At 32.9% G+C, this 72,089-nt stretch overlaps 5 protein-coding genes across 8 annotated transcripts in view; 3 read left to right on the forward strand and 2 right to left on the reverse strand.

Annotated features, from left to right (window-relative positions):
• Positions 1-5,477: 5,477 nt before the first annotated feature.
• On the reverse strand, positions 5,478-10,963 carry LOC107624433 (sterile alpha motif (SAM) domain-containing protein). Of its 3 annotated transcripts, XM_088492284.1 has the most exons (11): positions 10,252-10,963; positions 9,967-10,149; positions 9,349-9,750; positions 9,104-9,167; positions 8,673-8,890; positions 8,462-8,575; positions 8,255-8,360; positions 7,844-8,055; positions 7,393-7,496; positions 6,643-6,836; positions 5,478-5,515 (listed from the first exon to the last, which is right to left on the reverse strand). In XM_088492284.1, exons 1-10 carry the CDS (start codon positions 10,891-10,893, stop codon positions 6,692-6,694), a joined length of 2,190 nt encoding a protein of 729 aa, XP_088348410.1. In that variant the 5' UTR covers positions 10,894-10,963; the 3' UTR covers positions 5,478-5,515; positions 6,643-6,691. The 3 variants fall into 3 exon arrangements, with proteins under 3 accessions (XP_088348410.1, XP_016182411.1, XP_088348411.1); XM_016326925.3 differs by lacking the exon at positions 5,478-5,515 and having other exon boundaries at positions 6,568-6,836; positions 10,252-10,933; XM_088492285.1 differs by lacking the exon at positions 5,478-5,515 and having other exon boundaries at positions 6,612-6,836; positions 7,393-7,485; positions 10,252-10,933.
• Positions 10,964-12,101: 1,138 nt separating this feature from the next.
• Positions 12,102-13,769, forward strand: LOC148581606 (uncharacterized). Its single transcript, XM_088492786.1, has one exon. It carries the CDS (start codon positions 12,102-12,104, stop codon positions 13,767-13,769), a length of 1,668 nt encoding a protein of 555 aa, XP_088348912.1.
• Positions 13,770-14,756: 987 nt separating this feature from the next.
• Positions 14,757-15,878, forward strand: LOC148581607 (uncharacterized). Its single transcript, XM_088492287.1, has 2 exons — positions 14,757-15,336; positions 15,425-15,878. The coding sequence occupies exons 1-2, from the start codon at positions 14,772-14,774 to the stop codon at positions 15,802-15,804; spliced, it is 945 nt and encodes a 314-aa protein (XP_088348413.1). The 5' UTR covers positions 14,757-14,771; the 3' UTR covers positions 15,805-15,878.
• A 12,832-nt stretch (positions 15,879-28,710) lies between these two features.
• On the forward strand, positions 28,711-37,404 carry LOC107620898 (3beta-hydroxysteroid-dehydrogenase/decarboxylase). 2 transcript variants are annotated; one of them, XM_088510232.1, is made up of 12 exons: positions 28,711-29,503; positions 29,585-29,674; positions 29,779-29,912; positions 30,095-30,265; positions 30,855-30,980; positions 31,437-31,516; positions 34,405-34,603; positions 34,949-35,060; positions 35,550-35,724; positions 35,919-36,075; positions 36,351-36,417; positions 37,007-37,404. In XM_088510232.1, the coding sequence occupies exons 1-12, from the start codon at positions 29,272-29,274 to the stop codon at positions 37,150-37,152; spliced, it is 1,689 nt and encodes a 562-aa protein (XP_088366358.1). In that variant the 5' UTR covers positions 28,711-29,271; the 3' UTR covers positions 37,153-37,404. The 2 variants fall into 2 exon arrangements, with proteins under 2 accessions (XP_088366358.1, XP_088366363.1); XM_088510237.1 differs by having other exon boundaries at positions 28,731-29,503; positions 29,787-29,912.
• Positions 37,405-69,574: 32,170 nt separating this feature from the next.
• The window catches only part of LOC148581608 (uncharacterized), a 4,890-nt gene continuing 2,375 nt past the window's right edge, over positions 69,575-72,089 (reverse strand). The window contains exons 2-5 of the mRNA XM_088492797.1: positions 71,881-71,964; positions 71,396-71,787; positions 70,501-70,833; positions 69,575-69,728 (exon numbers count right to left, since the gene is read on the reverse strand). Of these exons, the coding sequence (XP_088348923.1) occupies positions 69,575-69,728; positions 70,501-70,833; positions 71,396-71,787; positions 71,881-71,964 (963 nt within the window). The remainder of the gene's footprint in view (positions 69,729-70,500; positions 70,834-71,395; positions 71,788-71,880; positions 71,965-72,089) is intronic.

Here is a 72,089-nt window from a genome sequence, read left to right on the forward strand (position 1 = left end):
GTGAAGTTAGAGTGGATGTGCTACGTGTACTAACTTGGACCATCACGCACTTCTTTTTATCATTGAACCCCAAAATTAGAAAGGTAGAAATAAACCTTTTAGGTTCGAGGTTATGTGGAAGATGCACCCTGAGTATGAGGAGTTCGTAAACCAAAAATGGGATAGAGGAGCCCGCCTCAACCAAGCCTTAGTAATGCTCATGAATGATTTGAAACAGTGGAATAGAGATGTTTTTGGATATGTAGAGCGAGAGAAATGAAAACTTCTCAATAGATTAGGAGGCATCCAGAGAGCCCAGGAACACTAAAAAAATTCATATCTTGAGAAAGGATTAAACCTGCACTGATAGACAGAATATCTCCTCAACAATCTAGTTTTGTTTCGGGTAGAAAAAATACAAGATAATATTTTGATTGCGAAGGAATTAACTCATATCATGAAAAATGCAAAGGGAAAAAAGGGTACATGGCTATCAAGTTCAACTTTGAGAAAGTCTACAATAGAATTTAGTGGTCTTTTTTAAAGTCATGCCTACATGAATTCAACCTTCCAGACAAACTGGTGGAGATCACTATGGAGTGTGTCACATCAGCCTCCTATAACCTCCTCTGGAATGGGAAAAAGATTGAAAATTTTGTACCCACAAGGGACCTCTGACAAGGAGACACAATTTTTTCTACCTGTTTGTTATCGTTATGGACAAGCTATCACAGTTAATTGAAGAACATGTTACAGAAGGAAAGTGAAAACCTATAATTGCAGGAAAAAGAGGACCAGCTATCTCCCACTTGCTATTTGCAGATGACCTCCTTGTTTTTGCGGAGGCAAATGTTGAATAGATTACAACAATAATAAAAACCATGGGTAAATTTTGTGATGCGTCAGGGCTGAAAGTTAATAGTGAAAAGACTGCAATGATCTTTTCAGGAAATGTGAGGCTGGAGGTTGATGCGGATTTTACAAACCACAAAATACCGGCATGTGCACCGAGTCGTATCAAGTAATAACTCACGGTGAGTGAGTATCGATCTCACGAGGATTAATGGATCAAGCAAATAATGGTCAATCGATTAATCTAGTCAGACAATCAAATTAGGGTTTTGGAAGGCTTTAACATAAACAATGCAATAAACAAAAGGAAACAGTGAGTGTTAATAGATAATATGAATTAAAGAGTTAAAATTTTGGAGATGTTAAAACTTCCGGATTAATACTTTTAACCTTCCACCTTGATCATGTAAATATACTTTTATGGCAAATAATTAGTAATCAAACCCCAATTATTTGGTGATTTAATTTCTCTTTAACCTAATTAAACGCTAATCCTTTAGTCACTTAATCAAGAAAAGAGTTATGCACGTCTCTGATTTATAAAGCCACACAATTCATAAGAATCTCCCATAGTTAATTTTATATCACTTATCAAGCCTAGCTTCAAAACTTAAGAATTATGATAATCTATTTTTAAGCTTGATTCAATTAATCAACTTTTTCAAAAAGTTAAAAGAATTTAAATTAGAGAAGAATTATTTCCCAACATTCAAACTCTTTAAGATGAAGAACAAAAATTTTTTTCTTAAGAAGAAATCAATACATTACTCAAAGGCGTAAAAAGCTAGAACATTAATCCATGAAATCAACAGAGTTACTAACCTTAACCGAGGAGAATTAGAAACTCATGTTCTTCAGAGAATCCTTAAGAAAAATAAAACTGCTAAAGGAGAGGATAGAAGGTCAGAACCCTCTTCCCTTATATACTAACCTTAGAAATTAAATTTTAAATTCAAAACTTCAAAATAGAATCAAAACTAAAGTGAAATGAAATCTCTTTCATAATTGTTTTCCTCCGAAAAGATATCCTCTTTAATTGCTTGCAATCTTCAATTAATGTCATCATCAATGAACTTTTGATTGATCATCCAAAAAGTTGAGAATTTGGAGAAAGATTAGCTTTGATTGAAGTCCTAGGAGATGCACTTAAGCCCATGTACCACGTGAGCTTTCTTGCATGCTATGTGAAGAAAATTCTTTATTGAGTTACTCTCTGTTGGGCTCACGTACCACGTGAACTAAGGTTACGTTGTACGTGAGCCAATCTCTTTCAATTGTTGCCTTCAATTACTCCATAGCATTGTACGTGGTGAATTTCACGTACAACGTGAAAATATACTTATGCATGTGCATGCTTGCCAAAACCTCTTGCCGTGCGTATACATACCACACATGCATACGTACAATTTCTACGTCCTACGTGAGATTTCCCACGTCCCACATGAAAAGTGATAGTCATGCGTACGCACAACTTGCATGCATACACATGATAGGGGAATTGTCCCCAACATGGTATGTGATCCTTCTAATCGTTGCACGTCTCTCTCTCTCTATGATTTTAGAGAAGCTTCTGTTCAACTCAGGGAGTATTCTGCTTACCACAGAGAGTTTTCTGTTTGTTGCTCTCCATCCTTTTTTCTGTTCTATTTCTTTCTATTTTCCTTCCAAAACTTCTTATAATCAATGAATTTCAACTAATTAAAGTAATATTCATTCTAGCTTTAAATTCATTGTTCATTCAACAGGAATTCTTAATAAATCAATCGAAATCAAGAAGAAAAAACACTAAAGATGCGGATGTATCACAACACCAAACATAAGATCTTGCTTGTCCTCAAGCAAACAAAGAATTATGGTTTAGGCATCAGACTTCTTAACCTTATAATACAAGGGTGAATGAGTTTGGTTAGCTATTTCACTCATGTACTATTCAACACAATTGATCATAATCTTTCAAGTCGTCTGTTCGGATTAGATTATAGAATTCTTTTTTGAATCATTACCTTGAAGCAGGCCTATTTACTTTCTTTCCACCATTTAAGTTCATTGGGTGCTTTGCACCTTGAGCCTAGCTGTGACTCTAAATATTTTGTCTCAAGCTTTGCTTGACACACAAAAACATCACAAGCACATAATTAGGGAGCTTTTTGAGCTTATTTTATCTTTTCATTCTTCCCCACCATTGGTGCTCAGAATTTTTGGCTTTTTCATTTTAGGGGGGTGCTTTGCACCTTGAGTTTAACCATGACTCTAAATGCTTTGTTTTCAAGCTTTTGGCTTAATACATAAGCACCACAAGTACTTGACTAGGATGCTCTTTGAGCTTATTTTTCTTTTAATTTCCTTAGTCAGTGGTACTCAGAACCATTGGTTTCTCTTACAACCCCTTTTTCTTATTTATTATTTCTTATATTCTTGCATCTCCAAGATTTTGTCAAGTATAAAGATTCTATAATATTCTTCTAAACTAAAGCCTCAAGTAATGTGGCTCAGATTGGGTTGAATATTCTTAGTTAGTTTGCCTTCTCAAACTCAATTTGTCATGCTCTTTATGATCAATACCTCTTCTTTTTGTTTCTTTCTCAGTGCATGACTCATTGCTTATATTCAGGAGCAAGCACAATTAATTGTGGGTTGTGATGGATAAGATATGTACTTGACAATTAGAAATCTTAAATGCATTATATAAGATAGAATAAAATAAAGCACATACATATAATTAAAAAAGAATGAAACAACCTTAGTTCTCACTGCCTTTCTCTTCATCATGTTCTTCTTCATTACCTTTAGCTATGTAGAGTATAGCCTCTAACACCAAACTTAAAATGATTGCTTGTTCTCAAGTATCATAGAAAAGAAAAAGTAATGGTGATGGAAACAGGATTATCAAGTAAAAGAATTCAATTAATGCATAGGCTTATTCAATTAAAAGAAACCAAATCAAAACAGAATGAAATAGAAGTCAAAATAAAGTAAAATAATGAAGTTGTTACTGTGTTTGTATGGTGAATGTGGTAACACCAAACTTAATATGATACAATCTACGTAAACTAGGCTAAGTATCCAGTGGGATACGAATTTGGTATAGTACACCAAACTTACTCCATAAACACATACCTAACCTTAAACAAAACAATAAAGAAGAGTGAAAAAAAAATATCAAACGTGATGACTAGTTACTTATGGAAAGAAGAACCAATGCATGTGCCTTGATTAGAGCAATAGTGATGATGATGAAGCTTGCAAAAATTCTTTGAATTTTTTTGTATATTTCTTTTATCCCTTTAAGTTGATGAGTTTTGTAAAAAATAACAGAAAAAGAAGTAAAAAGCATAAAACAAGCTCAAAAAAAGTAAAGAGAAAGTTTTGAACACGCTTTAAAGCTTATGATACATTGTGGAGCCTTAGGCCACTCTTTTAAAAGTGTGACCCTTAAAGCAAGCGTGGCCCAAGAAGCATGCATGGACAAGGCGTTAATGACGCCAATAAAGAAGCATGCATGTTTAACGTGAAGCATTGAAGCCTTACGAAGCATTTAATGAAGCTAAAGGAAGGCATGCATGTTTTATTAGCATGAATGAAGGGAAGGCATGCATATTTTATTATGCGTGAATCAAGCGAAGTATGCAATGAATCATATGAAGCATATAATGAAATAAAGCAAGCAATGCAATTGGCGTGAATAAAATGAAGATATATGAAGCAATGCATAAGGCATTAATAATATGATGATGCATGCGTTAATGAGATGAAGAATTATATGATGCATACGTTAATGATAAGAAAGAGAGCTTTATTTTGGAAGGATTCCTGAATTGCTAAATTTAAAAGCCTTCTTAATGAAGCTGTTACTCAGGTGCCTAAGGAGTTAGAGTTGGCCAAGGTCCAGGATTATGTGAACGAAAGAGGGGAATGGAACATTAGGATTATGGAGCAGTTTCTCGCGAGTAATACTTTAGAGCAAATAAGACTGCTAAATCCACCCCGGACACACGTCGAAAGAGACATAATAAGCTGGAATCATACAACAGATGAAATTTTTACAGTTGTCTCAGTCTACAAAATTCTAACCAGACACAATACAGAGAATAATAAGATTAAGTTTAATACTGATGGATCTGCTCACCAGCAAAGCAAGAGAAGTGGATGTGGAGGTTTAATACGGACCACCAATGGAGAATAGATAGGGGGATTTATGGCGTACTTAGGAGATTGTTCTCCAGCAAAGGCAGAGTTTTGGGGCGTCATCCATGGGCTCCGCATGGCAGCAGACTTGGTAATGAGGAGAATAGAGGTCGAAGTAGACTCAATGGAGATTGTGGATATTATCAACAACTGTGACAATATGGAGGTGCATCATAGTGAGGCGGTGAGGGAGATCGCTCAATTCAAAAGGAAACCTTGGGAACTAATCTTCATATTCATTAATAGGGAAGCTATAAAGAAGAATTGCCCTTTTAAATTCTTAGATTCCCTTCCTGAAGAACTCATTTCTTTGTACTTAGATGATGTTAAGGGGAAGTCACTGACTTGTACTAAACTACTAATGTCACTTCTACTCCCCGTTGATTTGTTTTTGTTCTCTTTTTGGGCTTAGCCCCCTCAATTACAAAAAAAAAAAAAAAGCAAGCTTGTATCACGTTCTGTTCATAGTGCAGCAGGAACATTTTTATTTAGGAAAGTTCTATGGTGAGGATTCAATATATTATCCACATGTGTGGGTTAATGAAATAGTAATAAAACACACTCAATGCTAATTATTTTTGACAAGTTGGACTAATAGACAACTTGTGTTTTTTTTTTACTCTATGGGTTGGATCACCACATTTGTTACAGATGCACAGAAACAATTTTCTGTGAATAAAAGTAGTATAAAAAAAAGAGGCCGTGCACTCTTATGTAAATTATTTTGTCATGGTGTTATGGATAGGATTTTACATTATTAAATGGATCAAGAAAGCAAGAAGATACAGTGCATGTTGTGAGGTTTGAGCGCCGGCGACGAAACGATCCTCACGTCCGTTCTCTGCACAGCGACGCCAACCTGACAAACGGAGGCTCCGTGGGGGCGATTCCGGAATCGACGGCACCTCCTGGGCAACGAGAGTAGCTCGGCGATATAGAAGGTATAGGGTCAGCGGCGCTAGGATTCAAGTAAAGTCTCCCTTCTCTGGTGTAGATGATGAGTGAGACTGAAACTAGGTGAGAAGTGAGAAACACATTTTTTTATCAACATTAATTTCTATTTTTGTCACAAAATAAAATCTTTTCAAACTTCTTTTTTGTTCTTTAAAAACATTTTTTATGGACAATCTGAATTGGGTATAGGTCTTCTAGGCAAATATGTCTTAATACATATGAAAAACAAAAAAACTCATCCATTTAAGCCTCTTAACCCAACCCAATAAAAAGGGCTCAACTATAAAAACCCAAAAACAGAAAAAAAGATTATACACAAACAAAACAGATTACTTTTTCATTTACACCGTAATAACGGTTAAATCAAGAGAACAAGTCGGGTTGGTCTAGTAGTTAGTTCACTAGTCCGCTTAAGCAAGTGTCGGAGATTTGAATCCCGCCTTATGTATGTAGCAACCCATTAGTCAGCAGCAAACCCTTAAATAGACTTCAGTATCGTGGCGGATTAGTTCTTGACCTGTCGGATTAGGAGATGCCGTGGAAAATTAAAAAAAAATAGAGGTTAAATCAAGAGACAACTTCGGCAGCGTACACGTGTTTCATTGTGAACTCTTCCACATAGGATCCACACATGGGGATAATATATTGAATCCACACCATAGAACTTCCCACTGTAGCAGTTACACCAGTATTCGCAAAATATTTCACAGGTATAACAAAATCAAGACAACATGAGAGAAATCATAGCATCGACGGATTCTGGTCCGTTGTTATTAACACTTGGTATAATGTTATCGGGGGATATAAGTTTCACAAACTCTTTGAGTTCTGCATAGCTGCAATGCTCACTGTATGGCACTTCATACCTGACAAACCAAGAAAATTTTGATTAGTCAAGTTTTAAACACTTAGGTAGCGTTTGGTGGAGAGACAGAGACAGAAAGACTGAGACTAGATTGAAATAAATTTTAGTATTCTGTTTGGTGCAAAGTGGGAGACAGAAATTGAAATAAGAATGAAATTCTAATTTAATTTGTAAAAAGGATAAAATTAGAATTAATTAATTGAAATGAAGGTATTTTAGATATAAAATGTTATTAAAGTTTCAATCTCTATCTCTAAAAATTTTAGTCTCCTGTGTCCCCATTTTTTGGAGGTACTGAAATTTTGGAGACAGAGACAGAAATTTTAGTATCAGTCTCTAAACCAACAAACATGATACTGAGTCTCAGTCTCTCAGTCTCTGTCTCAGTAGCTCAAAACAAACACTACTTTAAAGACAGGGAAATGTTCTTCGAAGACTTCCATTGTGCACCAACTAAATATTAAACTGTCCTTTGAAAGCCACTACTTTGGTTTAAAAAGTAGAAAGAATCAAGAGATGAGTGGTTTATAGAAAAAGTAGTAACAACAAAGCATCACCTTATAATAGTACCCTGCTGCCACCTTCTTCCAGGAGACTTCTTTTTACCTTTGCCAAATGTCCAACCAGTGGGAGAGAAAGCAACTATAAGACTGAACCGACCCTAATTACAGTAATGCATCTGATTATCAAAAGGCTAAAGAGTCTAAGAACAAACCAAAGTACCAAACGTATTTCACTATACAAGATCCTGTTTCGAAGCTGTAAAACTGCTTAACATAACAGGCAGAACAGGTAGCAATCCTACGTTACTTTTGGAAATGTCAAAGAAGAGAGACATTTTTGCTCATTTTATGTATCTATCTCTTTTTTTTTTCAAATATGTTTGTGTATCCCAAAATATCCAATGTTTTTAGTATTTCGACGATGGAATAGTTATCAACCAAATACCATATCAAAGTAGGAACCAGTTATTTATTATTGGGTATGCTAGAGAAGTGCAGTACTCACCGCATATTGACTTGATATGTGTTTCAATCTTTTGAAACTTGCAAGTGTCCACATAGGAGCAACGTGAATGTTGCTTTCGTGCTCATTTAATGTAAACCACTGCATATCATCCTCCCTAAATCCCAAACATTTTAGAAGACGCAACTTTGCCGCTGTCACGTAAACCTTCTTACGAAGTGTGCGAGCAACCTCCAAGAATAACCTTTCTTTTCCTATGAAAAATAAGAAAACGAGGGATAAGCTTCTTTTTCTTTTTCCCCCTTAGTTGGTTTCCTAGTGTTGAACCAAGATATAGAAACAAAAACTACCCAAATCACTTGAAAGTAAATGACCAAGCTATATATGTTAAATAAAGAATAACCGGCAGAGATAAATAATTAAATATACAGAAAAAGTTGTATTGAGCTCTACCAATAGTATAGCTGCCAATCAGAAAAAGGGTCTGGGGATTAAAAGCCTCCGCTTGAATGGCATCAATAACAAATTGTATGACAGCTTCTTGTTTTGGAAAGTCATACTGCAATGAAATAAAAAAACAAATATATAAAACAATCCTACTGGAATAGGACTATAGGAGTCTCTTGTTTGAGATTATTTCGTTATTCTCATATGACTGACCTGTGGGTTACAATATGTTGTATCAAGAATTAGAGTACGGATACGACACATCCGGAGAAAAGGATTGTTTGCTATTTCTTCACTGTACCGAAAATCCCCAGTATGGAGAACCGCCTAAACAGACAGGAAATATTTACTGAATCTAACAATGGGTAACAAAGAAAGTAACAAACTATAAATAAGCTCATGACAAAGTGAATCAAAGCCACACCTTACCATTCGGAGGTTGAAAGAGGATGATTATCGAACCCGGACAATGGTTGGCATCCAAGCAGGTCACATCAACACCATCTATTGAGACCTTCTCGTTCAGAGGCAAAACATGTATTTTATCATAGGCAATCCCAATGTTTATATTTACAAGGCTAGCAGTAATAGAAGAGCAATAGATCTTTCCATGACTGAACGACTTTGTGAGACCTTGATAATCTGTATTCACAATCGAGAAACAACAACCAAGAATTGCACAACTTCAAAATCTAACTATGACCTTAATAATCCGCTTACAAAAGCTGAACACAAGGGACTTGTTTATCAAAATGCTAACATAAAAGAAATATATTATTCAAAATCTGTTATGAAAACAAACAGGGTTATCACGTGAAAACAAATTTGACTGTTCAGAGGCAAAAGCATACTTACGGTCTAAATGGAAGTGTGTGAGAAACCAGTGGGAACAATCTCCTCTGAGATATTTGAAAGCATCCTACATAGAATAAATGTTATCAAACCCACATCAATATTCAATACATAATTTTTATTCTTTATATTCTTTTTCTTTTCCTAATTTGGCAGGTGCCATAAAACAAGATTCACAATGCCAGGGAAAATAAATTAACACAAAACCAATAGACATGCATTATCTAGAATAGTAGAATGACATTTACCACCCGAAAAGGCGTTCCAGGAATGCTACACCATTGGGGAACATCACGAAGTTTTCTATTTGTAGACGTATTTTTTGCCTTGCTTTTATGGCCAGAATCCAAGGTACTGTTTTTTGTTTCCTGCTGTTCTCCTGAAGCCGCAGGTGCTTTCTTCCCATTGCCAGCAGAGCCAGGAAAATATTCAGTAATCAATTTGTTTGTCACTGGTTTAGTTGTGCCATCAACTTTCTTTTCAGATTTTTCACGTTGCAATTTGACTTTCTGGTTTCCACTCCTTCTAGGCTCTGCAATAGCATCCTCATGTTTCTCATCTGAAGGGCCAGTTCCTTTTCTAAGTTCATAAAGAGCATGCACAATCTTTTTTCTGGGACCAAGTGCAGTAATACCAATGCTTAATAGATCCTATATATTACAGAACAAGACAAGGAAACAAAAAGTTTCAAAAAAAAAAAAAATTGATCTTCAACAAGAGAGTAATGCAAACAGCACTGGTTTTATATGACATTATTAGACTTGCAACTTCTTTCAAATCTAACACTTCCACAGTGACACTCTAGCAATAGTTATGAACCCAATGATTAACTATAAGATCATAGATACTAATGAATATGAGCTCACCTCTTCTTTCAGCCACTGCAAGGTGTCCCAATCAACTTCTTCTCTCACAAAAATATCCTCGTATTTCGCTAAGCCGATACTGCGAAGCCAATCAACAACCGCAGAAACATTGGCAACTTTCGGCTTCGGCTCTGGCTCCAATTGAGCACCCACTCCATCATTTTCGCCATCACGCACTGCAACCTGAGGAAACGGTTATCAACAATTAACCCTAGTACAATTCTACATCACAATTTCGCATATCAAATTGAAACGATAGCAGAGAATTGAAAGGTTGTATCTTACATCTTGAGTTTGATCTTCCACTCTGTCAAGGCAATGATTGGTGTGACGGTGTCGCTCTTCCTCACTGAAGCTAGAGATATCAACATCACACAGTGGACAAAGAACAGAACCTCCAACGCCATCAACACGCGGCATCATCCTAGATCTTTCATCTTCATCTAACTCATTGCACAAATTCAGCAACAGATCGAGGTTCGAATCATCATCATCATCATCCAAAGGTTTTCCAGATCCGTGGCTGAGCCGCGCGTGTGGTCCCAACGCCACCAGCTTGGACTCTATCGAATTTTGAAAGTACGCGCAGTTGGTTTTCTCCTTCAGGCCCTGGGACTCCGCGGAGCACGAAGGAACGACGTCGTTTTGCTGTTGGGAATGACAAACGGTGGCACAATCTATGGTGGAAGGGATGCAATCCAAGCTGCAGTTTTCAATATTAAAGTCAGTGTCGTAAGGGGGAACGTTCTCCTTGCCGAAGTGATGTGTGGTCGTTGACTTGTGCTTGAGTTTCTTGGATGGACGGTGAGGATTGGAAGGGGCAAGTGTGGTCTGCGTAAGAGGGAGGTGGAAATCATCGTCGTCATAGTCGTGTTCGGGAAAAGAGAACTGAGCTTCAGTGTGGCAGTGGCTGCGACTCATCATCATCCCTTGAAACTTGGAAAGAGATCGATAGGAGATAAAGTCATGGAACCCCTTTTTCAAATAATTTTACAGCTTCCAAATGGAGGGAAACCTCCATCATATTTTGAAGCCGAGTCCACCAGGGCCCAATAAAGCCCACTTCATCCACTTCCTCTATCATTAATTTACTATTAGAGTATTTACCCAAATTGGTCCCCAAAGAATTTTGAAGTGGACGTTTTGGTCCCTAACAAAATTTAATTATGTAATTAGTCTCCAACTTTTGTAAACGTCCGTCATTTTAGTCCTTCTGTTAGTTTCCTCCGTGAAATTCTAACGGTAGAGTTCAACGTGTCACTTTTAGGTGATGAGTCAACCGTTAAGTGCCACATGTTCAATCAAGACAAATTGGTCCCTATTTTGAATGATGCTAAACGCGGCGTTTTAGGAGTAGGGCACGAGAGTGTGTGTCGTTTCGTTAGCTGAGTGGCTTTAAAGGTCCATTTTTGTCTTCCTCCCCCAAAACGAAATTACAACCAGCACCCTCTCTTCCCCTAGGTTTTACAAAAAAAGCCACCACCACGTGAACCCGTAGTCAGTCTTCCGACGACCTCACTGACATTGTTGACTCAAGACTTTGTACCAAACGAAGTTATTGTAGAAGAAGGTTTTGCCGGTCTATCGGTCTTCACCGGTCAAGTTAGTATATCTTTTCTCTATTATGATGCGGATGGTATAGTTGATCATCGTTGCAATTATTCGAATGTGTTTACCTTGTGTATCTGTTTCTGGCAGTAGAAATTAGTTACTGAAGAAAGTGTTTTTAAGTTCTTCATTACTATGAAAATCAATTACTGATAAGTGACGTAATGCATGCATATATGAGTTTAACATTAAAAACATTCAATATTTTGTGGTAAATACACTACATTAATTAATCTAGTTATCACAATTAGGAAATTAAAGTTTGAGCATTTGTTGTTTAATATGAAATTGCTCTGTATAAGTTTGTGTTCTGATTTTGACATTTTATTCCATGTTTATGGATTGCAGATGACTGATTGGGTTATCCCTGTCTTTCAACATGGGGGAGTTTTGTCAAAGATAACAAGGGTGAACTACTTTACATTAATGGGAATGTAAAGAGATTTCCTCCTTTGGATCTTGATTTAGTGAATTATTTTGATTTGAAGAAAATGTTTGAAGAACTTGGCTACCATGCATACAAAAAGATGTATTGGTATGACCCAACAGCTCCTAGTTATGAAGCAGGCCTACATCCTATATATGGAGACAAGGAAATCAGAGAGATATGTGACAAAAAGAGGGAGGACAGAGAGACGGATGAATTGTGTCTGTTCTTTGATCATCCAATTAAGGAAGATGTTGATTTTGAGGATAGCGATGATACTGATGAGCATAGTGAGGCCGAGGTCTTGTCTGATGAGCCAATTTCTGACAACGATAGCTATGATAGCTATGAAAGTGCTGAAGACGAGGCGTATAAACCCCCACCTCCAGGATTTGAGGATGACACCGATGATAGCTATGATAGCTTTGAAGATGAAGAACTCATGAAGAAAACAAAGAGAAAAGGTGGCAAAAGAGATAAGAAGGGTAAGAAGAAAGCTGTTGGAAAAAAGGATAATGCAAGGAAGATGGCTATTGAAAAAAGGGATAATGCAAGGAAGAAAGGTGGGCCTAAACAGACTACTAGGCCCAATGACAAATATGGGCCCAATATAACTGTTGGGCCTACTCCTACTAATGGGTCTACTCCTACTGCTAGGCCTAGTCCTACTGCTGGTGGGTCAGAATTTGGTGTTGGACCGGGTATAGCAGAGGAAGGGGATGACATCTTTAGTGATGAGTCTGATGGTTTAGGATTTGAGTCAGAGGGCTTTGATACACCTCAATCATCAGACAATGAGGGAGATGATTTTGATTGGCTCCAATTCAATGAGGAAGCAGACTTTGGTGATGTTCAACTCCAATTGAACATGGAGTTTGCCACATTGGATCAATTCAAGCATGCCTTAAAGGACTATACTATTGCTGAAGGAAGGAGGATTTTTTATGTTAAAAATTATAATAGAAGAGTTAGATGCAAGTGTGCAAGTGGGGAAGAGAAGGCTATGATTGCAAAGGCAAAGTTCAAGGCTAAATGTAAGGCTAAAAGGAAAGAGACTGATGCTGCAGAAGTGGATAATTCTGGAGAGAATGGAACTGCTATTGTCCCTAGCAGTGATGATAATGAATGTCCCTGGCTGATTTATTGTGCCTGGAATAGTGCTAGAAGGTGCTACCAGATTAAGACGTATGAGCCTAAACATACTTGTGCTAGGGAATTCGGGTCTAACATGGCTGATCAGAAATGGGTGGCTGATAAATTAGAGAAGAGGTTATTGACCCAACCTCACATGACTCATGGCGAAGCTTTTGATCATATTAAGATAGACTTTAATGTGGTGTGCAGTGACAAGATGATTTATAGAGCTTTAAGGGTTGCTAGGGAAAGGTATGTTGGGAATGAGAGGGCTCAGTATAGAAAGTTGAGAGATTATCTCACTGAAATACACAGAAGCAATCCTAACAGCACTGCATTGCTGGAAACAACCCCCACAATTCCTGGTTCACCGTCATTGTTTAGCAAACTGTATATTTGTCTGGAGGGGTGTAAAAGGGGGTTTAAGGCTGGTTGCAGACCACTGATTGGGTTGGATGGATGCCACCTGAAAGGATATTATGGGGGGCAATTGTTGTCTGCTGTAGGTCAAGATGCAAACAATCACTTCTATGTGATTGCCTATGCGGTGGTTGACAGTGAAACAAAACAAAGTTGGAAGTGGTTTTTACAACTTCTTCAAGAGGATATTGGTAATTGCTCAACAGAAGAATGAAATTTTATCTCGGATCAACAGAAGGTAAATGACCATTGCACTGATTGTATTTGACTTTATTTTACTTGCTGTGATTAAATTTGGGTTGGTGTGGTTGCATTTGAATTGAATTGTTGTTATAATAGTTGCATAGAATTGTTATAATTGTTGTTAATGCTTACTGTGATTATATTTGTGAATGTTAACGCTTACTTGTATTTTCTCTTCTATCCTAAAATCTGGTTGGTTAGTAATTAATACTGCTTCTTTTATTTCAATGTCACAAGTTATACTGAAATTTGGTCGTAAATTAACTTTTCCACTTTGTTTTCTGCGTATATATAGTCATGTCTCAAGCTAATTTTTATATTGTTGCATATTGATTGGATGAGGAAGCGTGCCATACAAAAAAGTGTGTTTCTATTCATGTGATATTATTGGCATATATAAAGAGCATGTTACTTCTTCACCAAATAATATCATGTCTATTGTTGCATAATATAATAGCATGTTACTATTCATGTTATAATAGCATGTTACTGTTCATGTTATATAAAGAGCATGTATAATAGCATGTTACTATTCATGTTATATAAAGAGCATGTTACTGTTCATGTGTTCATGTGATATTATTGGCAGATATTATTAGTGGAATGCGTGACATTTGAATTAGTGTAATTGATTATAAGTCTCTTATGCTCTTGTCTTTTATTTGAATTGTACTATTTGTAGTAATTAAATTTGAATTGATGTCATTATATTTGAATTGAATTGAGGTGAAGTTAATATGAAATAGTGTTCTAATAAGGTTTCGGGTGGATGAAAGGGTCTAGATGACTATCAAATTATATTACTAAGGACCAATCTGTCTGATAAATAATTTACTTAGGGGCTTATTTGTCTGATAAATAAATTTTTTGGGGATCATACTGTCTGATCTATGATTTTATTAAAAAAGTCTGTATATGTATTTGTTCATTTTGATGCCTTCTTTAGGGTTTACTGCCTGCTTTGCATGAGGTGATGCCAAATGCACACCACAGGAATTGTGTAAGACACATTTGGAAGAATTTTATTGGGAGGTTCAAGGACAAACAACTAAAAAATATGGTGTGGACATGTGCAAAGAGTAGTACAGATGCAGAGTTCCAACATCATATGCAGAGGCTAAAGAGGATGAACGAAGAAGCATGGACATATCTTGCAAAGTTTCAACCCTCTTGCTGGACCAAATCTTATTTTAGTCATTGGCCAAAACTTGACAACGTGACCAACAACATGAGTGATGTCTGGAACGCCAAAATTAACCACTATAGGGGAAAGCCTATTCTCACCATGTTGGAGGAGCTTCGTTGCTACTTGATGAGGAGAATGGCAAAACACAAGAAGATTCTAAGCACCTACACTGGAGTACTGGCACCAGTTCAGCAAAGAAAATTGGAGGACCTTATGAAGGATACTAAATTCTGGACGGCTCAATGGACTGGTGACAATGATCGTAACGTGTTTGAGGTGCAGACACATTCAAAGAAGGTTGGTGTTAATCTTGGAAGGCATACTTGTACCTGCAATATGTGGCAACTGACAGGTAGTCATAACATGTTGTATTTGACTTACATGAGTTTAAGATATGCATTCTGCTGTATTAAAGTCAACGCTAGTTAATTCATTTGTAGGAATACCATGTGTTCATGCATTAGCAGCTATTCAAAAGAGGTGTGATAGGCCAGAACTATATGTGCATCCTTGGCTAAAGATGGATGCATTTAGAGCAACCTATGAGCATGTCATGAAACCTGTCAACTCAGAAGAGTATTGGGTGAAGACTGGACTACTATCTCCAGATCCACCCATCATTAGGAGACCTGCAGGCCGCCCCACAAAGAAAAAAAGGAAGGCGGACCCTGTTGAAGACGCGCGTGATGGAACAAAAGGACGACGAACATTCAAGGTTACCTGTCAAAAATGTGGCGAATCTGGCCACAATGCAAAAACATGCAAGGGACCACCAAGGCCTAAACCCCCACCAAAGAATAAAGGTAAAAAAAAAAGGTAATGGAAATGGATCCACCATTGCAGCAGGGTCACAGGAAGAAGTACAAGTAACCCTATCAGCCCCTCAACCACAGCCACAGGTACCTTTCTAAATTGGATTATATTCGATGCTTTGTATGCCATTCATGTACTTACTTGTCTTGTTACTTCGTCTTGTGTTAGGAGCAAACTACTAACTCATCCAACCAAGTTGTATCAACAACAAGTTTTAGGCCTCCAAGACCCAGACAACAAATTCTGAGACCTCATGTAGCTCCGGTCACTGCCCCAACACCTCCTATGAAGCTTGTTTCGGCTCCAAGACCTTTACCTCCACCAACTTTAACTCCTCCACCTATAGCCCCATTTGCTCCAGTACCTAGGTCACTCCATCCGAATCAGATACCAAGAATCTCTCCGGAAACAGTTGCTGCTACAAGCTCTGGAACTGCTGCCAGAATATTCAAGTTCATGCCTACACCAAGACTCAACCTCCAAAAGAAGAAATGATATTGCTCTATGATATCATGCTGATTGTAGTTATGTTGTTTAGTTTATTAAGACCCTTTTGTAACAGATTATGGTTATGTAGTGCATTTATGCAACTTTGAGCTATGCTTTTGGAATGTATCTTTGATGCTAGCAACAGATATAAACTAGCTAGGAGTAAGTTTTTTGTTGGAATATTCAGAACTTTGATGCTTGATTTCAAATATATGAAATTATGGTTATTAGACTATTTTGATAATTATGAGTGATGTGATTTGTATTAAATCAGGTTTTTGAAACATTATTTTTGTGAATGCATATGATTCTAATATTGGGCAAAGGAAATTTCATTACACAATTCTGACAGACTATAATATTAGCAATTACACTTTGATCAATTATTCAATTACAATATATCCATACATAATAAGCACTTAATTCCCTTCTTTTCCTACCTAACTATATCTTTCCTAAAAAAATACAAACCAAAAAACCTAGCATGAAAAAGAACACATTTTTTCAATGACTGCTCCACTCCCTCCTTTTACTTATATTCTTAGTCTTCTTTTCTAATTCATCTACCAAATCTTTCAACTTCTTCACCCTCTCTTCCAGTACAACATTATGCTGGCTATCTTGCATTTCATGGGAAAAAAAACTTCGTCAAACCATATAAAAAATTCACAGTGTGGAAGATTCTCCTACATTGAAGGGGAAAATGCACAAAATCAGAATTAACCCATGAATTTTACAATGCATAAAGAAGATACCATATCCAATGTTTTTTACCCTATAATAAGGACAACCAAAGAAAGGTCTTCTTGGGTTCTTATCTGTTCCAAATTCCACAACAATGGCATAAGATCCACAGTGGCATCTTGGATTCTCCCCTCTTGTAATTCCAAATTTGGGGCCACTTGAAGCACTGCTAGCACTACTATCTCCGCTACCTCTAATAACTCGTTGACGATAAGAACTTGCTGAATTCCCTCCACTTGCCATGGTTACACGTTTTCAGAGTAGCACACAAGGATGATTATGACCTTCACACCATTGTTTTAGGATTTAGGGCATCATACAAGAACAAATTTGTAGTTGTATTTTTAGGGACTATTTTGTCTTTCATCCCACGTGGCGTTTAACAGCTGACTCATCGGCTGAACGTGACACGTTGGACTCTACCCTTAGAATTTCACGGAGGAAAGTAACAGAAGGACTAAAATGACGGACGTTTACAAAAGTTGGGGACTAATTACATAATTAAATTTTGTTAGGGACCAAAACGTCCACTTCAAAATTTTTTGGGGACCAATTTGGGTAAATACTCTTACTATTATTACACATGTTCACTGACCAAAAAAAAAAACTATTATTACACATGTTAATTTTAAATTTTTATTAGACAAAACAATACAATATATATAAATAATTTTTATAAATCGAATCGCTAGGCCAAATTTTAATTCGTAAATTGTATTCCTTTTTACCTTGCAAGGGGGCGTGCTGTAAATAGGTTAATGCTTGCGATAAGTGTGTTACGGTTAAGGTTCAGCTTGAAATGTGGTTTCAAGGTGTAATGGTATTTATAGTAGTCCTCAATGTACTTGTTTAGGTGTCATTATTTTGATTAAAAAAATCATTTTTCAATGAAAAAATATCTTTTTTTATTTTTTAGCATATTTGGCAAATTTCGAGTAGTAAAAGTAAAAGTACTAGAAAAATCAGAAAAACATCTTTTTTTAGAAGCTGTAATTTACATATTTTTTTAAAAGATCTTTTTTTCCTTAAAAAAAAGATGTTTTTCAGGTAATAAATAAACAAAAAATTAATTTTATATTGTTATATCCAAACATAATTGATAAATAAAAAGTTCTTTTTACACGAGATACCCAAACATAAAATTATTTTTACTTTTTCATAAGATCTTTTAAAAAAAGATAACTCGAAAAAAGATCTTTTCTTAGAAGCTCACCCAAACAAGCCCAATATAATACTCGAGTTCTTCTTTAGGATTATCTTGTAGCTTAATTATCGACATTTCAGGGGCCTTAGATTGTACTTAAAAATTTTAATTCTTTTTTCGCACGAGGCGAAATGTTGCCTTTTTTCAAGTCGATGCGCAGATCAATTTGCTACTTCTTTAGGGGATAGTACTCTGTTTGACTTAAAAACTATTGGGAGACGGTCCTCTTAGTATAGGAGGGTGAAAAACAACATGGAGGTGGCAAAAAGACTTGACAAGGTTTGTATAAAATTTTGAATAGACTACAATCTGATCACTGTCCTATCTTAGTGCGCTATAAAGGTCGCCCTCAATCGAAAAAGAATAAACCCTTTTGATTTCTGGCAGCTTGGACTACTCATCCTGGTTACAGAGATATTGTGAAGCATTCTTGGTGGGCTAGCTATAGAGGGGTGCAGAACAAGCTCTCAGAGGTGTAGAAGAACTCTCTTGCATTTAATTCGACAGTCTTTGGTAACATCTTTGTTAGAAAATGTGAATTGGGTGTCAAATTAACTATTGTCAGAAGCATTTGGAAGTGATGAAAGACTCGGCCATGCGTCAAAAAGAGCAACAGTTGATTGGAGATTATAATAACACTCTTGTGCAAGAGAAGCTTCTTTGGTTTCAAAAATCCGAAGAACAGTGGGTGAAGTTTGGGGACAGAAATACCAGCTTTTTTCATGTTCAGACTCTTGTGTGACGGAAGTTCAGTAAGATTCATTGCCTCTTTCTCAAGGATGGTAGGTGGGAGACAGACCTAGAAATTCTTATTCAAGAAGCTGAATCTTTCAACAAGAGTTTATTTTGTCAGTCAGAGAATGTTGATTTGGGGTGTCTGGAGGATGTTCCACTCCCTTTGTTGAATGAGGAAGCTTGTCGTAATCTTATCGCGCCTGTTACTATGGAGGAAGTTAAATCTTCTGGTTCTTATCCCCAAGGTGGAATCACTAGTATCTATGAAGGATTTCAGACCTATTAGTCTCTGTAACATGATTTACAAGGTAATTACAAAGGTCTTGGTCAATAGACGCCGCCCTCATCTCAACAATATTTATTGGTCCTCTTCAAGGGGGTTTATTCCAAGAAGGAGAGCATTTGACAACATCATTGTTGTGCAAGAGGTTCTTCATTTCATGAAGAAGACTAAGTCTAAGAAAGGCACCCTTACTTTTAAGATTGATTTGGAGAAAGCTTATGACAGAGTCGATTGGAGGTTTCTGAAGCAGACCCTTGTGAAATTTGGTTTTCCTACTCCTACAGTCAATCTGATTATGAGTTGTGTTACTTCGTCCTCATTATCTATTCTTTAGAATGGTGATAGACTGAATAGCTTCACTCCTAGCCGTGGGCTTCGGCAAGGAGATCCTATGTCGTTATATCTTTTTGTGTTATGTATGGAGAGGTTATCCTACTTGATTAATCATCAAGTTGATATGGGGCAGTGGAAGTCGGTGGCTATTTCTCGAGGGGTCCGAGAATATCCATTTAATATTTGTCGATAATTTGCTTCTCTTTTGTAAAGTAGAGAAAAGCCAAGTTCAAAATGTAATGGTAATATTGGATAGTTTTTGTAAAGCTTCTGGGATGAAGATCAATGTGGAGAAGTCTAAAGCTCTGAGTTCTCGGAATGTATTCGCGACAAGAAAGGAGATCTGTATTGGGGTGTCCTCCATCAGATTCGTCCAGAATTTGGGCAAATATCTCAGAGTTAATCTTAGTTACTCTAAGATGACTAGAGCATCTTTCAATGGGGTTTTGGACAAGATCCGGGGGAGGCTGGCCAGTTAGAAAGGGAGATTACTCAATAGGGCGGGAAGATTATGTCTAATCGATTCAGTAGTGGTTGCTATTCTTACTTACAGTATGCAAGTCTCTCTCTTTTCCAAAGGAACAACAAATTTGATAGCATCAATGATGAGGAACTTTCTATGGAAAGGTCAAGCTAATGGACGAGCAATGAATCTTGTTAGTTAGAAGGTGTTGGTCACCCCAAAGAAGTTTGGGGCTTTGGGGTTAGAGACTCATTTTGTGCTAATGTTGCGCTTCTTGAAAAGCTAGTTTGGCAATTCTTTCATCAACCTCACAAAAGTTTGGCTTCAATTGTTAGCGGATAAATATTGCCCTCTTTGGTTGACGGTTTGACTCATTCTCGAGGAGAAGATTCTTATGTTTAGCAGAGTCTGTGTACAACTTGGGATATTTTTGCGGGATGGTTTTGTTTGGTGCATTGGAGATTTGAACAAGAACTTTTGGCTTTTTAAATGGAAGAAAGAGGGGCGGCTTTGCAATGAGATGGATTATGTTCACATTTCCGATTTGGATCTTAGGATTTTTTTATCTCTAGTTGGCTGGAGAGTGGCATCTGGAGAGCGTCAAAGGTTTATAATTCTCGAAATGGCTATCTTTGGCTCTGCAAGTGGATGTTTGGTTGGGAGGAGCAGGGGAATTGACTTTGGCATCAGCTTGTTCTAGAAAAGATTCAAACTTTTGGCTTGGCTTTGTCTTTGAAAGGCACTACTCGCTGTTATTTTTTGTTTCAAGAGAGGCATGTCGCCCTCAGATAGTTGCCTTGGTTGTTTAGGTTGCCCGGAAATTGTTTCTCATTGTATTTGGGATTGCCTGAAAGCTCAGTTAGTTTGGCAGATTTTGGAGATTTCTAGTTATCATCTGGATTTGAAGAACTTGTTCTTCTCATTGTATTCGGGATTGTCCGAAGGCTCAACTAGTTTAGTAGATTTTGGAGATTTTTAGTCATCCTCTAGAAGAACTGGTTCTTATTCCATAACAAAGAGCATCCTTTTAGATTTTTTTTCTGAACTTTGGTGGATTTGACGTTCAAGGAATAATGAGATTTTTAATTAGCAAGAGCCTTGGCTTCCATACAAAGTGGCCACTATGGCTTTAGCTTTGGAAATGAAACTCCAAAATGTTTTTGAATTGTAACGAGTGTCTATTCCTTATTCAATTAGTGGTTCATGGACTCCTCCATCAATGGGTACTTTTAAGCTCAATTGTGATGCTAGTTATTCAGGTGCTGATGATCGGATTGGTTTTGCTTGTGTTAGCAGAGATTGGAATAGAAGTTGATTGTTTGCAAATGATTGTGAGCAATAATATTCTACATGGAGAACTGTTTGCTATTTGGAGACGGTATCTTCTAGCCTGGGACTTGGGGCAAAGAGATGTGATTTACGAAACAGATTGTGTGGAGCCTTTCAATCTTGTTAACAATTTCCAAGATAATTCGGGGTTTGCAGATTCTTTGGTGTTTAAAATTAGAGATATCATGACTTAGAAATGACGTATTGATCTTTGCTTGATCTTGAGAGAGGCAAACACAGTGGCAGATATCGTGGCAAAGATAGCTTTAAGGTCTTATTCTCAACACGTGGAGCTTTGGGTATCTTAGAAGGAGTTTAAAAGTAGTATTCGGCGAGATTGTCCTGTCTTATCAGTCTCTTAGGTAGCGTTTGTTTTGAGGTACTGAGACGGAGACTGAGACTCCGTATTATATTTGTTGGTCCCAAAATTGGTACTAAAATTTTAGTCTCTGTCCCCAAAATTTCAGTACCTCCACAAAGTGGAGACACAAGGGATTGAAATTTTTAGGAACGGAAACTGAAATTTTAATAACATTTTATATCTAAAATACTCCCATTTCAATTAATTAATTCCAATTTTATCCTTTGTGCAAATTAAATTAGAGTTTCATTCTTATTTTAGTCTTTGTCTCCCACTTTATACCAAACATAATATTGAGACTTATTTCAATTTTTGTCTTTCAATCTCTATCTCTCAGTCTCAGTCTCTCAATCTCTATCTCTCTTTTAAACATTATTTTTGGATTTTATTTTTCTTTTTCTTTCAGTTGTATTTTCTTTTAAGGCACCATCAAAAATCATAAATTGTATATAGTTTCGAATCTTAAGATTCAAAAACATAATATAAAATTACAATATATATAATATAAATCATTACTTAAGTCATATAAACTCTAAAAAGTGAAGATAATTCAGGACAAAAATATAAAATATAATAATAATAATAATAATAATAATAATAATAAAAAAATATTATGATAAGGTTGAATAGGTGGATGTCCATTTTTAAGAGAGAATGAATTTAATGAGAGTTGAAAACAAAAAATTTTTTACATGTATAAATAAAGGACAAATCCTCAGACAATACACACACAATAACATATACTTTCTCTCTCTTTTTATACACAGCAATAATACTCTTCCCTTTCTATACATTGCTAATATTTCTCTTCTCTTTTACGTTGCTATATATATTATAAATATATGAATTATCTCTATTATATTGAGTAATTATAATATTGATACTAAAGCTATCTATTTATGTTTCTTTATTTTATATCTATTTTTCTTCTTTATTTATTTATTTACAACACGTTATCAGCACGAGACTCTAATCAAATTTTAGGAAGACTTCATGTAACAAATTTTTATTATGTCGAAGCTCTCTCATCTTGAATTTAATGCTCTTGATATATCTGGAAATAACTATTTATCATGTATACTAGATGCTAAAATTCATCTTGATTCAATGGATCTTGGAGATACTATTAAGGCTGAAAATAATGCATCCCAGAAGGATAAAGCCAAGGCCACGATTTTCTTTTGTCGTCATCTTAACGAAGGATTGAAAAATGAATATCTCACATTAAAAAGATCCTGCAGATCTGTAGAAAGACCTTGAAGAAAGGTATAATCTTCAAAAGACGGTGATACTTCCTCAAGCCCGATATGAATGGACGCACTTGCGTCTATAGGATTTTAAATCCATAAATGAATATAATTCAGCAATATTTCGAATTACCTCACGAATGAAATTATGTGGAGAAAGGATATCTAATAATGATATGTTAGAGAAAACTTTCTTGACCTTCTATGCCTCGAATGTGCTCCTACAGCAGCAGTATCGAGAAAAAAAATTTAAAAAGTATTCTGAGTTAATTTCTTATTTTCTTGTTGTTGAACGCAACAATAAGTTGCTTTTAAAAAATCATGAAACGCGCCCAGCTGGCACCGCCCTATTTCCTAAAGCAAATGCGGCAAGTCATTACCCCAGAAAATGTAAATGGCAAAGTTCTTGTAACAAGAAAAATTATGAAAAGAAGAAGAAGTATATTCACAAGAAAGGATCTCACTAAAAGTGGGATAAAGAAAGAAACAATGGGCAAAATAAATCAATTGAGGATAAATGTTTCCGTTGTGGTGGAAAGGGCCATTGGTCGCATACCTATCGTACACCAAGGCACCTAGTCGATCTTTATCAAGCATCTTTGAAAAAAGACGATAAAGAAAAAGGAAACAAATTTTGTTTCAAATGATGTTAAAAATTCCACCACTCATTATGATGTATCTGATTTCTTTAAGGATCCTGAAGGAAATATTGATTATTTGACCAATGATAGAATAGTTTAATATGTGAGTTTGTTAAGTACTTATGTAAATAAATAATGTAAGAAACTTCTTGTTAAGTTTTATTTTCTATGCATTTGAATTTCAAATACGATGAATATAAATAATGTTTATGAATTTCAAAATTACTGAATATGCCAAGATAATAATAATAAAATTTTTAATATATACTATATTTCTTAGAAAATATTTTCAATCAAGGAAATAATTTTACTGTGTAAATATTTCTACTCATTTTATTATTATTTGTCTTTGAAGAGAATGGCAAGGACATATAGTTAAGATGTTTGCCTTGCGGATAGTGCAAGTTCGCACACTATTCTCAAAAATAATATATATTTTACCCATTTTGTGCCAAAAAAAGAATATGTTAATACTGTTATTGGCTCGGACAATGTGATAGAAGGTTCCGGAAGAGCTATAATTTTGTTTCCTGGAGGAACAAAATTTATAATAAATAATGCACTATTATCAATTAAGTCTCTATGGAACTTATTGAGTTTCAAAGATATTCGCCGAAATGGATATCATTTTGAAACAATAAATAAGAAAAATCATGAGTACTTATGTATCACAACTCATGATTTAAATAAAAAGGTTATATTAGAAAAGTTACCCTCACTTTCATCTGGGTTATATTATACCAAGATTAGTGCAATTGAATCACATGCCATTGTAAACCAAAAGTTTACTAGCCCAAATGAATTCATAATTTGGCACGACCGATTAGGTCATCCGAGAACAACCATGATGCGGAGAATTATTGAAAACTCCCATGAACATTCACTAAAGAAACAGAAGATTCTTAAATCTAGTGAATTTTGTTGTGCTGCATATTCTCATGGAAAGTTAATTTTAAAGCTATCACCAGTAAAGATTGGATTTGAGTCCCCTGAATTCCTAGAAAGAATTTAAGGCGATATATGTGAACCTATTCATCCACCATGTGGATCTTTTAGATATTTTATGGTCCTAATAGACGCATCTTCGAGATGGTCACATGTGTGCTTATTGTCTTCTCGCAACCTAGCGTTTGCGAGATTATTTGCTCAAATTATTCGATTAAAAGTACAGTTTCCTGAAAATCCAATCAAAGCAATTCGTCTTGATAATGCTGGTGAATTTACTTCCCAAGCTTTTGATGCTTATTATATGGCTAATAGAATAATTGTTGAACATCCAGTAGCTTATATTCACACACAAAATGGGTTAGCAGAATCACTTATTAAATGCCTCCAATTGATTGCTAGACCCTTACTTATGAGAACAAAACTCTCAACCTCAGCTTGATGGCATGCTATTTTACATGCCGCAGAACTCATTCATTTGAGACCAACAAGTTATCATCAGTTCTTTCCTATGCAATTTGCTTTTGGCCAACAGCCAAATATTTCCCATTTAAAAATATTTGGGTGTGCAATATATGTTCCTATTGTACCACTTTCTCGCACCAAAATGGGACCTCAAAAAAAATTGGGGATATATGTTGGATACGATTCTCCCTCTATAGTAAGGTATCTTGAGATACAAACTGGAGATGTATTTAAAGCCCGATTTGTGGATTGTCATTTTTATGAATCAAAATTTTCAACATTAGGGGGAGAGAATAAGAATCCTAAAGAGGAACTTAATTGGAATGCATCATCCTTGATGCATTTAGATCCTCGATCAAGGTAACGTGAACTAGAAGTTCAAAGGATTATACATTTTCAAAGAATAACAAAGGAATTGCCTGATGCATTTTCTGATACAAAGAGGATAACCAAATCTTATATACTAGCAGAAAATGCCCCAATTCGAATTGATATCCCAATCGGACAAATAGCCACTGAAACAAATTCACGCCAGAAGCGTGGTAGGCCTGTCGATTCCAAAGACAAAAATTCTCGAAAAAGAAAAGAGGTAAATACTATTCCTGTTGGAAAAGACATAGTAAAAACACCTGCAGTTGTCCAAAATTCTGATATAGTTTTAACGCCAGAAGATGTTCAGGTACCTGAAAATTGTGAAAATGACGAGATCTCGATAAATTATGTCTCTACAAGAGACAAATGGGACCGAAATAAGACAATTGTCAATAAAATATTTGCATATAATATGGCATTAAATATCATGCATGAAAGTAAGGATCTTGAGCCAAGAACAGTCGAAGAATGTTGACAAAGGAATGATTGACCAAAATGAAAAGAAGTCATGAAAGTTGAGTTAGATTCACTTGCAAAACGTGAAGTCTTTGGACCTGTAGTCCGTACTCCAGAAGATGTAAAACCTGTTGAATACCAATAGGTATTTGTGAGAAAACGGAATAAGAAAAATGAAGTTGTGCGCTACAAAGCCCGAGTTGTGGCACAAGGTTTTTCACAAAGACCCGGTATAGATTATGAAGAAACGTATTCCCCTGTAGTGGATGCGATAACATTGCGTTATTTGGTCAGTTTATCCACATATCATAAACTATATATGCATTTAATGGATGTGGTAACAACCTACTTATACGGCTCATTAGATCGTGATATCTATATGAAAGTTTCTGAAGGACTGAAGATTTCTAAATCATCCAATGAATATTTGTAGGGGTTATACTCAGTTAAATTGTAAAGATCTTTATATGGTCTAAAACAATTTGGACGAATGTGGTATAATCGTCTTACTAAGTATCTAGCCAAAAACGAATTTAAGAATGATGATATCTGCCCATATGTTTTCATAAAGAAATCTACATCTGGATTCATCATAATTGCTATATACGTTGATAATTTAAATATCATTGGAACTCCTGAAGAGATTTCAACAAGTATAAAAACTCTAAAAGAAGAGTTTGAGATGAAAGATCTTGGAAAGACTAAATTTTGTCTTGGCCTGTAGATCAAGCATACAAAAAATGAGATCTTTATTCATTAAACAAAATACACAGAAAAAATATTGAAGAGATTTTATATGGATAAGTCACATCTGTTAAGTGCCCCAATGATCGTAAGATCTTTGGATGTGAAAAACGATCAATTCCGTCCTAAGGAAGAAAATGAAGATATCCTTGGTCCTGAAGTACCATATCTTAGTGCCATTGGAGTGCTAATGTATCTTGCTAATAATATAAGACCCGATATATCATTTGCTGTAAATTTACTAGCAAGATATAGTTCCTCTCAAACCAGAAGACATTGGAATGGAATCAAACAAATCTTTTGATATCTTCATGGAACCGGTTGATATGGGATTGTTTTATCCATATGGATCTAAGTCACATCTAGTTGGCTATGCAGATGCAAGATACTTGTCTGATCCACACAAAGGGAGATCTCAAATAAGATATTTGTTCACATATGGTGGTACAGCTATATCATGGAGGTCGACGAAACAGACAATAGCAGCAACCTCCTCTAATCATGCTGAAATACTAGCGATACATGAAGCTAGTCGCGAGTATTTTTGGCTCAAGAGTTTGATCCAATGGTCCTGTTTGAAGATAATACAACATGCATTGCTCAACTTAAATGCGCATATATCAAAAGTGATAGAACAAAGCATATTTCTCCTAAATTTTTCTTCACTTATAATCTTCAAAATCAAGAGACAATTGATATCTAACAGATCCGCTCAAGTGACAATCTGGCAGATTTATTTACAAAGTCACTCCCAAAATCCTCCTTTGAAAAATTGGTACATCAGATTAGGATACATCGATTTCAAGATATTAAATGATGTCGACAAGAGGGGGAGATTGTACTCTTTTTTCCTTGGTCAGATTTTTTTCTCATTGGATTTTTCTTGACAAGGTTTTTAACGAGGCAGTCCCCATCACAAAGGATATTGTACTCTTTTTCCTTCACTAAAATTTTTTCCAATGAATTTTTTTTTACTAAAGTTTTTATGAGGCATAATCCTAAATAGATATCTGTTGTGATAAGGTTGAATAGGTGGATGTCCATTCTCAAGAGAGAATAAATTTAATAAGAGTTGAAAATAAGAAATTTTTGCATGTATAAATAAAGGATAAATCCTCAGACAATACACACAACAACATATACTTTCTTTCTCTTTTTATACATAGCAATAATACTCTTCCTTTTCTATACATTGCTAATATTTCTCTTCTTCTCTTTTATGTTGCTACATATATTTTAAATATATGAATTATCTCTATTATATTGAGTAATTATATTGATGAATATAATATTAATACTAAAACCATCTATTTATGTTTCTTTATTTTATATCTATTTCTCTTTCTAATTTATTTATTTTACGACAAAAAAAAAAGGCATTCTGACACTAAATATAAGTAGAACTCACTGCTTCGATGCTTGAATGTTTTCTGTGGGCCTTTTAGAGCCCAACAAAAACATCGCAATATATAGGGGTGTACATGACCCGACCCGGTCCGAAGACCCGACCCGATTCCGAACACTTTAGGAGCTAATTTAGTGTGATTTCATCGGGTCTAGGGCCGGATAAGGATCTAAAAAATAGATCCAGTCATTATTTCGGGTCATCCGAACTCGGTTCGGTGGCCCAGTCATCATACAGAATTAATATTTTGTGTTATTAGTGATGGATGATGGCTATTCTTATGTGGAATTTAAATATTGTAAACCTTAATTTTTTGTGTTATTAGTCATTATAAGATTATAAGTTAATATTTTATGTTTAAAATACATAAAACTTTAGACTAATACATAATATTGTGTTATTTGTATTGATTTAAATATTTGGTGTTATTAGACAATATTAGTATTGATTATGGTTATACTATAATTTTAGAAAATGGTTGGTTCTTGTTATATTTTTTTAAGTGAATTTTACTATATGAATTATGAAATAATAGTTGGAGATTAGGTGATTTTTACATGCTAAAGACCGGGTTATATCCGATTTTTATTCGATTTTTACCCAATCTAAAAATACGTAGGTTTCATCAGATTTAGGATCAGATTAGGATCTACAAATTAGACTCGATCTATATTTCAAACCAAATCTAAATTAAGCCAAATCCGGTGTTACCGACATGTACACCCCCTAGCAATAGTGCAATACACAAGAGTGGGTCAGTGAAACACTCTCCCCTGACTTCAAAGATAATCGTGCATTCGTGCTCTTCTTCTTTCTTCCTTGACGACGCCATAGCCACCAAAGATACCTTGTGGTTCCTTGCTTCTTGCAATTTCTTTGCTTGCTTTCCCTGCTGGTCAAAGAACGCCCACGCGGAACCCTCTTCATTTGCTTTCCGCCACCAGCCGCCAGGGCCTTGTGCTTGAGCAGCGACCTTGTGCATGAGCGCGGTCTGAATCGTTATCCAAGCTACGATTCACAATTTGGACTTGACACGTACGATTCTGACATTGAATCGAACATTTTGAGGCATGTGTGATTCAAGCCAACGATTTGAATCGAAGACGCCCGGACTCGTATCGACTCGCATGATTCCCGATTCGGAATCGCAGATTCGACTACCTTGTGACGAACGACAATAGCTGTGGTGACGTTTCGGGCTTTCACCTGCTCTCTTGCCTGCCACCCCAACTGAATCTGCGATCCAATCACCTCGCCTATGGCCGTCGACGACAGGTGGTGCGTCGTCACCGGAGGTCGCGGCTTCGCCGCCCGCCACCTGGTGGAAATGTTGATCCAAGACAACACCTACTTTGTTCGCATCGCAGATCTCGGAGCCACTATCGAACTCGAACCGTCCGAACAACTCGGGACTCTAAGCCAAGCCTTGAGCTCTGGTCGCGCCCAATACGTCTCTCTCGATCTTCGTAATAAGGAACACGTCCTCAAAGGTTACCCCTCCTAACTGCTTCAATGTCGTTTATCAAAAATTCAAAACGTATGGTGTTTAACGGTGTCGTTTCTCGTTGCAGCATTGGAAGGTTGTGAGGTTGTTTTCCACATGGCTGCTCCAAACTCATCCATTAACAACTATCAGCTTCATCATTCTGTCAATGTCCAAGGTAAAATGCTCAATCTTATGTTTGCTTTTTCTTCCTGGAATGCCAACTGTTTGATGGAACGTTTGAAAGGAAAGTAACTGACATTGAGATTTTTGTTTTGCAAGGAACACAGAATGTCATTGATGCTTGTGTTCAACTTAGAGTGAAGCGGCTTGTTTACACCAGCTCATCTAGTGTTGTATTTGATGGCGTTCATGGAATTCACAATGGAAAGGAATCAATGCCCTATCCACCTAAGGTACCTGCCATAACTACTCTCGATGTTGCTTGTAACATGAGATAATGCATACATTTTGTATTGGCTTGGTGGATGGTGCATTTTATATTATATTTTTCGGGACTTGAAATGTTTCTCAATCTTGTTAACCTGTTATTTATGTAATTGGCACGGTCCTAAACTGAGTTTTGCACTGCTTTCAGCATAATGATCATTATTCTGCTACTAAAGCTCAGGGTGAGGCATTGGTTTTGAAGGCTAATGGAACTAGTGGGATCCTGACATGCTCGCTACGTCCTAGTAGCATTTTTGGGCCTGGTGATAGACTGATGGTGCCTTCGTCAGTTGATGCTGCCAAGGCAGGGAAAACTAAGGTAAATATTGCTGTACCTTCTAATTCTGTGGATATGGTTTTCTGTATGCAACTTTGTTTCTGGCATCATCATTGTACTTTGTGTTCATGTAGCAATTTGAGTATGGGCTATAGAATACATTTTTGTAGTTTTTGCGTGATTTAGGCAGGCTTAATGTTTATTCGATCTGTTCTCTGCTCTTTATATCCTATCCCCTTTGGGCTGAGCAGAATGAGAAGAGTTAGCAATTAGCTTGACTTTACTGCTTTGTAGAGCCTTGTAGCTGATGCTATGGCATACTTCCTGACTCTTAATGTGAGTTTCTGCTGAAGGCTATGCTTTGCACTGCATTTGTAGTGAGTGCCCTAATAAATTTTTGTACTCTCCTTCAATAGCTTATTAATCCGGACAATTAATCTTGAGTGGGACATAGCTTGATGATTCAAATTATCCATGAATTGAAAGAAATTGGCTTGTTGCAAATAATAGAAAACCTTTGTGCTTCCAGAAACAAAGAGGGATTTGGACAGAGCAATATGCACATGTAACTTATTACCAGAAAATTTCTTAAAGTCTTTTAATTCTTTAATTTTAATTCTCTCTTGAACAGTTCATTATTGGTGATGGCAATAACATGTATGATTTCACTTATGTTGGAAATGTGGCTCATTCCCATTTATGTGCTGACCGAGCTCTAGCTTCAGAGGGGGAAGTTTCAAAAAAAGCTGCAGGAGAGGTACCTTTGAAAGATTCTCTCATTACATTTTTTGGTATATAAATATTTGTTTAATTATGTAAATGAAGATTAAACATGGACATCTTAGAAGGCGGTGATGATGATCCTGCTCTATTGTAGATGGGTTGTTAGTTATTCACAGGTGTACATTCTTTAGAAACCACAGTTGCTAACATGATGATGAGTTGATGATACATTTAAGGGTAGAATTTCTTCTTTTGGGTGAATGACAGGACCTAGAAAATATATGTTTCAGCAAAGACATTATGTTTGACGTAGTTAGTTTGTTAGATTCTAATTTAATCAAATTATTCATTTCATGAAAGATTCATTAGGCATTTGCATACTGAAGGAGGGGGTGGGGAAGGAACTTGGTTATTAGCATGATAAGGTAGGAAATTAGCAGTTTCTGTAGTGTTTTCATGCTGAAGTTTTTTCCCCCTCTGTTTCCTGTAGGCATATTTCATAACAAATATGGAACCTATAAAATTTTGGGAATTCATGTCACTTATTCTAGAAGGTCTTGGATATGAAAGGTATACTGTGAGTCATTTGATATTTCTTGCTCTCATTTTGCTTATGCTATTTATTTATTTATTTTTTTGATTGATTGAATGTAAGAACTCATTTTTTTTATTGTGGCCCTCCGGATGTGAAAGCAAAGTTTCTCAATTCATGTGAATTTAGCATGAAAATTAGCATGGTCCATTATTTGCAAAAGATACGAATTGGAAAATACTAGCAATATTTACTATCACACTGGAGACTTGTAGTTAAATCCTAATCAAATACTTAAGCTAAAATAAGAAAGATATACAACAAAAAACCTTATTCCACTTGGTAGGGTTGATTATATGAATCAAATAATATCATTGTGTCTTATCATGTATCATGTTTGCGGTGAGATAGTTCATACAGAGATCTTGCTTGACCACTTTATGTAGAGTCCTTTTAGGTCATCGCCTACCCCTAACAACTAGTTTATCTGCTATCTGATCCTCCATTCTCACTAGATGCTCTACTGGTCTTCTCTTCACATGTCCAAACCACCTAAAATGAGATTGCACAATCTTTTCAACAATGGGAGCTACTCCAATTTTTTCTCTCATATCCTGGTTCCTTATTATGTCCATACGCATATGACTGCTCATCCATCGAAGCATACTCCTTTGGGTCACATTGAATATAAGTTCATGTTCATCTTTTGCCGGTCAACACTCTGTTCATACAACATAATTGGTCTAAAGGCAGTGCGATAAAATGTACCCTTAAGTTTTAGATGTACTTTTTTTGTCGCATATAAAAATAAAAATTGAAGCACTCTGCCATTTTGACTAACTTCCTTGAATCCTATAATTTACATCATCATCTATTTCTCCATTGTCTTGAATAATACCACCAAGATACTAAAATCTCGTGGTATAATATCTTTTCCGATTTTCATTTTTGTGCAAGTCTTTCCCCTTCCGCTGCTAAACTTGCATTCTATATACTCATCTTAGTGTGACTTATGCGCAAACCATGTACTTTCTCTCCAAGTCCAACTTCTCATTCAAATCTTCTTGCTATTCTTCCAAAGACGATGTCATCCGTGAAGAGTGTGCTCCATGGTACAAGTTCTTGAATATGCGTGGTAAGCACTTCCAACACAAGTTTGAAAAGATACGGGCTTAGAGATGACTCTTGGTGTAATCATACACCGATAGAAAATTATTCTGTTACACCATATTGGGTTTTACACTAGTTGTAACCCCATCGTATATGTCCTTAATTACATGAATATATGTAATACTTACTCTCTTCCTCTCCAAAACCTTCCAAAGGTATCCTATCATATGCTTTTTCAAGTTAATAAAAACCATGTGTAGATTCTTTTGTTACTTCAGGGCCTCTCCATCATTCTCCATTTCTCCTTAACAACTATATAGACTTTATGGTATATCTTACTGGGATAAAGACCAAACTCTAAACTCCGAAACATGAGTCTCTTGTTTCAACCTTTATCCTATCACCCTTTCCCACAGCTGCATTGTTGGCTCATGCGCTTGATCCTTCTATAGTTTTCACAACTTTGTATATTTCCCTGATTCTTGTAGATAAGGACTAAAATGTTCTTCCTCCATTTGTTTGACATCTCTTAGACCTTAAAATATCATTAAAGAGTTTAGTTAACCAACAGACGCTTTTTCTTCCTAAACCTTTCTAAACTTCAATAGGGATATTAACCAGGCTCACTACTCTACCATTCTTCATCCCTTTTAGAGTCTCCTTAACTTCAAAATCTCAAATTTTTTGGTAGTAAATGAAGTTTTGGTCCTCCTCCCTTGTTTGTAACAAACCTGAGCATGAAAGAGTCTTATGTCCATCATTAAATAACTTGTGAAAGTAGCTCTTCCATCTGTTGTTGATGTTCTCGTTTGTGGCCAAAACTTAACCATTATTGTCTTTAATGCACTTAACTTGATCCAAATTTATATTTTCTTTCTTGACCCTTCACTATGTTGTAAATGCATGTTTCCCCTTTTTACATACCCAAAGACTGATAAAACTCTAATAAACTCTTGTTCTTGCTTCACTTACTGCCATTTTTGTCTCCTTAACCGTCTTATACTTATTCCAATTTTCACATTGCGGCATAAAAACCATACTTTAAAACATTCCCTCTTCATGTTTACCTTCTCTTGCACACTTGTCGCCCATCATGATTCTTTATCTCTAGCTCCATTACCTCTAGTCTCTTTGTTTGTTACCTTTCATCTGCCACCTCCTAGTCCTTGGGTTCCTCTTTTGTCTACTTCTCCACACCTTTCACTAAACACAAAAATCCATAATAAGCACCCTATGTTAGGTAGTCAAACTCTCTTGTGGGATAATTTTGGTCGGATTTTTTTAACACCCTATGTGCTGTTCATCCTACATGACCTCTACCCTGTTTATAATACAACCATTCTGGCAAACCATCAGCTTGTCACTAAAATTTTGTGACACCACATACTTAAACAAAAACTTACATGTTATTTGTTGTTCAATAATGTGGAAGGTGCAACCCTATGCTGAGCATAGGTCTGAAGTTGCTATCAAATAAGGATATGGGATTATCGGAAATTTTCATCTTATCGTAGCTGTTATTTGGTATCCTTTCAATTTTTAATTATAATCAGATAAAATTCCTTTCTGCTACCTCTCTTTTTGTGGGATTGTTCACTGCTGCTCTGGTTTTTCTTTTATATGTTAATGAGAATGTTGGTTTCTACTTTTCTATCATTATTAATAAATAATAATTTCTATGTTTCTGTATCTCTTATAGTTAAATTGAAAAGAAATATGGGATATAGTTTTGCTTATCCCACCAAAAAACTGTAAAAGTGTAGTCATGGCACTATCAATTCCTTTTATTTGTTAGCTGAGTTCATTTAGTTTGCAGGCCAAGAATAAAGATCCCTGCCTTTGTTCTCATGCCAATTGCACTATTGGTGGAATATACATATAAGCTGCTAGGTCCATATGGTATGAAGGTGCCTCAGTTAACACCTTCAAGAGTAAGACTCCTATCTTGCAACAGAACTTTTGATTGCTCAAAAGCAAAGGAGCGCCTTGGATATGAACCCATTGTAACGCTAAAGGTTTTGTGATATTTCTTATTTTATTATGCATTGAATATTTTGGTTTATTGTTTTGTAGAACTTTTGTGTAGTTTCTAAGTTTATGTATATCCTTTGTGATCTATATTCCTTGCAATCTTGGCACATTGATAAAATAAAACAATGTTCAATTCTGGAATTCCACTCATAATTGATAATATTGAGTTAATATCATTATCTTGAAGTCAACTATTGGATTTGACTTGTAAAATATATGGTGTTTTATTCACAAAGGTTCATATTTTTATGGTGGTGAGTGTAGATGCTAGTCCTAGTTGTTGCCTGGTGTTTCATTTCTAATGTGATTGCAATTTTTTTTCCCTACAGGAGGGTTTGCGTAGGACAATTGATTCATTTTCACACTTGAGGGCTGAAAATCAACTCAAGCCCAAAAGAGAAGGTCCCTCGAAAGCTTCAGTATATCTTGGGAGTGGAAGAGGTATGAATAATCAACTATAATCCATTTAACTTATTTGATTAGAAACTCTGGATATGCTGATTTGTTTAATGCTGTTTTAGGTTTGTTGTAAAAGAAATCTGAAAGGCATATATTCATTTTCAAAGGCAAATAAACTTGGGGAAATCATGATTACTAATGTGGCATTTAGCCTCTAACCCGTGGGCCACTCTTCATAAAATACTATCTATTCTATATAGGTCTATGTTGATATGAAGCATTGCATTTTACCTTTGTAATTTCTTATTGATGTGAAAGTGCAAAGAACAAGTGTTGGAACTTAGAAGTTCCGACTTAGAGTTGGTATTCTAACTCAATCCATTATCATAATCTATTAATGGTAATGGTTTCATATCGCTTTTACCTAATGTACAAACACAACACTGTTACCGTTTGGTGCTGGGAGTGATTTTACAATTTACTTTTATCTATCTATTGGTTATAACTTGTAACTGATGTACTTATTTGCAGTTGCTGACACATTGCTTTGGAAGGATAGAAAGCGAACGATCACCACATTGTTAGTCTTGATTGCAATATACTTAAGCTTCATTGCACCTGGGAATACTTTCATTACTGCTCTTTCAAAGCTTCTGTTGTTCGTATTGATCTTTTTATTCATTCATGGGATTCTACCGGCAAAAGTGTACGTACACTATTTACTGTTCAATGGTTAATTGTCAATTACATGATGATACTGATATGTGTTAGCTCACCCAGTAATGAATGATATATATACTTTGTAACCATGAAGATGATCTGGCTGTTTTGAAGCTTTGTAGTCCAGTTTCCGATGTGAAGATAAATGCTAACCCTCTCTTGTACTCTATGTATATGAAGATTGGGGTACACTGTTCAGAAAATGCCCAAATCCTGGTTTCACTTATCAGAAGACATGTCACATCAACTTGCTGTCTCCGTGGTATCAGTATGGAATATTCCTATGAATGTTTTGAAATCCCTTGCACAAGGGACCGAGTGGATGCTATTCTTTAAGGTACCTAAACTGCATTGCATTTTCCCCCTTGCCATTGCTTGCTGCTGCAATGCCTATGGAATATATAAGATGCATTTAGTGATCTACAACTTAAGTTGTGAAATTTGCTGAAAAAGTGAAGGCCTTAAATTTGGAACTGTCATTTCAAAATTTCATGTAAGTTAGATTTTGACTATGGGGAGGATTAGAATTAGATATCCAGATTACTTCAATTTACTAAGGATAAAGTTTCTCAAGTATCTAGTGCGCTGAAATATCTTTGCCTTGATCAATAGGTTGTTTTCTCTTTGCTCCTTCTTAGCTTCTTTGGTGCATTTTCACTTCAGAACTTATATAAGATAGGTATGCTCTCTCTCTCTCTCTCTCTCTCTCTCTCTCTCTCTCTCTCTCTCTCTCTCTCTCTCTCTCTCATTTTGCACTTGTATGTACCATTTGCCTGCACAAAAAATTATACTGCTAGACTTGCCTCCACTTAATTAAATGATTGAATCTATTCATACTACAAGCTTCACACTTGTATTTGTTTATTATGAGTGAACTAACTATTCATAGGCAATTCTAAATTGCTGCCATACCCATACCGGGTAATTACCTGCTAGTGGTGCTACTTATCAACTAAGTATTACAATAAACAAATACTTCCTAAATATAAATTACTTTTCATAAAACATCAATCTTGCACTTTAAAATATGAGAATCTAAAAATTTGAAGTTTTCAATACTTTTGTTGTGCATTTATTAAAGGAAATAAATTTAAAAAGTTTCTATTCAAAGTAATCTCAACAAGTGCCCTAAGGGCACTAGTTAGCAGAACCTTCAAAATATGTGATTTGCGAGTAAAGTAATACTAACGTGTTTGAATCCGCAGTTCCTTGATGGTAAATTGGTAATGAATAATGATGATAGTTTCTCTTTTTCTTGTCATTTACAGGACTTACCACTGCATTTATTGCTTTCTACATTTATGAAAAGAAAGAGGAAGAAATTGATGACTTATTCATAAAAGCACTTTCTTTTGGATGCAAATTGAAATCTGATGCCATAAGGAAGTTCCTTCCTTCTAAGAAGAGTGAGTGATAGCTTGTAACCCCTAGTTTTTTCTTGGATAAGGGGATGAGCAATATCTCAAGTTTTGTATGCTGTGGAGTTCATTGTATGACTGTACAATACTGGGATTTTTTATTTATATTGAACTAACCTATAAAATGTTAGTATTTATTTGTTAATTCTTAAGCTGGTTTGGAATTCAAAATTACAATGCGTAGCAATTTCTCTACTAGAGACATGATGTAGCATTCTTGGACTAGAAAATGCATAGTTTCTTTGTTTTAATCTGACTGCTTCGACATTTAAATATCTTTAATTTCTTAGGTCGAAGACATTTAAATATCTAAATGATATATTCATCATTTGTGCTAAACCCATGCTTATTATGACTTCGTGAGCAAAATTGTAAAACCATGAGCTGGTAATAGAAAGAGTTGTGAGACGCCCTTATATTCAACATATTTCTAATGTCAAAAATGATTCTTAGGTTCTAATATGGGAGATTTAAGTTCTTGTTACCAGTTTAACTAATTTGGATTGATCTAATAGTTAGTTTACTGGTCTACTTAATCAAGTGTTGGGAGTTTGAATTTTACTTTGTCCACACAACAACTTATTAGTTAGTGACAAATTTTTAAATAAAGTTTCGATCTGTTATGGATTAGTATTTGGTCTGTCCAGTTGGAGAATACCGTGGCGTGGAGAAACCAAAAAAGGTTCTTGTTATCCATTTAACTCGTGCCTCCTTTATTAAAACAAACTTGGAAAAAAAACTGTTATATAATATATGTATTTAAGCTTTATATTAAAATTTATTTTATCCAAATTTCATTAAAACTAATAAATTTTTAATTGACTTTATAAAACCAAGTCATGCTTTCTTGATCTAGTGTATAGTCCAATAAGTCACATATATTAAGTATACATGTTTAAAGGTTACAACAATAACAACAAAGTCTTATCTAAGTGAGGTCGGCTACATGGATCTAACAATATCATTGCAACCTATTATGTATTATGTTTATAATGAAATTATTGACGCCGAATCTCTTTTAACAACCCAATGTGTGGTCTTAAATATTTTTTAACCACATAATGTATGGTCTTTTTAAATATTTCTCTATCATTTGCCATTGTGTGAATAGTTATCCTAATAAAAACAAGTTGCTAGTTGGGACCTGGAATAACCGGAAAGGATTGAAAACCTTACTTTTGTGGGGGTAATGGTAGTGTGATGATATCCATAAGGGTGGCCCTCACTGGCTCACTTATCACTTATGTAAATTGTCATTGCCAGACTAACACCATGTCCATGGAATGTGCGGTTTGCATGTCTCTTACTGTTTGGAATAATGTGTACTGCACAATGCGCATCGTGTTTGTGTAGGTCAGCAAAGTGCAATTTGTAGAGGAATACTTTACTGGAATTTACTGGAGCAAGAGGACTCTCTTGTCCAAGTTAAACCATTATTATAGGACTGTAGTAGCCTAGTAGGGGCTGCGCTCCTCAATAGTATATGTTAAGTTTAATTACTTCCTCAAATTCAAAAGGCAAAAAATAATGCTATTAGAATAGACCTGCATTTTGGCTGTATTATTGAATTAATTAGTGCCTTATTAGCTTGCACAATCAGGTATGGTTACAAACATAGTAATCACTATTCTATTTTATGTAAACCATCATTTATTCAGTATTTACAACTGTTAGATGAAAAGGAATATATATCTCAAGAATATATTAATTATATTATATGGTATAAATTTAAAATACTATATATTACTTAGTGATATATTAGATTATATGTAAATTAATATTAAATTTAAAAGTTAATTTGTAAACAATATCATACAATACATTTATTTAATTTAATTTGGCAATTTATATATGATTTGATAATATTATTATATAAAAGAAATACAAAGAAAAAATATACCATTTTAATATAGATAATAATTATTCTTAACTGTTACTTTGTAATTCAATTGAATAATAATATGAATTAAATTTAATTGATAAAGAAGTTTAAAATTTTGTTTAGTAGCATATGAAAAGTAATTTAAATTTTATAATGGTTGGTGATTTAAAATAAAAAATTAATTCAAAATTTAATAATTATAAAAAATAAAATTATTCATAAATTAGACTATAAGTAATAAAAACATTAATTGAAGTTTATTCACATGATTTCATATAATTATTTTTTATTTTTATTTTTATTTTAAATAGTTACTTTTGTTTATTTTTTTTATTGGTTATATTTAAATACTATGGTATAATGATAAAACTATTAAATAAAATACAAGTATGAATATTATTAATATTTTGATAATTAAAAATGACATTCAATTATTTTATTTTATTTTTCATGAATCATGACAACATGTGTTTTTAATAATATTATTATAACTAAATGATATTAAAAAATATAAATTGTTGAAAAAAAAAGAAGTGATATATAAGCAACAAAGACACTATATAACTTATGAATATAATTATACAAAGAAATAAAAAAATTAATGAATACAATCACACAATTACCTAATACATACGTTTAGTAAATTAAAAAAATAAAAATAAAAGCTATGGTCATCCACCAAATTTCAGTTGTGCAAAAAATAGTAAGAATAAAGAGAGAGAAAGAGAAAGAGAAAGAGAAAGAGATATGAGATTATGTGAGAGGAGATAAAAAAAATGTGTGAAGTGAATATAAGAATGAGTGATAGTATGAAAGGAGAAGAGAAGGAATTAGATTTTAATCAAATTTATACCTATTAAAAAAATTAACATTAACATTGAGGGTTTTTTATTTAAATTAAATAAATATAGCATTTATGAAAATAAATAAACATTGAAGTAATTACAAAAATACATCCTCAGTCAAAAATGAACACATCTCGGATGCACAGACCCGTTCTATGATAGGGCGTCTGCAAGTCATATCTCGAATGCAACCGTGATATGTACATGCGCTGATATCGGACACTGAACATCTGAGATATGCGCGTTTTGTGATTGGGGTCAGTGCATCCGAGATAAACGCAATTATCCAGGATGGGGGATCAGCATCCGAGATACACGTGGTTGCGTATATAAGTCACAACATCCGGGAAGAATGTGCATTAGAACCCTTTTTCCAATTTTATGAGCTTCTAAACGTGTAAAATCGAGTTCTTTCACAAAATATGGCCCCCCGATCTCTTCTCCGCACGCTCAACGGCATCCATCTCATTCCGGATCTGAGTAGATACCGGCCTTCCCGATGCCTTCCGTCGCATGGCTGGATTGGGCTTCAGCCATGCACCATACCATGGAGGCCACATCTTTTTGTGTGGTATTGGCGGAAACTTCATCTTGTATACCTTGAATATAGAGGCCATCGTGTACAGGGGTCCACGAAATAACCCCACTTGATGCTCGCAGCTGCACATGCCGCCATGGCGTGTCGACATGGGTAATGTAATGACTGGAACAGAACACAGTCACATGTATGCACGGTCAAACGAATGCGATATGAAGTCTGTGACCAACCATCCACCGGCTCCATCTCTTCCACGCTAAACTCACAATGGGTGACTTGCATCATCGGCAGGCTCTTTCTGTTCTTATCTCTAGCTGCCAACAGCCGCTGCGAGTAGATCTATCCACCTGTAACTGAGCATGTGCTTCGCGATCTCTGCGCACAAAAAGCTGTTGCAACCTCTCATATGTTGCCCTAATAATCACTGCCACTGGAAGATTCTCCATTCCCTTCAACACGACATTTATACACTCCGATAGGTTCGTCGTCATGTGACCATACTAATGACCTTCGTCGCAATGTTGCAACCATAAATCCTTCCTGAAACAAAGCTCCCAATCCACCATTCATGGGATAGTGTACCTAAAGCATCCAAGTACCAGTCGCAGCCCTCCTTGCTTGGACTGTATGCAGCATTTATAAGGTACCTCTTACCCTCGGTCGATTTGAACCTTGAATTGAATTTTGAAGTCATGTGCTGGATGCAGTAAGCATGATATGCCGATGGAGGATGCCATCCACTGTAAGGTGCATTGAGAGCGGCGTGAATGGCCTGTGATCTATCTGATATGATAAGGATTCCTGGATGTGGAGTAACATGTTATCTCAAATTCGAGAGGAAAAACGACCATGACTCAGTTGTCTTAGACTCAACTAATGAGAAAGCTATGGGAAGAATATTGTTGTTACCATCTTAAGCCATGGCAATTAAAAGCACGGCCCCGTACTTTCTGTACAAGTGTGTTCCGTCCACGGATACAAAGGGCTTGCAATGCTTAAACGCTTCAATACATAGAGGAAATGCCCAAAAGAACTTTATCAAACTGACTCCACTCTTCGTCAACCATGTCCCCGTTGTAATAAAGAACAACAATGCATTCGTGGATCGTACCTAGGAGGCACTCCTACAAAGCTTGTAAGAGCGCGGGAATCCTATTGTATGACTCGTCCCAGTCGCCATAGATCTTGACAATCGCTTTTTACTTTGCCATCCACACCTTTCAATAAGAGGTATTGAAATCGTAACTCTGATGCACAGCACTTTGCAACACTGGGATAGACATCGATGGGTCAGTCTTTATCATAGGTAACACGACCTTGCAAATCAAACCACTATCCAGCTGAGCATGGTCCTGAGACATGGTAGGTGCCAGACAGGTATGTGATCCACTGAACCAATGATATTTAAGCCTATCTGACTCTAAAACTCTGTACTCCGCATTTTGTCGAATACTGTAGTTCTTCACCGTCATTAGAATTGCTTCACGGTTCCTGAACCTATGCCCAACTTGGAATTCCACCCCACCATCCGTGTTGTAATCCTCCCAGTCCATAGCATTCAAAAGATCATCCAGCTGCATTGCATCCAAGTTTAACGTTTGATAATGGTTAGGATCATCCGACAGTCGAGGAATGGCCAAAGGGGGAGGCAGTAGAAACCTACCAACATTGCTGCTGGGAGTCTTTGGTACATACTCATCTTCGGACACTGTATCGCTTGACTACCCGGACCTGGCAACATAAGTTGAATCACCTTCACTGTCGTCCTCGTCGGCACTATCATGAGGCTGGGCATAGTGGATCGGTGTCGCCTCGACCGGCACACCTTTAGGAGTCGAAGGAGACGGCCCACCACCAACAACTACATCACGGATCGTAGCATACAACTCCATCATATGTTGCGGTATTAGCCGTGTATGTACATCGAACACTACCCTCACATGATGATCCCCATCAATCCCTAATTACCGATTAGTAAATCTGCCATTCGAAAGTGAGTGTAGAAATCTATATGCAACCCGTCCAACCTCCTTCGTTCCTATTCCCCCCATATTGCTCAGCATGACCGTCTTTAGCGTATCCAAGCTATCAACCCGGTAAGTGCATAACTTGAAAGTCTTGTCAAACTCGAAAATCGCTCCTTCATCACCGTGTCTGACTATCCCATTAGCATAAAACACCACAAAGAAGAATTGATTATTCTCCATCAGAACAAAACGGAAAGAAGAGAAAGGGAAGAATGCTTTGTGAATTGTGTAAGTGGAGGTATTGGGATGGTCTTTATAAATAGACTTTTTCTACAACATATATTGGGTGCAGAGACATCTATACCATAATACACATATCTTGTGTGCTGAGACCCTAATCAGATACTTGACTATATCTCGGATGATGAGGGGGACATTAGAAAGCTGCGTTTATCTCGGATGCACTGACCCTAATCATGAAACGTGCGTATCTCGGATGCTCAGTATCCAATATCAGCGCATGTACATATCACGGTTGCATCCGAGATATGACTCACAGACGCCTATCACAGAACGGGGTCTGTGCATCCGAGATGTGTTCATTTTTGACAAACACCCTTAGCATCCGAAATGTGACTGAGGATGTATTTTTGTAATTACTTCAATGTTTATTTATTTTTATAAATACTATATTTATTTAATTTAAATAAAAAAATCCTAACATTGAAAGTAATAGTATAACCTACATAAAAATAAAGTATAAGAGAATATGAAAAGTTAAGGTTAAAAAAGAATCCTATAACATTATATAAAGATATGTTATTATGAAGAGATAAAAATACAATGAAATCTTTTGGCATAATATAAAGATAAAAAAATATGCTCAAGTTATGTGAATTAGCCACTTAAACTGACGTGACATTATAGTAAAAAACTAGTTAGAAGACTAACAATATATCTAAAAACTACCTTTAGCTCTGTTTTAATATATTATTAATAGATAGATATACTTTAACATTATTTAAACATCTATCTATCTATATATTTTTATTAAATAAAAATTAATACATATTTATTATAAAATAAACTTATGACATTAATTTTTGTGATTATACTATGTCATCAATTTAACATAAATGATAATTTTATAATTTAATAATTTTATAAAATAAAATAATAAATTTTTACATAATAATGATGCAAAATTAATTAAATTTAATACAAAAATAATGGTTAAATATAAGTAATATCTACATAATAATAATAATAATAATAATAATAATAATAATAATAATAATAATAATAATAATAATAATAGCAATTTTTAGTTACAAATATTTAATATGTATAATGACACATAACATTTTTTTACTATGCATATATTCTCATATATCATGACTAATAAAATATATTTATAATGTTGTATTATATTGGCTGATTTTTTTTTCATATGAAAATAATTATGGTATAACTCAACGAAATAGATGTATATAAAATATTTTCGCTACTATGGTGTCAGTGAAAATCGCAGCCTACGTTTTATTTTTTTATTTTGTTTCTTTTTTTTTTCGTTTATGAAACAAATCAAACACAGGTTGCGTGTTAAGTTTGTCACATTTTTATTGTTTATTTTTTTTTTGAAATGATCAAAACTCATCTTGCGTTTTTAAAATGGGCTTTTAAAATTTTTTTAAATACCAAAACGCAGATTACGTTTTAAATGTGCAGAATTTTTCTACTGAAAGCTGCAAAATGCAGCTTGATTTTGTACACAAAAAAATATTTTAACTCAGAGTCTTGTCTATAAATATGAAACTCAAATCTAGACTTGTACCTCACTTCTAGTCTCATTCCTCTTTCTTTCATATATTTTATATTTGTGAGTTTTTTTGACAATTAGTTGTGTTAAAAAAATCGGGTTAGATAAAGTCAGAGACGGAGATACACACTTAAAAAGGGGGGCAATGGCCCCCCCAATTTTTTATTTTTTTTTAACAAAAAAAAATAGACATGACCCCATTTTTTTTTATTTTCCAGTCCCCTTTTTTTTGGGTACATTTTTCTAGCCCTCTTTTAATTCATGAAAAAATCAGTCTATTTTTATATAACATTAATAAAGTATAATAATTTTAGGTCTAGCCCAATAATTCACTTTATTTAAAAAATAAAATATAAATTCTTTTTCTTCTCCTAATGTCTTCATTCACTCAAACTTCTCACTTTCACTTTGCAGTAGGTAACAACTTTTCCTATTTTTCTCTTTCTTTATCTCTTTAATCTTCTTATTTTCTACCTCTTTGACTCTTGCTTTTTTTTTTTTTGGCAAATTAAGAAAAAGATAGTAGTTCAACAAGTGGTTCTTCACTCCTCTTTCCTAAAAAATGTTCTATTTTTATTCTTTTTTATTTCAAAAAAATTATTGAACTAACAATAAAGACATATAGTCATATAAAAATAGAATAAATAAATTGTATTTAATATTACAATTTTTTATGGACTAGTAAATGTTACGTTGTAGGATGAAAGAATAAGAAGAATAAATTATATAATCTAGCATTGCAATTTTTTGTTTAATATTTTTTTATTATTTTTTTGTTAGTCTTGCCTAATTTTTTTCATGTTTTTTTATATATTTAGTTATTTACTTAATTTACTATTATTTGTTAATTAAGTTTATGTTATTATATGTTAGTTTGTATATTTAGTTTTTTTATTAGTTAACTATTTAATTACAATTTTATATTATTTAACTACAATGTTAGTATTATTGTTCTGAATTTTAATATCTTATTTTGAATTGAAATATAATTTTTTTATTTTATAAAGATTTAAATTATAATTTACACTTTTTGCTAAATATATTTTTAATTATAGGAACTTATTTGGCCATTTGAATAATGGGTAAGTTCAAAACCATTGATACATTTTTTAAAAGAAAAGATCAAGGGAATGAAGATACTTTGGCTATTACTTCTCCAATACTTGAAGGGTCATCAAATTTTATTACTTCAAGTTCTCCATTGAATAGCTCAAAGCGTCCACGACTTCTTCCTAATCAACTGGATGTTTTTCATTTGGAAAGAGATCTTGGAATGCGACCAATGATTTGGAAGTTTCCTCCAAATCAGAGAGATGAAATCCGTCGGGCTTATATTAAAGTTGGGCCAAATCAACCAGTTCTTGATAACTATCCATTTTCTGGTGATAAAAATCATCGTCGCTTTCAAGCTTCATGGTTTAAATTGTTCCCATCTTAGTTAGAATATTCTATAGAAGATGATGCCATATAGTGTTTTTCATGCTTTTTTTTTTGCTAAGGAACCTTCAATCAATACGGATTCAAATGCTTTTATTGAGAATGGTTTCAGGAATTGGAAAAAAGTAAATAGTGGAAAAGAATATGCTCTTTTGAATCACATTGGCAAAGGTCCCAACTCATTCCATCATAAGGATTGAAAATAATCGAATTCGACTAGGAGCAATCTATAGATTGCATTAGATGGTTGACATTTCAAGGTTGCGCCTATAGAGGATATGATGAAAGCCAAAGTTCAAGCAACAGAGATAACTTCTTGAAAATTTTGAAATTTTTGGGATCTTACAATGAAAAAGTGAAAAAAAATGTTTTGAAAAATGCTCCAAAAAATGCTAAGTATACTTCAAATGATGTCCAAAAAGAAATTCTACATATTCTTGCTACTAAGGTGAGAAATTCAATTAGAGAAGAGATTGGAGATGTCAAATTTTGTATTATTATTGATAAAGCTAGATATGAATCTAAAAAAGAGCAAATGGCCATTGTTTTGAGATTTGTTACTCTAGATGGTTTTGTTAAAGAGAGATTCTTCGATCTTGTGCATGTCACTGATACTTGTGCAATAACTTTAAAGAAAGAATTGATTTCTGTCCTTTCTCATTATAATCTCCAAGTTGAAAATATTAGGGGTCAAGGGTATGATGGTGCTAGCAACATGCGGAGTGAGTTGAATGATTTGCAAGCTTTGTTTTTTAAAGATTCTCCACAAGTATATTATGTACATTGTTTTGCTCATAGGTTACAATTAGCACGGGTGGTAGCTTCAAGAGAGGTACTTCAAATTCATGAATTTTTTACTCTATTAAACTCTATTGGCACTATTGTTAGTGCTTCTTCAAAAAGACATGATCAATTACAAGAAGCTCAAGCAATTGAAAATACAAACTTGGTTGCTCAAAATGAATTAGAAACAGGTAAAGGTGCGAATCAAGTAAGCACTTTACAAAGAGCTGGGGATACTTGATGGAGCTCTCACTTTAATTCTGTTTGCAGTTTGGTAAAAATATTTACTGCTATCAACATTGTTCTCAATAATATCATTGAAGATGGGACAACTTATGCACAAAGAGGTGAGGCTTATGGTGTTACTAAAATATATTGTCATTTGAATTTGTTTTCACTTTGCACTTGATGAAAGAGATTATGGGAATCAATAATGTTCTTTGCCAAGCACTTCAACAACAATCTCAAGATATTCTTAATACAATGCATATTGTTTCTACATCAAAGTTACTTCTTCAACAATTAAGAGATGGTGAATGGTGCAATTTTTTTGCAAATATTAAAGATTTTTGTGAAAAGTATGAAATTGAAGTTCCTAATATGAGGGCACAATATATTTTTGGAAGAGGTCGATCTCGTTAACCAAGTGTGACAGTTGAGCATCATTATCGAATAGATGTATTTTTGGCAACAATTGACTGTTAAATACAAGAGTTGAATAGTAGATTTAATGAGCAAACAATAGAGATTTTGACTTTGAGTTGTGCTTTGGATCCTAAGGACAATTTCAAATCATTTAACATTGAAGAAATTAGCAAGTTATCAGAGAAGTTTTATCCCCTTGACTTTCCTTCTAATGAGCTAAATATTTTGAAATCTCAGTTGCAACATTATCAGCATGATATACCAAATCATTTGAAAGGCGTTAGTATACTTTCTGAATTGTGCAACAAGTTACAAGAAACGGGAAAATCAAGAACTTATCACATGGTTAATAGATTAATACGTCTTGTTTTGACTCTACCAATGTCTACAGCAACAACAGAAAAAGCTTTTTCAGCAATGAAAATTATTAAGACACGACTCCAAAGTAAGATGGGTAATGAATTTCTTGTAGACAATTTGGTCATCTATATAGAAAAAGAATTAGTAGCTATTTTTGACACAAATTCAATAAAAGATGATTTTGAAAATAGAAAAAACTGTCGAATAGCCTTTTCATGATACAAAATTGTAAGTGGTAACTTTTATATATTATTGTCTTACTTTGATTGAGATTATATATTTATTTTTTTTAATTTTATCATTAGAAATAGTAATATAAAATATTTTTAGTAAATTATTAAATACCGCCCCCCTAAATAGTTAGTCTAGCTCCGCCCCTGGATGACGTTGAAGTTATGGAAGGTATTGCAAATTTGTGAGTGTATTATAATGGTGAGATTATACTACCAAATACACACGAAGGAGTAACTTTTGTTTGTGAATATCCGTTTTCATTTGCTATTCCATGCACCATGAGTTTTGTAGAGTTGCAAAATGGTTTTTATGAGAACATACAAAGTCACATTTCGAAGAGGGTGAGCAACATTTTATACAAGAATCTTGTACAAGTATTTAGTGGACTGATACAGTTTCAAATAATGTCTATCATTGACGACGCATTTATGCAGCAGATGTTCTATATTTATCAACAAACTTACTTTCACGTGCCGATGATAGAGCTGTACGTTGAGTTTGAATAGCATACGGGGTTGAACGCAGTTGGCGAGGAGGTCAATGTTGATGAACTTGGGAATATAGATTGGGAAGAAGATAACAACGATAGTGAAGAGGAGTTCGAAACCAACTATGAAGTCAATGACAAAAATGATGACGGAGACCTAGCAGGCAATCCAGCGGTGCAAAATGAATCAGATGCACTTGTAAACCAACACCCTTTTGGTGTTCCTTCTTTTATGTGAACTCTGGATCTCGCAGCCATGCATGTCTCGGAATTTCCTAAGTATGTGAATATGGGTATGTTATGGTTATTAATTAAAGTTACCACTACCATTTTTTTTTATTTGCCTTGACCGACTAACGGTGGTTCGCATGTCGTAGGTGAAGGCAATGTTGCGGCGGAAGATGGTGAGTTTAGTGTCGGAATAGAATTTGGTTCTAGAGAGTCGGTGATATCTGTAATCAAAAGCTACACTATCTTTAGAGGAGTTGATTACACTATGTATGAGTTTAAGCTGCAGACATTCTATGCAAAATGCAAGGGTTATGGTGCAGGGTGCGATTGACTTATCCGAGCTAGCTTGGTTTGAAAGAAATGTTGTTGGGAGATCAAGCGATACAATGGCAAACACACGTACACTATGGAGATGATTTCACAAGATCATGCCAAATTGGATTCAGACATAATTGCAGATACTATTAGGCCATTAGTTGAAGCAGACCCATTGATAAAGGTGAAGTCTATTATTGCAGAAATTCAATCCAGGTTCAACTACACTGTAAGTTACCGCAAGACTTGGTTGGCAAAACAGAAATCTATCGCAAAAGTTTTTGGTGATTGGGAAGTTTCTTACCAAACTCTGCCAGTATGGTTGACAGCAATGATTGCGAAGATGATAAGGTCTCGTGTTCAAATAAAAATGCTCTCCGTTTATCGTGAGAGTGAGGAGGTTCAAGGTGTAAAAGTTCTCCATCGCATTTTTTGGAGCTTCTGTCCATGTATTGCAACATTTAGACACCACAAGCCATTGGTTGCAGGTTGATGGCACACATCTGTATGGAAAATATAAAGGTGCACTTTTAGTTGCGGTGGCACAAGATAGAAATCAAAACATTGTGCCTATTGCATTTGCGATTGTCGAGGGTGAGACGGTAGACACATGAGAATTTTTCCTAACTGATTTGCGGAGATATGTTGTTACCATTGATGGTGTGGACATTATTTATGACTACCGTAACTCCATTGATGCAGCAATAGCTCGCAGTAATGGTGCATGGTCACCACCAAGAACGTGGCACATGTTCTACATCAGGCACATCGGGTCCAACTTCTTAAGAAGGTTCAAGACTCTGTATTTGCATAAACTAGTGGTTAACACAGGTATTTGAATTTGTTGTTATGGTCCTATTCATAGTAATTTGTGCCATCTACTTATGATGGCGTGGGCATTATTTCTGATCGCTATAACGCCATCTAATGTTGTTACTATTGATGGCGTGGGCATTATTTCTGACCGTCATAACTCCATCGATGCAGTAATAGCTTGCAGTAACGGTGCATGGTCACCACCAAGAGCGTGGCACATGTTCTGCATCAGGCACATCGGGTCCAACTTCTTAAGGAGATTGTTCAAGGCTCTATATTTGCATAAACTGGTGGTTAACACAGGTATTTGAATTCGTTGTTATGGTCCTATTCATAGTAATTTGTGGCATCTACTTATGATTACATGATTTGTTCTACAGGCTATTCTAGGACAGAATAGGAGTACAACAAAAACTACCAAAGACTTAAAGAGTGAGGTGAGGCATATACTCGATGGTGTGATAAGATCGGTGTTCAGAAATGGGTATTGGCATTCAATGGGCATCATCGTTGGGGTCAAATGACGATGAATTTGGTAGAGTGTGTAAATTCTGTCTTGAAGGGTACACGCAACCTTTCTGTGACCGCCATTGTTACGTCTACATTCTATCGGCTAAAAGAATTGTTTACTCGGAAGAGCGTTGAGGCTCATGACTGTGTCTGCAACGGATTCACGTATTCAGAATTTGCCACCAAACGAGTTAAAGAAAAATTTCGACGTGCAGGAAACATTGTTGTCAATCGGTTTGATAGGCGCAATGAAATGTTTGAGGTTCGTGAAATGCAAAATGGTTCTATATACACGGTTAACTTTATGCAACGACACTGCGATTGTGGCCATTTCAAGGTCGAGCGACTCCCATATCGCCACGTTCTTGAATATTGCGCTAACTAGCGTCTCAATTGGCAAGTATATGTACATCACGTGTACAAAATGTTTGAAATGTGCAAGGTGTATAGAGACCAATTTGTTCCGAATAATAATATTATTATTATATCATTATTTTTTCTTATTATTAGTGTTAATAATAACATTAATAATATTAATAATTAGCCACAACAATAATGGTTAGAATAATAATAATATATTAATAATAATAGTTAATAATATATTTAAATAATAATAATAATAATAATATATCATTATTATTGAACTCTTTCGAATAATAAATATTACTATTAACATATTAATAATAATAAATTATTATTGTCATAATAAACAATATTATAAAAATTAACAATATGTTAATAATAATAATAATTAATCATACATAACGAAAACACTAATAATAATAATAATAATTATTATTATTATTATTATTAATCATAATATTATTTATAATCATAACAAAAATATTAACAGATGTACCATTTTTTAGTTATTAAAAATAATAATCTGTTAAAAACATTAATATATTAATAATAATAGTTAACGATATATTAAAAAATAATAATAATAATAATAAAATAATAATATAATAATAATATATCATTATTGTCATACTCTTCCGAATAAAAATATATTTTTAAAATATTTTTATTAATATATTAATAATAATAAATTATTATTGTTATAATAAACAGTATTATAAAAAATTAATAATATACTAATGATAATAATAATTACTCATATATAACGAAATAATAATAATAATAATAATAATAATAATAATAATAATAATAATAATAATAATAATGTTATTATTAATAATAATAATAATGAAAAAACATCAATAAAATTAAAAGTTAAAATACAAATAAATAAATTTATTCATCATAAAAATATAAAAAAATACTTATCCATTAATGATCTAGATATTTAATAATATGTTCTTGAGGTAATGTAAAATCATGAACCATTTTTTTCTCTTAATTTTACTCCTCACCACTTAAACTACTCTCTTTCTTTTTTGCTATTCTTCTTCCTCCCTCTCTTGCAACGAAAATGCTGGAATCCTCTCTCCTTTACAACACAAAACGCTGAAACTCTCACCCCCTTACAACACAAAACGCTGAAATTCTCCTTGTAACAAAAAACTATGAACCCTCGCCAAAGTGAAACAACTTCACTTACGTTTTGCGTTATAAAGACCCACTTCAAATTTCTCCTACAACACATGTCGGACATGCAGCCCAGTTCATGCCAATCGCAACTTGCAATTTGCTTCTGCCAACCTGCCAAATAACACAGGTTGCATTTTGAACATACAGTTCCAAGGTGGTCAAATGACTGATCTTGTCCGCATGCAGGAGATATGAGACACGTTTCAATAGTTGATTGCCCCTCATGCCAAACACAGCTTGTATTTTGCAGTAGCCTTTTTTTTTTGTTTGTTTCATGCAAAACGTGACTTGTGTTTTTTAGGTCACTGAACATATAGAGCCACATATGTGGATAATACATCTTACACTAATATAGTTGAATAACACTATTTTTTACTCCATTTATAAATTAATTTCTGACATTTTTGTTATTCTTATTCTCAAATTTTTTTTCTAAACTCTTTTTTTTAATTATTTTTAAATACAATAAAAAATTTTAAAATTACATTATAGAACATCATCATCTTAAAAATATCAACAAATAGATATAGTTTATTTTTCAAGGCAGGTCTGAGTGAATTATTTATAAAAAATATTCACACCAATAAATAAAAAAATTTATTTTTTTTAGAATTGATTATATTTTATGATAAAATATATAAAAAAAATTTTACTATATAAAAAATTTTAAAAACATGCCTAAGTTAATATATAAGAAAGACTAACTTCATAAGACTTGTTGTTGTTGCGTATTTTTCTATTTTTTTATTTAAATAATTATATTGAATTATATACAAATTACAAATACTTTTTACAAATAAGTCTTTAAGATTAACATTAATTCACATATTATCTAATTAATTTTTAAATAATATAATATTTTTCAATTTATACTATATAGAATAATTAATTTAATTTTTTGCAAGTCGTACGAGTCTAAGTCTAGTTATAAATAAAAATAACAGAAATATTTGGTAACAAAAAAATATTAATAAAAATAGTCAAAATTTATTTTATTTAACATTAATTAATTATTATAATAATTAATAAATACTAAATAAAATAAATTTTAGTTAATTTTTTTTGTCTCATTAATATTACCGTAAAAATAAATAGTGAATAAATAAGTGATGATGGAGCCGAAATACAACAACATTAAATATTATTATCACTATATATTATTCCCTTATTAGAAACGTTTTAGGTGCGGCATTGTACTTTACTGAAGTTTTAGACTTGCATTCTTTTTCACCAACCAGATTTAATGTAAAATATATGAAGAGTTCAGATTGAGACAAACATGCTTGTTATGGACATGAACCCAAAAAAGTGTACAGAGAAAATGCAATCGATTCTTTCGTTGTGGAGTGTTTAAACATTGAAGATGTCGATTTTGTTCAAAGCAGTGAGCTGTTTATCTATTACAATGCAAAGCAGCAGCTCGGTCAAGAATGTCTCCAAATTAACACTCGTACAGTAGCACGCGCGAAAACACAGTGGGAGAGTCAGAGCAAGTCACAGTATATCAGACGAAGGAGATGGCAAAAGGGTCACAAAGAGTAGTCCACATAATAGGGTTCTAATAAAGAGGGGATGTCACAACTTTGTCTTAGTATTGAGCTTTTCAGAAAAATTTCTTTTAAATCTTTATATTGTTAGGTATTCTGACTGTTCTTCTTTTTTTTTTCTTTTCCTTTTAGTTGTAAATTTAGAATTACAAAAAACTTAGTCCTCAAATACAATCAAGGGATGAGGCAAAATTGATGATGCAACAATTGATGAATTGGGATCAATTTACAGTTGTGAATGTATTCTTTTGCTAAAGGAATATTTACTGTTTCTCCTGAACTGATTTACAGCTCAAATATAGTGAAAACTTCTTTTTAAGAAATTTTGATGAAAATTACTTTTATCACCTCAGGAATTATACCAAGAGTTACATGCTTTGGATATATTTGAACATGATAATCAATGTAAGCGTGAAGAGAATGATAACTCAAGTGCGACTCATGTATTTGATCATCTTATCTCTTAATCTCCTAATATAAAAGGAGAATGTATGAAAATTGTGGTAAAATTCACATTCTAACTGGTTGCAGTGAGAAACTTGTAGACATTATGTTGAAACTTGAAATAGATGGAAAGGAGAAGGCCGAGAATCCCGAAGCAGCTAGAGTAGGGGATCACAACGACGCTTCATAGTTGCAACGCAGTAGAGGAAAACTCCTTAATTTAATTGACCAATTGAGTAATTTGGAACCTATTTTGGAGGCTAATATGGTCATTCAACATCTCACTAGAGGACAAATATAAAACTGAAAACCTATTTGTAGGGGTGAAAACAGGCCAGACTAGGTCAGACTTTACTCTTAACAGGCCTGCCATGTCATGTAATTAATTAGCCTGAGCCTGCTATAGGCTCTTTATAAAGTACTAGACCTAGTCTGTTATTCATCCTAGTCTGGCCTGAAACCTGTTAAAAAGTTTGATGATTTTTTTTATAAAAAAAATATTATTTAAAAAAATTATTTTTAATAAAAATATTTATATGTAATATGTCATATTTAATATTTATAAGAATTTTTAATCTATTAAAGTATTTAAAATATACAAAAATATTTATAATATAAAAAATTATTTATATATTTAATTATGTTTTAACATGTTCAGGCAGACCTAATAAGCCAATAAGATTAATTAATGAATTTGTGTCTGGTCTATTAACATATTAAGACTTTTAAAAGAATTTGAGTCTGTACCTATTTTATAAAAAGCCAAACTAAAACAGGATAAACACAAACTAGACTGCAGCCCTAATAAACTACCTGTCATTTTTTCACCCCTATCTATTCGTAACGCTTCCTATATATATTTATTATTATTCAAAATTTTGTATATTGTTTTGTGGAGGTCAACATCCTTCTTTTTGTTGACAAATGCCTCTGCCTCTCACTGAGTCACTGTTTTTCTTTCCACTATTTTACTGTTGTTTTTGCAGCTTAGGCTTAATTGTGATCCATTGATGCATGCCTCATCCATCCATTATTGTTAGGGAACTAGCTAGAAGTTAGCTATGTATGGCAATGCATGTTGTGGTGGTGGCTATCAATTCTCATGCATTATAAGCGGGGCCATCTTTGGTGTTTCAAAGTAAACCAAGTCCAAGGATTCTTTTTAACAATAGGGTAGCCAAGAAAATCCAATGCTACCTACAAAAAAGCATGACTTCAGTGACAATATCATAGTCACTTTTTCCTTTTTCATTTGTCTCCTAGCTAAATAAATAAATTTTGTAATATCTATTATAATATATATAAAAAATCGGAAATAGTGTTATAATAAATGAATAGCACATAAATTTTTAATTTTAAATTAAATAAAATTATACTTACATTATTATAGATACTAGCATCTATATAATCAATCTAACATTAATTTCATAATTTCACACATTAATTTATCTAATTCTATAAAAAAGAATAATATAAAAAATATTGATTCATATCAATAGTCTAAATTCTAATATTACAAATTCTATTTAAAAAATAAATTTCATTTTATAAAAATTTATTATTTTTTTATTTATTTATCTATCAATTTATTTATAATATATAAAAATTAAAATTAAATAATGACACAATAAATTATTGACATATTAAATAACTTCTAATATTGTCACGTAAATATTTTAATAAAATTATTATTTTATAATTTTTTTATCATTAAATCACTTTTTATTTTTCTTATATAATATTTATGCTTATCTGACCTTTTAATTTCTTTTTACTCTTTATTTATATGTAGGTTACTCTATATATATGTCTTTAATAATATGTTATTTTTCTTTAATATATATAAATTAGTTAGTAAAACTTAATTCATTCTCTATTTTTATTCTCACTTCTATTCATATTTACTATAGACATCAACATTTATTTTACAGATTTTTTATTACCTCTCACGTAATTTTATGACTATTACTTTTTTTTATCTATTCTTGCTACTATTTACACAATTATTTAAAAAAATTGATTGATAACTACAATTCTTTATTTTAATTAATTTGATAAACACTTTGTTCAATGTATGTTTCTAAAAATACTATAATGTATAATATTTTTATAATATTTTAAGGGTTTTTTTAATCTAATTGTGTTATTAATTATATTATTTTTTTTGTCACTTGTATACTTTTTTTTTAATAATATATATTTTTAATATTATTTAGTTGTAATAATATTAAAAATGCATAACGTCATGATTCATGAAAAAATAAATGTTATTGTCAATTATTGAAACATTATATTTATATTTGCATTACATTTAATAATTTTATTCTTGTATTAGAATATTTAAGTTTGCAAAACCTACATATTAAAGGATAAATTCTTTCAAACATTAAAATATATAATGTTCATATAATTTATTTATATTTAATATTAATTTTTAAAAATTTATATATATAAAAATTAATTTATTTCAATTAAATCTAGTCAAATATTATTTTAAGCATACCCATCTAAATATAAATAAATTATGTATGCGATTGTCCAATTTAAATTTTTGGGTTGGGTTAGTGGATAATGTGCTGGATTATGAATTGATGACTATTGTATGTGCACATATTATCCTCATGCACCTAGTCAACTTAAATAATTAATGAATCGAATAATGACTTGTGACATAGATAGATATGGACACATGTAGATGTAGAGTTTGGTGAAGGCAGAGGATAAGGAATTCGGTCTTGAAAGAGGACGAGGGTGAAGTCAATTCACAGCCCAATCAAACCTTTCAATGTTAACTGTTTAGGGGAGAATTTGTTGGATGCATATCATATATATTCGGAAAAATTTCAAGTGTACCGATAACACTAATTGTTTTAACCTTTTGGAACAACGAAAATATCGATATTTTCGGTACACTTAAAATTCTTCCTATATATTATATATATACAAGTGTAATAACTCGTGCCATGCACGTGATAAAATTAAAATTATAATTTTAAATTATTCTATTAAAATTAATTTAAATTATAATAATTTAATTAATAAATAAATAATATAATGTGTATTATTTGTGTTTTTTTAAATATAATATTAAATATATTAACTCGAATGTAGCTATTAAGTGTATAAAAATTATGTTTGAATTATGAATTTTTTAAATAAAATTATCCCGTTTAAAATATTTAAATTATGGTTTTAATCATAAATTATAATTATGATTTAAAAAAATTTCTTTGATATAATATTACATTTTTTCTCCACTTTACTATTAATATATTGATATTGCAAGTCTAAATTACAGTATTTTACTTAATTTTGACTGAAAAAAAATAATTACGTGTTTCTATCATTTAATTTATTTAATACACTATGTGCTAACACTAACGATATTTTTTTAAAAAAATATATTGATAAAAATAGATATAATATAATTACAAATATAACATAAATAAATAAAATATATAAATAAATACAAAACCAATATGTTTACCAATGTCTTTGTTAAATTTTATAAATTAGATAATAAATTATGTATTCGGTTGTTCGGTAATCACATAAATGATCAAGTAATTAGATTGTAAATTGATCTCATAGTGTATATCTTATTTTTTCCTCATTTTTGAATGAAAGCGAGAATTAAGAGAGTAAGTAGTAATACATAAAGAAAAAAAATTACACCACAACACATAATTATTACCAAAAGAAATATTCATATTAAAATATTAAAATTTTACATACTGCAAATCATGAAGATCAATCATAATGTACTGATCACTTTTCTCTATTTTTGACCATGATATAAGTTTTTCTTTTCCAGTCAAGAGTCCAATAACATCTAATTGAACAAAAAAAATTGAATTAAAAGTACCAAATTAAGGATAAATGAGTGAATAATATAAGAAATTATAACTTCGTACGTGTATAAAATAAAGAGAATTTACTGATTTATTTTATGTTAAACGATAAAATTAACAATAGTATATTAATAAAACGATAGACCTTTAAAAAAAGCCACAATACAATTACAAATATTTTCATAAATAAACTGTTAAAATTTTTGTTGTCAATAAAATGATGCTATTATACAATTTTTTGGCAAATTTTAAAATCAAAAGAAAAATAATTCTGTGTGAGTTAATATAAATTAATTACGTACCAAATAAGTAGAATTATTCATTTGTTTGTTTCAATATATCAGTATGGGCAAGCAAATTAAAATAATTATCCGAAATTTTACGATCATCAACGGTATGTACTATACGTGACTCCTTCTTAAAAGATATTTTGCACGTGTGTACAGTCAGAAGATATATTCCGCTTTATTTCTCAATCTCAAAATTTGAGAAGACATAGACCTTCCTTTCTACTAATTCATTCTCAAATATTTTTATCAAATAATTCTTGATTGAACAATGAATTTTATCGTACTACAAAATAAATTAAATATAAAAGCTATTAGCATTTACAAAGCTATTAAAAAGAATTGTCTTTGAGTTGTGAAATGGTATACTTATAAAATTAACTTAAAATATGAACTACAAATATTTATAAGAATTAATTTTAATGCACTGACAGCGTAAAGTAGTTTTACACATGCATCTAATTACGTAATGACACATCAATAAAAATAAATACCTTTCACATTGACCGCGTGAATGGTTATCCAAAAGAACGGATGTGATTGCACGACTGTGTAAAACGCTTTACACTGTCAATGCATCGAAATTAAACTCTATTTATAAATTGAACTTAGCATTACTTGAAAAAATTTAGTAAATGAATCAACTAATCTTATCATCTATTAGAACTATTTCTATGTAAACCGTCTTGCTCTTGTCAAACTTGGATAGGACTTTCTATAGCCTTATAATTATTATTTTTATTTTTCATATTTTCTCTTCGTATAATCTACTATAGGTGATACTATTGATAGGATCGTAGTCAATAGTCATTAGGTATGGGGAAAAAATAGAATAAAGATTATATCAAAATTATAAATTTTTTAAATGATAAACATGAAAGAAAATTTACTATTGCTTATTATATATATTAATATGTCAATAATTTTAAAAATATACTAATAATACTAATAATTTAAGGATAATGGTACTACAGTTATAATAAATTTAGTTATTACTCTAAATAAATAAATAAATAATATATTTGAAAACTAAAGAAAAAAGATTAGTGGTAATTATGTTTGAAATGCTCCTATGTTTTTTTTTTCATTTTTTTTGTTTTCTATTCTTTCACCACAATGTTAGATCAAGAAAACTTTAAATTTAAAATATAATAATAAATATGTCATGTGATATATATATATATATATATGCCGATACACAAAGATATGTTATCGTAATAAAATATCACACTATGAATAATTATATTTGTCAAGTAAATTTTTTTATACTCTATATCTATTATATTATTTTATGTAAAATTAAAATCTACTCTTTTAGTTTAATATTATATATATATATATATATATATATATATATATATATATATATATATATATATTTGCTTTCAACATTGTCCAAAATTAAATTGGGATTATGTTTAAAGTCTTAACACAGTAAACAGAATATAATTAATATCTAATATTTTAATAATTAAATACCTAAAATAAGTTAATAAATAACAATAATTAATACCTAAATATCATATATATATATATATATATATTGTCCAAAATTAAATTAAAATTTTGTTCAAAGTCTTAATACCGTAATTGAAGTATAATTAATACCTCAAATTTTAATAATTAAATACCTAAAATAAGTTAATTAAATAACAACAATTAATATCTAAAATATTGAAAAGGAATTTTTAATAAATGTGAGAAATAAAAATAAAAAAATTAATAAATAATATTAGTGTTTAAATGAAAGAATTGATAAAGAATAATAATTATAAGTAAAAATAATATTTTTATTTTGGAAAAAAAAAACACATGAGAAATTATTTAATAATCTGTGCCATGTACATCATAATAAATTGTTCAATAATTCGTACTATGAACGTGATAAGGTTGAAATTATAATTTTAAATTATTTTATTAAAATTAATTTGATTGTAGTAATGTGATTAATAAAAAAGTAACATGCTATGCATTCATTTTTTCTTAATCTAGTGTTATGTGTATCAACTCTAATATAGTTATTAATGGTTTTTGGTAATCTACTTTTTTCTTCTAAATTTATGATTTAAAATAACAATTGTAAATATTAATAATTAAACAAATTATTATATTATAATTATTTACGTTTTATTCTCAAAATAAAAACATACTATTTATTTTTTATTTAATGGTTTTTTTATTTATACTACCAGTATATATTGATCAATTAGTCAATGATTTTTTTATTCGTAGGATATATTTATTTATTTTTTTTAATAATTTTAAAATTTTCCTTATTTAATACATATATATTAAGTCATATATATTAATTATTTTTTATTTTTTGATTATAAATATTTTTTTTAGCCTACAATCATTCAATAATTTTGTTATTCCATTAATACCATCATACGCATAATAATATTCATAAATAATACTAATTTTTGTATTTATTTATATGTATATATATCAATTGTTTAGTTAATATTTTTTTATTTTTAGAATATATTTATTTTGTTAAATAATTCTAAAGACTTCTTTATGTAGTTTATATATATATATATATATATATATATATATATATATATATATATATATATATATATATATATATATATAATTGTATGTAAATATATTTAAATCGCATATATTAATTATTTTCTGATCATGATTACTTTTTTTTTGAGCCTACAATTATTAGATAAATTTTTTATTCTTTATTATTAATGTCATTATATGTGTAATTTTCATAAATTATAATAATTTTTTTATTTATCTATACATATATAATAATTTTGTTAAATAATTTTAAATATTTGTTTATTTATATATATTAATTGTACGTATAAAAATTTAAGTCACATATATTAATTATTTTTTATTCTACAATCGAGTAATAATTTTTTATTTTTTATATCCATTTATATTCTCCAATCCCTCTTTATATGCGTGATTAACAATTTTTTTTAAATGGTGATATTTTAAATTTTTTTCACGTATTTTTATATATTAGCAAGAAAGCACTCTTTTTCCTTTTTCACGTCTTAATCTTAATTAATCAATCTTGTGTCCACACAATATAATTAAACTTTTAATCATTCTAATCTATTGATGAATTATATTTTTCTTAATAATTGCATTACTAATCTGAAATACAAAAAAAGGTGATACATATATCTAAAAAAAACAAACTTAAAAATAAAAAAAAAATAAAAAATTTCATATTAAAAAGTTTAAAAATAACATATCCAAAAAGAATAGTCATAATATATAAATTGAGACAACAATTTAAATTTCTCTAAAACTAATTTAATCAAATAATACCAATATTAGAACTAAATTATTTAAATAATATTTAATCTATTCTAATTCTTAGATACGTATAGATTAGAGTCATTCTCGTAACACCCAACCGAAATAACATGTAAGATCGAACATTTAGAATCTGTACAAATTTAGACTATCTTCTTGTTAAAATTATCAAACTAAATTGACTTTTATTCTCCTCAATGGCATTGCATTAATGCACCAGAAGGCCGATAGTTTCTGAAAAAAAATCACAATATGTTATAAAATTATTTTTAATACAAAAAGTTTAAGAGAAGAAAATTTAAATATAGTACCAATCTTTGAATTGCATCTTCAAGGTTGACATGAATTTTTCAAAACTGAACCTAAATTGAGGAAATTCAATCTCATTATATGCTCCACTTCGAATATTTTCGGACAAACGTAGAAAACATGGAGGAGACGTGATTTGAACTTGACCTACAAAACTCCTTAGAAACAATTGCCCAATCAAAGAAGAATAACATATTAGAAAAAAAAGAATGTTTTGATTCTTAGATTTAGACTCACTAACCAAAAAGAAACACTATATATAGCCTTTAATAGTACAAAAATAATTATAAAAATTAATTATTGCAATATCAATTTACCACTATGAACATTAGTATCATATTTATGGCAATTAAAATTATAAATTTATGTTTAATTTTTTATATAATTATAATTAAGATATTTTTTTAAATTAGTATAATTATGCATTATTCATTAAATGCTAATTATAATATAATTCTAATAAAGATATTTTTTATTACATACAGGAATTACACATCATATATTAATTTTGTTTAAATTATATAATTTTATCATATCATGATTAGAATTATTATCATCTATCATAGTAAGAGAAATCCTGGACAATAAATAAGAATATTATACCTGATATACACAGATTAAAATAGAAATATATGTCTTAAAATTTAGAAATATAAATTCTATTATATCTTCCTAAACAAACCTAAACAACTCTACACTAATAGCCCGTGCCATGTTGTGTTTTTCAAGACTTATATTTAGGAACATATAGAATTTTAATAATAATACACGGGTAATTGAAATAGTTTATATACGGGTTTTTTAAGTTATTATTATTATTATTATTATTATTATTATTATTATTATTATTATTATTATTATTATTATTGGATAATGAATAAGAATTAGAATTATATCAATATTTTTAAAATTAATATAATTAAAATGACTAAAAATATTTAAAATTAACGTGCGTTATTGATATCATAAAATTTGATCATTTTATGATTAGATTCAAATATTCTTATCATGATTACCACGACCGGTGCAATTATCATATCATTATTATTATTATTATTATTATTATTATTATTAAAATGATTAAAAGTATTTTCAATTAATAATTGATAAGTAGTTTAATAATGCATTAAATATTGATTTGATATAATTATAATGAAGATATGTTCTTAAATTAGTATAATTATGTATTATTCATTAAATATTAATTATAATATAATTATAATAAAGATATTTTTTATAAAATAATTTATAATAGAGAATAGGAAAGTTCATTTTGGAGGAAAAACGGACTCACGAGAGATCGACACCTCACCTTCATTAGTTGGGGAAAAACCCAGTTTTAGTATATTAAATAGATTGCTGCGACATGATGATGTGGATGTCCATCTATTGTATGGGCGGCTAATTTTTACTATGAAAGAATGAAGCTCTCAAGTCAAATTGAATTTAAATGAAGTTTAAAAAAGTCAATATTTTACTTCTATAAATAATGAGATCTCAGAGAATTGATATGCAAGAATAACATACTCTTCTCTTTTATACACAATCAATAACAATTCTCTTTCTCTTTATATTGTTTATATACAAAATTTTTTTTCCTCTTTCTTTCCTACGTTTTATATATATATATATATATATATATATATATATATATATATATATATATATAATATAATATAATATAATATAAATTATTTCTATTATATCAAAATATTAATTGTAGTGAATATTAATACTAGTATTTTTTATTTATAGTTCTTTATTTTATATTTATTATATTTTCTTTAGTTATTTATTTCAGAATACGTTATTAACACAAGACTCTGATCAAAATTTAGGAAGACTTAAGGTAACAAATTTTTATTATGTCAAAGCTCTTTCATTTTGAATTTAATGTTCTTGATATATCTGGAAAGAATGAACTACTTATCTTGGATACTAGATGCTAAAATCCATCTTGATTCAATGGATCTTGGAGATACCATTAAGACTGAAAATAATATATCCCAAAAAGATAAAGCTAAAGCCATGATCTTCCTTCATCTTCATCTTGACGAATGATTGAAAAATGAATATCTCACATTAAAAAATCATGCAGATCTGTGAAAAGACATTGAGGAAAGGTATAATCATCAAAAGACAGTGATACTTCCTCAAGCCCGATATGAATGGACGCACTTCCGTCTACAGGATTTTAAATCCATAAATGAATATAATTCAGCAATGTTTCAAATCACCTCACGAATGAAATTATGTGGGAAAAAGATAATTGATAATGATATGTTAGAGAAAACTTTCTCGACCTTCCATGTCTTGAATGTGCTCCTGTAGTAGTAGTATCGAGAAAAAGGATTTAAAAAATATTCCGAGTTAATTTTTTGCCTTCTTGTTGCTGAACGCAACAATGAGTTGCTTTTAAAAAAAAATTATGAAGCGCGCCCAGCTGGCGCCGCCCCACTTCCTGAAACAAATGCGGCAAATCATAACCCCAGAAGAGGTAAATGACAAGGTTTTGGCAACAAGAAAAATTATGGAAGGAAGAAAAAATATGTTCATAAGAAAGGATCTCACCAAAAGTGCGATAAAGAAAGAAATAATTGGCAAAAATAAATCAGCAGAGGATAAATATTTCCGTTGTGGTGGAAAGGGCCATTGGTCGCGTACCTGTCATACTCCAAGGCACCTAGTCGATCTTTATCAAGCATCTTTGAAAAAAGACGACAAAGAAAAAGAAACGAATTTTGTTTCAAATGATGCTGTTGAAAAAATTACACCACTCATTATGATGTATCTGATTTCTTTGAGAATCCTAAAGGAAATATTGGTCATTTGATCAATGATAGAATAGTGTAATATGTGGGATTGTTAAGTATTCATGTAAATAAATAATGTAAGAAACTTCTTGTTAAGCTTTATTTTCTATACATATGAATTTTAAGTATGATGTATATAAATGATGTTTAATAAAATATTTAGGAATTTCAAAATTACTGAATGTACCAAGATAATAATAATAAAATCTTTAGTATATACTATACTTTTTAGAAAAATATTTTCAATCAAGAAAATAATTTTACTGCACAAATATTTCTACTCATTTTATTATTATTTGTCTTTGAAGAAAATGGCAAAGATATATAATAAAGATGTTTGCCTTGCAGATAGTGCAAGTTCGCACACCATTCTTAAAAGTAATATATATTTTACTCATCTTTTGCCAAAAGAAGAATATGTTAATACTATTATTGACTCAGGCAATGTGATAGAAAGCTCCAGAAGAGCTATAATTTTGTTTCTTGGAGGAACAAAATTCATAATAGATAATGCACTATTGTCTACTAAGTCTCTAAGGAACTTATTGAGTTTCAAAGATATTTGCCAAAATGAACATCATATTGAAACAATGAATGTGGAAAATCATGAGTACTTATGTATCACAACTTATGATTCAAATAAAAAAAGGTTATATTAGAAAAGTTACCCTCACTTTCATCTGGGCTATATTATACCAAAATTAGTGCAATTGAATCACATGCCATTGTACACTAGAAGTTTACTAGCCCAAATGAATTCATAACTAGGCATGATTGATTGGGTCATCCGGAAACAACCATGATGCGGAGAATTATTGAAAACTCCAATAGACATTCACTAAAGAACCAGAAGATTCTTAAATCTAGTGAATTTTGTTGTGTTGCATGTTCTCAAGGAAAGCTAATTTTAAGGCCATCACCAGTAAAGATTGGATTTGAGTCCCCTGAATTCCTGGAAAGGATTCAATGCGATATATGTATACCTATTCATCCACCATGTGGATCTTTTAGATATTTTATGGTCCTAATAGACGCATCTTCGAGATAGTCACATGTGTGCTTGTTGTCTTCTCGCAACCTAGCCTTTGCGAGATTACTTGCAAATTATTCGATTAAAAGCACAGTTTCTAGAAAATCCAATAAAAGCAATTCGCCTTGATAATGCTGGTGAATTTACTTCCCAAGCCTTTGATGCTTATTGTATGGCTAATGGAATAAGCGTTGAACATCCAGTAGCTCATGTTCACACACAAAATGGGTTAGCAGAATCACTTATTGAAATGCCTCCAATTAATTTCTAGACCTTACTTATGAGAACAAATCTCCCAACATCGGCTTGGGCATGCTATTTTGCATGCCGCAGCACTTCTTCGTTTGAGGCCAACAAGTTACCATCAGTTCTCTCCTATACAATTAGCTTTTGGCCAGCAGCAAAATATTTCCCATTTAAGAATATTTGGGTGTGCGATATATGTTCCCATTGCATACCTTCTCGCACCAAAATGAGACCCAAAAAAAAATTGGGGATATATGTTGGATATGATTCTCCCTTTATAGTGAGGTATCATGAGGTACAAACTGGAGATGTATTTAAAGCCCGATTTGCAGATTGTCATTTTGATGAATCAAAATTTCCAACATTAGGGGAGAGAATAAGCTTCTTGGAAAGAAACTTAATTAGAATGCATCATCCTTGATGTATTTAGATCCTCGATCAGGGCAATTGAACTAGAAGTTCAAAAGATTATACATTTGTAAAGAATAGAAAATGAATTGCCTGATGCATTTTTTGATCCAAAGAGAATAACCAAATCTTATATACCAACTGAAAATGCGCCAATTCGAATTGATGTCCCAATTGGACAAGTGGCCCCTGAAACAAATTCACGCCAGAAGCGTGGTAGACCTGTTGGTTCCAAAGACAAAAATCTTCAAAAAAGAAAAGAGAAAAATACTACTCCTGTTGAAAAAGATAAAGACATAGTAAAGACACTTGCAGTTGTCCAAAATTCTGATATAGTTTTAATGCTAGAAGACGTTCAGGTACCTGAAAATTGTGAAAATGACAAGATCTCGATAAATTATGTCTTTACAGGAGAAAAATGGGAGCGAAATAAGACAATTGTCAATGAAAAATTTGCATATAATGTGGCATTAAATATCATGCATAAAATTAAGGATCTTGAGCCAAAAACAGTTGAAGAATGTCAACAAAGAAATGATTGGCCAAAATAGGAAGAAGCTATGAAGGCTGAGTTAGACTTACAAAATGTGAAGTCTTTGGACCTGTAGTCTGTACACCAGAAGATGTAAAACCTGTTGGATATAGATGGGTATTTGTGGGAAAACGAAATGAGAAAAATAAAATTGTACGCTACAAAGCTCGACTTGTGGCACAAGGTTTTTTACAAAGGCCCAGTATAGAGTATGAAGAAACATATTCCCCTATAGTGGATGCAATAACATTGCGTTATTTGGTCAGTTTATCCGCATACCGTAAACTACATATGCATTTAATGGATGTGGTGACAACCTATTTATACGGATCATTAGATCGTGATATCTATATGAAAGTTTCTGAAGGACTAAAGATATCTAAACCATCCCATGAATATTCGCATGGGTTATACTCAGTCAAATTACAAATATCTTTATATGGTCTAAAGCAATATGGACGAATGTGGTATAATCGTCTTACTGAATATTTGGCCAAAAACAAATTCAAGAATGATGATATCTGCCTATGTATTTTCATAAAGAAATCTGCATCTGGATTCATTATAATTGCTGTGTACGTTGATGATTTAAATATCATTGGAGCTCCTGAAGAGATTCCAACAACTATAAAAGCTCTAAAAGAAGAGTTTGAGATGAAAGATCTTGGAAAGACTAAATTTTGTGTCAGCCTGTAGATCGAGCACACAAAAAAAGGGATCTTCATTCATCAAACAACATACGCAGGAAAGATCGTGAAGAGATTTTATATGGATAAGTCACATCCATTAAGTACCCCAATGATCGTAAGGTCTTTGGATGTGAAAAATGATCAATTCCGTCCTAAAGAAGAAAATGAAGACTTCCTTGGTCCTGAAGTACCATATCTTAGTGCTATTAGAGTGCTAATGTCTCTTGCTAATAATACATGACCTGACATATCATTTGCGGTGAATTTACTAGCAAGGTATAGTTCTTCTCCAACAAGAAGACATTGGAATGGAATCAAAAATTTTTTTTCGATATCTTCATGGAACGGTTGATATGGGATTATTTTATCCCTATGGATCCAAGTTACAACTAGTTAGCTATGCAGATGCAGGATACTTGTCTGATCCACACAAAGGAAGATTTCAAATAGGATACCTGTTCACATATGATGGTACATCTATATCATGAAGGTCTACAAAACAGACGATTGTAGCAACATCCTCTAATCATGCTGAAATACTAGCAATACATGAAGCTAGTCGCGAGTGTTTTTGGCTCAGGAGTCTGATCCAATATATTCTGTCATTATGTGGACTGATTGATCAGAAGATAGCTCCAACTGTTCTGTTTGAAGATAATACAGCATGTATTGCTCAACTTAAATGTGGATACATCAAAGGTGATAGAACAAAGCATATTTCTCCAAAATTCTTCTTCACTTATAATCTTCAAAATCAATGAACAATTGATGTCCAACAGATTCGCTCAAGCGATAATTTGGCATATTTATTTACAAAGTCACTCCCAAAATTCTCTTTTGAATGATTGGTACATCAGGTTGGGATGCGCCGATTTCGAGATATTAAATAATATCGACAAGAGGGGGAGACTGTACTTTTTTTCTTGGTCAGGTTTATTTTCCCATTGGATTTTTTTGACAATATTTTTAATGAGGCAGTCTCCATCACAAAGGATATTGTACTCTTTTTCCTTCACTAAAGTTTTATTCCCATTGGGTTTTTCTTTAGTAAGGTTTTTGAAAGAGCCTAGCAGCGGAAACAACACAAATCTCCAAAACAAGAATAACATGGAAGCACTCACAACACAATATGGCAGCAACTATAACAAGCAAATATAGCAAGTAAGGCAATAACAAGAACACACCGAGATTTTAACGTGGAAAACTCCCTCAATGTGAGAGGTAAAAATCACGGATTGTCCAGACCAATGAAATAGCTCCACTATAATCAAATGAGGTACAAGAGAGTCTCAAACAAAGCATAAAAACGTGCATATAACCAGCCAAAACATCAAAGCACCAAAACTCACAAATGAAAAGCAAGAAAATGAAAAATATCAAAAAATAGAGCTGCTGTCCAAAGTCTATTTCTCCCTCTGCAGACCTCCAATTAAAATCTCCACCATTCAGAATGAAGGACAATATGTGAGGAATCTATAGCTTAAATTTCACGTCGATCCAGCTGTGAAAGAATGAGAAACTGCCGTTCAAAAATTACTGCTCTGTGTAAAAATGGAAAACCTATTTTCTCTCTTGCAAAGAAAATTTCTCCCACTGAAGATTTCCAATCAACATCTCCACTGACCAGAACGAATAACAAGATGAGAAGAACACGTAGTTCAAATTTCAAGCCAATCTAACGGTGAACGAATGGGAAACTACCATTTGAAATTTACTGCTTTGCATAAAAACGAAAATTCTGTTTTTCCTCTTCTCTCACTTTGGTGGCTACTTTCTCTCTCTCTCAAAAGACCCCAAAAATCTGTTTAGGGTTATGGCACAATGGGTGTAAAGAAACACCCTCAAAATGTTGGGTTTGGGCCTCACAAAGGAGAGAAAAAATCCAACAAATCTCCCCCTTCTCGACTAGGTGGGGGCCCTCGCCATTCCGGCGATCAAACAATATGTTTCAAGCTTATCTCTTGACAATGCTTTTGTCATCATATCAGCACCATTGTCATCAGTGTGAACTTTCTCAAGTTCTAACAACTTGGAATCTAACACATCCCGTATCCAGTGATACCTAACATCAATATGTTTAGATCTTGCATGAAAAATAGAATTTTTGGCAAGATGAATAGCACTTTGGCTATCACATAACAACACATAACGGTCTTTCTTGAAACCAAGTGCTACAAGAAACTTCTTCATCCACAATAACTCTTTACATGCTTCAGTTGCTGCAATAAACTCTGCCTCTGTGGTAGAAAGTGCGACACACTTCTGTAACCAAATAACCTAAAGTAGACTTTCGAGAATCAATATCTCTTGCCATGTCTGTATCAGTAAAGCCAACTAGCAAAGGTTTCTTACCACCAAAACTCAAACTCAAGTTAGTTGTACTTTTGAGATATCTCATAATCCATTTAACAGCATTCCAGTGTTCTTTACCTAGATTAGAGAGAAAATAACTCACAGTACCAACCGCATGAGCAATGTCTGGTCTAGTACAAACCATAGCATACATCAAGCTTCCAACAGCTGAGGCATAAGGAATTTCATCCATTGCTTATTTCTCCTCATCAGTGGTTGGACACTGGTTGGTGCTCAACTTAAGATGAGGAGCAAAAGAACTAGTAACACATTTGGAATCATTCATACAAAACCTTTGAAGCACCTTCTTTATGTACTTCTCCTGTGACGAATAAAGCTTCTTGGAATCTCTATAACGAGTAATGGTCATGCCCAAAATCTGTTTGGCAGGACCCAAGTCCTTCATAGCAAAGAACTTGCTCAACTGTTTCTTCAACTCATTAATCCTCAAAGCATTTTTGCCCACAATCAAAATATCATCCACATAAAGCAAAAGAATGATAAAATCACCATCAGAAAATTTTTGCACAAATACACAATGATCTGAAGTTGTCTTACGGTAATCATGCTCCCCCATAACAGATTCAAACTTCTTGTACCACTGTCTTGGAGCTTGCTTCAACCCATAAAGACTCTTCTTAAGTTTGCACATAAAATCTTCCTTTCCTTTAACAACAAAGCCCTCCGGTTGCTCCATATATGTAGATCTCCTTATCTAAATCACCATGAAGAAAAGCTGTCTTCACATCCATTTGCTCAATCTCCAAATCAAGAGAAGATGCTAATCCAAGCACAGCACAAATGGATGACATCCTCACAATAGGAGAAAAGATCTCATAATCAACACCTTTTCTGTGGCTAAAACCTCTAACAACCAATCTAGCCTTATACCGAGGATTAGAATTGTGTTCTTCATTCTTGATTCTAAATACCCATTTGTTCTTCAAAACTCGCATACCCTTCGATAGCTTCACCAACTCATAGGTATCATTCTCAAGCAAGGACTTCATTTCTTCTTGCATAGCTTCAAGCCATTGAGCTTTGCTTTCATCTTCAACAGCCTCTCCAAAGCATTCAGGTTCTCCCCCATCAGTCAACAAAACAAACTCATGTGGAGAATACCTTGACGAAGGCTTCCTCTCTCTTGTAGACCTTCTGAATACATTTACAGGAATTTCCAAAGTTGGTTGTTCATCTTGATCATCATCACCAACTTCATCAAGCATCGGATCAATTATTCCATCTTCACTTGCACTTGTATCATGCTCATTATTTTGAGCTTCAACTCTACCATCCTCTACCATAGGCATAGCGGGAGTAATATCCAAGTCAGAAAAATCATCACTAGGCTGAACCATTGGCTTCTCCGCATTATCAACATCCTTCAGTGTTTGGTCTTCAACAAAGACAACCTCTCTACTCCGAATCACCTTCTTGCTAACAGGATCATAAAACCTGTAACCAAACTCATCCATACTATAAGCAATAAAAATACACTGCCTAGTCTTTACATCAAGCTTAGATCTCTCATCTTTAGGAATATGAACAAAAGCTTTACATCCAAAAACTCTTAAATGATCATAAGAAACATCTTTACCTGACCATACCTTCTCTAGCACTTCAAATTGCAAGGAAACACATGGTGTCCGGTTCAAGACATGAACAATAGTGCTCAAAGATTCACCCCCAAAAGGATTTTACCAATCCAGATTATGACAATAAACACCTAACTCTTTCAACCAATATTCTGTTCATCCTTTCAGCCAAGCCATTCAACTGAAGAGTCTTTGGAGGAGTCTTCTGATGTCTTATACCATGCTCTTTACAATAAGCATCAAATGGACCTGAGTACTCACCACCATTGTCAGTACGAATGCATTTCAACTTTTTTCCAGTTTTTCTTTCAACAGAAGCTTGAAATTGCTTGAACATATTCAAAACTTGATCTTTAGTCTTCAAAGTGTAAACACATAATTTTCTAGAATGATCATCAATAAAGGTTACAAAATAGATAGACCCTCCAAGTGTTCTTGTCTTCATCGGCCCACATATATCAGAATGCACCAAGTCAAGTATCTCCAGCTTTCTTGAAGGTGGATGACTCTTAAAAGAAACCCTGTTTTGTTTTCCAGCAAAGCAATGGTTGCACTTTTGCAAAGCAACCTTGCAACCATATAAAAGATTCCTCTTGGATAACATATTCATGCCTTTCTCACTCATATGAAATAATCTTTTATACCATAAATCAGTTTCATCAACAAACTCAGCAGCATTAACAACATCTTTCACAATCTTTGCTTGAGTTAAATAAAGAGTAGAGTGTCGAGTACCTCTAGCAATAACCATGGAACCCTTGGTGAGCTTCCAGCTATCACGAGAAAATGAGCTATCCAAGTCTTCATCACACAACTTACCAACAGAAAGTAAGTTCAACCGAATATCTGGAACATGCTTCACACGCTTCAAAGTCAACTTGGTACCGTTGAAAGTTTCTAAGCAAACCTGTCCAATACCAGCACATTTTGCAACACCTTGATGAGCCATTTTCACATCACCAAAATCTAACTGGATCAAAGTGTGAGTGACCTTTGTTGTACTTATTTTTGAAATCAAGTGATTCCAAATTCGGTGGTTCCTTGGTGTTACGAAGCACGTAACTTTTTGCGCGCTGTGAACTGCGGCCAGCAGAGGGACGAGGGGTTGATTTTCTT

Source organism: Arachis ipaensis, chromosome B10 (genome assembly GCF_059453495.1).
Source record: "Arachis ipaensis isolate K30076 ecotype BB chromosome B10, ASM5945349v1, whole genome shotgun sequence".
Lineage (NCBI taxonomy): Eukaryota > Viridiplantae > Streptophyta > Magnoliopsida > Fabales > Fabaceae > Arachis > Arachis ipaensis.

What these genes read in the sequence shown, in the direction of transcription:
- LOC107624433 (XM_088492284.1), bottom strand. Translation starts at nt 10,893, where the DNA reads ATGATGATGAGTCGCAGCCACTGCCACACTGAAGCTCAGTTCTCTTTT. An exon ending in CTGGAACGCCTTTTCGGGTG is followed by an intron (nt 9,168 to 9,348) that starts GTAAATGTCATT and finishes TATTCTATGTAG; the next exon opens with GATGCTTTCAAATATCTCAG. An exon ending in CACACACTTCCATTTAGACC is followed by an intron (nt 8,891 to 9,103) that starts GTAAGTATGCTT and finishes TTGTGAATACAG; the next exon opens with ATTATCAAGGTCTCACAAAG.
- LOC148581606 (XM_088492786.1), top strand. Translation starts at nt 12,102, where the DNA reads ATGTATTGGTATGACCCAACAGCTCCTAGTTATGAAGCAGGCCTACAT.
- LOC148581607 (XM_088492287.1), top strand. Translation starts at nt 14,772, where the DNA reads ATGCCAAATGCACACCACAGGAATTGTGTAAGACACATTTGGAAGAAT. An exon ending in CAATATGTGGCAACTGACAG is followed by an intron (nt 15,337 to 15,424) that starts GTAGTCATAACA and finishes ATTCATTTGTAG; the next exon opens with GAATACCATGTGTTCATGCA.
- LOC107620898 (XM_088510232.1), top strand. Translation starts at nt 29,272, where the DNA reads ATGGCCGTCGACGACAGGTGGTGCGTCGTCACCGGAGGTCGCGGCTTC. An exon ending in TAAGGAACACGTCCTCAAAG is followed by an intron (nt 29,504 to 29,584) that starts GTTACCCCTCCT and finishes TTCTCGTTGCAG; the next exon opens with CATTGGAAGGTTGTGAGGTT. An exon ending in ATATCTTGGGAGTGGAAGAG is followed by an intron (nt 35,061 to 35,549) that starts GTATGAATAATC and finishes ACTTATTTGCAG; the next exon opens with TTGCTGACACATTGCTTTGG.